This window comes from Salvia splendens, chromosome 2, assembly GCF_004379255.2.
Source record: "Salvia splendens isolate huo1 chromosome 2, SspV2, whole genome shotgun sequence".
Lineage (NCBI taxonomy): Eukaryota > Viridiplantae > Streptophyta > Magnoliopsida > Lamiales > Lamiaceae > Salvia > Salvia splendens.
Genome location: NC_056033.1, coordinates 30,862,427 through 30,918,708, shown reverse-complemented (window position 1 = coordinate 30,918,708; position 56,282 = coordinate 30,862,427). Strand labels below are relative to the sequence as shown.

General features: G+C 39.5%; 2 protein-coding genes, 1 long non-coding RNA gene and 1 pseudogene across 12 annotated transcripts; 1 reads left to right on the top strand and 3 right to left on the bottom strand.

The window, feature by feature from the left end:
• The first annotated feature begins 30,794 nt into the window (after positions 1-30,794).
• Positions 30,795-33,959, top strand: LOC121792172. Its single transcript, XM_042190014.1, has 5 exons — positions 30,795-30,969; positions 31,313-31,578; positions 31,680-31,891; positions 31,996-32,263; positions 33,388-33,959. Exons 1-5 carry the CDS (start codon positions 30,879-30,881, stop codon positions 33,673-33,675), a joined length of 1,125 nt encoding a protein of 374 aa, XP_042045948.1. The 5' UTR covers positions 30,795-30,878; the 3' UTR covers positions 33,676-33,959.
• Positions 33,866-34,654, bottom strand: LOC121792173 (annotated as a pseudogene).
• Positions 34,655-43,383: 8,729 nt separating this feature from the next.
• LOC121792171 (F-box/LRR-repeat protein At1g67190-like) lies at positions 43,384-48,997 on the bottom strand. Of its 8 annotated transcripts, none has more exons than XM_042190011.1 (5): positions 48,779-48,996; positions 45,675-48,686; positions 44,673-45,584; positions 44,468-44,505; positions 43,384-43,788 (listed from the first exon to the last, which is right to left on the bottom strand). In XM_042190011.1, the coding sequence occupies exon 2, from the start codon at positions 48,306-48,308 to the stop codon at positions 47,049-47,051; it is 1,260 nt and encodes a 419-aa protein (XP_042045945.1). In that variant the 5' UTR covers positions 48,309-48,686; positions 48,779-48,996; the 3' UTR covers positions 43,384-43,788; positions 44,468-44,505; positions 44,673-45,584; positions 45,675-47,048. The 8 variants fall into 8 exon arrangements, with proteins under 8 accessions (XP_042045945.1, XP_042045946.1, XP_042045947.1 ...); XM_042190012.1 differs by having other exon boundaries at positions 45,389-45,584; XM_042190013.1 differs by having other exon boundaries at positions 43,384-45,584; positions 45,675-47,212; positions 47,294-48,686; positions 48,779-48,997.
• Positions 48,998-53,366: 4,369 nt separating this feature from the next.
• Positions 53,367-55,978, bottom strand: LOC121764411. 3 transcript variants are annotated; one of them, XR_006042564.1, is made up of 3 exons: positions 55,717-55,978; positions 54,050-55,418; positions 53,367-53,965 (listed from the first exon to the last, which is right to left on the bottom strand). It is a non-coding gene; the product is annotated as an uncharacterized LOC121764411 (long non-coding RNA). The 3 variants fall into 3 exon arrangements; XR_006042562.1 differs by lacking the exon at positions 54,050-55,418; XR_006042563.1 differs by lacking the exon at positions 55,717-55,978 and having other exon boundaries at positions 54,050-55,709.
• Positions 55,979-56,282: the final 304 nt, after the last annotated feature.

Genomic DNA, 56,282 nt, shown 5'->3' with positions numbered 1-56,282 from the left:
AAAGCGTTGGACAAGATCAAAGCACACCACTCAACAAATAAAATGTGTAATGACTCCAGATCCAATGACTATTACATACTTCATGTACTAATAAACTGTAGACACTTAACAAAACAGTTTAATAGTAGGGTATACCAATACTCTCCAAAGTATATCATGTGTCCATCACGAGTATCTAATATCTCATAGTTGTGAGAACAACTACATTCTCTAAGAATATGATGCAAACCTCATGCTAACCTATAACATATCATCAATATCCCATTCTTGATGATTATTGGTTAGGGCTATTTTAGAATTATACTATATAATTAATGTCTCACACAATTAACGACAGTCATAATTCAAGGGAACAAATATTTAGAATAAATACAAACATTTTAAACAATTATTCCAATAAGTGCACAAAACCCATAGAAAATAAAATTTTCATATAATGTGATCAAGTAATATTGTCTCAACACAAAATGTTTATAAGACATATAAAATTGTAACTCCCACTGATTCAAAGCCATCTACAACAATGCTTAACACCTAAGCTCTCAAAGTGCTTGTTGTGTTTTGCTATACATAACGGTTTGGTGAAAGGATCGGCCAAATTATCATCAGTGGGTACTCTTTCTAATTTTATGTCACCTCTTTCAATTATATCTCTAATCAGATGATATCTTCTAGGAACATGCTTGTTCCTGTTCGTAGCTCTGGGTTCTTTTGCTTGCGCAACAACACCGGTGTTGTCACAGTACAAAGGTATTGCACTGTTGGCACTCGGAATGACACCCAGTTCTTTAACGAACTCTAACAAAGCAACAACTTCTTTGGCAGCTTCAGATACAGCAATATACTCGGCTTCGGTGGCGGAATCAGCGGTTGTACCTTGTTTGGAACTATTCCAACTCACTGCTCCACCATTGAGGAGAAAAACATATCCAGACTGAGACTTATAGTCGTCATGATCTGTTTGGAAACTAGCATCAGTGTACCCAGTAACTGATAACTCTGGTTATCCACCATAGACTAAGAAATATTCTTTAGTCCTTATAAGGTACTTAAGAATAGTCTTAACAGTTTTTTAATATTCCTCACCGGGCTTTTGCTGAAATCTGCCTGTCATGCTAAGCGCATAGGCAACATCTGACCTAGTAGAAATCATGGCATACATAATAGATCCTATAGCCGAAGCATACTGGATTCTTTTCATGTTGTCTCTTTCTTTATCATTAGAAGGACAATCCTTCTTTGACAATACAATGCCATGTCCCATGGGAAGAAAAACTTTTTTAGAATTCTCCATTGAGAAGCGCCTTAGCAACTTGTCTATGTAAGTGGATTGTGATAATCCTTACATCCTATTTGGTCTATCTCGATATATCTTAATTCCAAGGACATATGAAGCATCACCTAGATCCTTCATCATAAAAGAACTAGACAACCACTCTTTCACGGATTGCATCATGGAACGATCGCTTTCCATAATCAGGATGTCATCAACATATATGATAAGGAAGACAACGTCACCATTCTCGCGTTAACTATAAACACATGGGTCCTCTTTGCTTCTGACAAAACCAAACGATTTGATTGTTCTGTCAAAACAAATATTCCAACTCCTCGAAGCTTGCTTAAGTCCATAGATGTACTTCTTTAGCTTGCACACTGCATTCGGCCTTTCTTTCGATACAAAACCTTCAGGCAGTGTCATATAGACATCACCTTCTAATTCTCCATTGAGAAATGCGGTTTTGACATCCATTTGCCAAATGTCAAAATTGTAGTATGCAACAATTCCAAGTAATATCCTAATGGACTTGATCTTAGCAACTGGCGAAAAGGTTTCATCATAGTCAATGCCTTTGCGCTGACTATAACCCTTTGCCACTAACCTGGCCTTGTAGGTTTGTACTTTGCCATCTGCATATCTCTTCTTTTTGAAGATCCATTTGCAGCCTATGGGGTAAACCACATCTGACAAGTCAACTAGTTCCCAGATTAAGTTGAAGTACATCGAGTCCATTTCAGATATCAAGGCTTCAAGCCACTTCTCTCGATCGGTGTCTGACACCGCCTCAGTATAGGTCTTAGGCTCATCGTCATCTAAATCAATTTCATCATCTTGGTTCTCAACCATTAGATTCAGTCTCTCGGGTGCACGACGAATCCTTCTAGGCCTATTGAGTTGGTTTTCTTCGGCTCGGGCTGTTCATTCTGAATGTGAGTAGGTTCGGGAATATCACTATGATCTTCTTGAAGTAGAGGTGATGCAACTATTATATCATCTTGTCTTTGATGCATCTCATTGTCTTGAGAAGGTTCTTCGAGAGTCCCTCTAAGGTCTCCTCTAATAGTAATTTCCCCTCCCAATAGATCATCAAAAAACTCCCATTGAGTTATTGTTCAAATCATTTGATAATACTTCATTCTCAATGTTATCTTGTGGTTCTTGAATTTCTTCATGATCTACAATGTTGTGACTTTGTTCCTTTAAGACATAATTGTCTTCAAGAAACTTCACATTTCTAGAGATTATCACCTTGTGATCTCCATGGCAGTAGAATTCATATCCTCTAGTTTGTTTAGGATATCCCACAAAGTAACACTTCTCACTTTTAGATTCCAACTTATCAGTCATTTGTTTCTTAACAAAAGCTGGACAACCCAATGTCCGGATATGGTTAAGACTTGCTTTCTTGCCACACCATAACTCATATGGTGTTTTCTCGACTTATTTAGAAGGAACCCTATTTAGAATGTAAATAGCCGTTAGTAAGGCATGACCCCATAGGAATAAAGGGAGACTGGCGAAGCTCATCATGGATCGAACCATATCTAATAATGTCCGATTTCTCCTTTCAGATACTCCATTCATTTGAGGTGTACCAGGAGGTGTCCAGTTCGACTGGATTCCATGTGACTTCAAGTAATCAAGAAATTCTATTCCCCTCCTCGATCTGATCGAAGAGTCTTCATACTTTTCCCAAGTTGTTTCTCAACTTCACACTTAAACTCATTAAATTTATCGAAGGCCTCAGATTTATTTTTCATAAGATACACATATCCATACCTTGATAAATCATCAGTAAAAGTTATGAAGTACGAATAATCACATCTTGCTTGAGTTGGAAATGGTCCACACACATCTGTGTGAATCAACTCTAGCAAATCTTTGGCACGTACCCCTTTCCCAGAAAATGATTTACTTGTCATTTTCCTTTGAGACAGAATTCACAACCTCCATAGGATTCTAAATCAAATTAAGTGAGATAGTCTAACTTTCTCAATCTTGCTATTCTTTTTTCATTAATATGACCAAGTCTGCAATGCCAAAGATAAGTTGCATTATTCGTATTACTTAGCTTAGGTCTTTTGTTTTGCACATTGAGAATATTTCGTTTGTATTCAAGCATATATAATCCATTTTCAAGAGTGGCATTTCCATAAAACAATCCATTAAAAGAAAATGAGCATCTGCTGTTTGCAAAATGGAAGGAAAAACCTTCAATGTCTAACATCGGAATGGAAATAATATTCTTTGAAATAACTGGAACAAAATAACAATTATGTAAATCTAGTCTATGTTCTGAGGGAAGATCTAATCTATAAGTTCACACGCGTTCGACAGCAACTCTTGCTCCATTTCCAACACGCAAATCAACTTCCCCAGGTGACTCAACTTATTTTAACACAAGTCATACCCGCAAGTGTACGGGGCTAGTGTAGCAATTAGTAAGCAAGAGTATCGTATCCCACAGAGACAATTTTATATCAACTTAACTACCACGAACAAAAATCATCTACTATCTAGACAATCAAGAAAAGTTTGGTTTGTTCTAACAACTAATAAAAGCATATAGTAAGCAAGTAACAATTAAGAACAAGGAAACACGGTGTGAAAAGGATGTGGAAAGATAATATGGAGAAAATTGCAGAACTCAAGAATCAGATGCACAATTCCCAGCTCTTATCCAATCGATTTACCTTACCTTTTGGTGTCTCTAGATTTACTAAGCCGACCACAATTATAGATTAAACCCCCTCCCGAGGTGAGAAACCTGTAGATTAGGTGCTAGGATCGAAGTCCCCTTCTAATCCTAAACACCTAACTCCTAAAAGCTCGATTAGGTCGATGACCTCACTCAAAACCTCAACTCCCCCGAGTTCTATTGTATTAAGGTGTGAATTATTCTTCTTTCCGGATTAATTATTTCATCTCCCGATTAATCTAATTAATCCTACACAATCAAGTGGTGATCAAGCAACTGAAATGAATAAACCCAAGACAATCAAATAACTACAAGAGCAAGGCAATAACAAAATCAATTGGATAAAAACTATGAAATCAGTGCATCATCACCATGAATTCTACAATAGATGTTTAGCTACTCATGTTCATAGAGAAAACCATGTTCAAAACAAAAGAATTCAACAAATACATGAAGTAAAGATACTAAGACTCCTGTGAGATCGATCTATGGAGTGAAGCTTCAATCTCTCGATTGGAAGTCTTCAATCTTCAATTCTCTCTCTCAAAGGTATGCTTGGGGAGTGTGTGAGTGCTGGAGACGGTAGGGGTAGAATGAATCGCGTCCTAGGCTTTTTCTCCTTTTAATCCCCCTCAAAAAATCGCATTTTTGGCATAAAAATACGCCAAAACAACGTACCCGGCCGGGTGGAATTATAAAGGATAAAAATCACCCGGCCGGGTGATGATTTTCGACCAGTTTCTGACGAATTTGCGACACCCGGCCGGGTGGAATTATAGGGTAATAATTCACCCGGCCGCGTGAGATTTTTTTGGACAGCACGGCTTTCATAGATCGGCCATATCTCTCTCATCCGAACTCTGATTGGGGCGTGTGAGGTACCCACGCGAAGCTCTTTCGATGATGAAGACAATGGTCATCTCAAAATAGGATTTGGATCCCATCTTGATAGGCATATTTAACGTTTTAAGCAGACCTCAGCCTCGTCTTGGCTCATTTTGACCCTTTTTTGCCTATTTTAACTTCAAACACTAGATAAACTCATCAAAGCATATTTATAGTGAAATATGGACATAAAATCTAAGATAATGCAATAAAAGCACGCAAAAGATCATGTTTAATGTCCAATAAAACAGTTAAAATCCGAGTTTATCACCAGGTCTCACTTTCTTGCAATCACTTAGCCCCTGCACATTATTACAAATGTGTGAGCCACAAGCTGTATCCAATACCCAAGATTGTGAATTATTCATAGACATATTTATCTCAATAACAAACATACCTGAGCTTCCACTTTCTGCACCTTGTGCCTTGAATTTTGGGCAGTCTCTCTTCCAGTGTCCTTTCTCATGACAGAAAAGACACTCATCCTTTGATAAGTTCGACTTCTTATTGGCCCCTCCACTCTTAGGCTTTATAACAACATCCTTAGATGTTTTCTTCTTCTGTTGCTGCTTATTCTTCCATTTCGAAGACTTCGCAGAAGAGCTCACCATGAGCACAGATTTTACCTTAGCAGTGGAAGACTCATAAGTCTTAAGCCTATTGTGCAGCTCTGGCAGCCCAACCTTCGTGTTGTTCATATTGAAATTCACAATGAAATTCTCAAAACTACTAGGAAGAGACTGCAAAATTAGATTTGTTGAGACATTTGCGGGGAGCACCCTTCCAATCGATGCTAACCTCTCAATCAAACCAATCATTTTCAGCACATGCTCAAAAACCTTGCTTCCATCATGAAGCTTGCACTTGAAGAGATCGCGAAGTATCTTGAAAGGACCTAAGGTGCGTAGGTGTCGTTCAAGCAAGGATATATCCTACTGATCAGGATAGAGATCCTAACTAACCTAGACCTTGGTTTCAAAGATTCCTCAACCCACTTCTACTGATCAGTATAGTGGTGGTAAGGGTCGAATCCCACAGAGATGGTGCGTTCTTAAACTACCGCGGTGACAATTTGGAAGATTTGGTTAGCTACCACGCTTGGGTTGAGTTTCTACCTAGGCTGGAACTTAAAGGAGGTGTTCTACTGGTCAGACGGTAAGGAAAACATTTGGAAAGTAACTGTGTACGTGGAATGGGGAGACAATTTTGTAACAGAAAATATTTGGAAGGTACGGGTTTCTATTTTGGGCTAAACAGAATATTCAGAGTGTAGTGGAAGTTTGAAGACTAGGCTGACAGGGCTTAACTAAAAGTGAAGGACAAAAGCAAAAGCATCTCGAAAAGTAAGTGGTCCCCTCCAATTGAAATAGACATCATCTTCTTCAACAAACCCTTCCAAAATTCAGATAACAATTCCAGATTCAACACGGAAAATTCAGATTAACAACTCACAAACACAGATCTAAAACTAAGAAATCAAATCTGAAATCAAACACTGAAACTGGACTTCTGCATGCTGGTCAACATGAAAGAACGATTCAGAAATTAAAACTAAGCTTTGCATGCAACGATCTACTTTCCGATCAAACAGTACTTGTTTATCTATCCTAAAGAAATTTGTTACGTAAACGGAATTGAGAGATTCAGCACTTTAAACACCGAGAAACTTTAGATCTAAGCTAACTAGGCAAGGGAATAAAGAAACACCACAATAAACGAAACGGAAATCAACTTCATAGCATAAACACGTTCGGATCTTCAACAAAGTACTTCAAAAGCAGAAAATATCCAAAGGCAAACAAGATCCAACGTAAGGAAAGCGAGAAATTTAAAACTACGAAAGCAATGTAAAAGTGTTTTGCCACTCCGGGCGATGAGACTCTAAACTACGATCTTGCTGGCTGGAATGGACGATGACTGGAATTCTGGGAACATCTGAACGTCAAGTGATCATGGCTACGGCGAGGCAAGAAGCGGGACACGGCTGAAAGACTGAAACTACCGAGAAAACTTTCTACCTAAAAATGATGGTGAATGAGTGAATGTCTATATGTATCTCTCCAATTTGGCTTCCTTTTATAGGGAGGCTACCCTTGATTTTAGGGTAAATCCTCGTTGCAATTTGACTTCTTTGCCCTTAATTGTGGGTAATCCGTCCCAGCTATCCGTCTTCTCCATCTCAAGCCGTTTTAGCACGAATACTGATCAGTATGAGATCATGCTGGCGCCTCCTTCACCTGAACATTCCGAAACTTCCCTACTGGCTAGAATGCTTAACCTGCACACTTTAAACAACTGTTTTTGCAAATATAATCAATTAAGCACATCATACTGACCCGTAACCAAGGCCTAGAATACGACTTATCAAACTGCTCACACTTACCACAGGCTTGTCCTCAAGCGTGAAGAACAAACAAAGAAAAGAATAAGTCGAATTCTAGCCTGGTTACTCCCCTGACCGACTCTACCTAACTTAGACTCTAAACTATGAAGCAAAGAAAAACACAAACAAACACAGAGAAACATAAACACATAAAAGACTGAAAACACATAGATCGGGCTATATTTTCAACCATCCCTCCCCTCTGGATCAAGTGCAATCCGGCCTTAGACTGCCACCCCCCTTTTCTCTTCCAGTCAGTATATCTGTTTGTCAAGATCGCCCACACTCTCGGCCCAACACTAGGTTCGCTCAGTCACTCATACCTCACCAGGAATGTTAGGACTGCATTCTCTCATTATGCTCACCACAATTGCTTCGGACTTAGATTCCACGAGCGGCTACTGAAGGACTTATAGGCTTGTAACGGGGTTGTTGGCTTGTAATGTTTTCGGTGGATGTTCCTAAGGCTCTAAGGTTCAAAATTTCTATTTTATTTATGCGGGGGGGGGGGGGGGGACTGTGTATATTAGGCTTCTGATCAGTTGCTTTCTTTAGTTGGCGCTTCTGGCTTTGGTCTCCACTGGTCAGTAGCATCTTGTGGCTTCGCCACCCTTATTCCTTCATTCATCTCTTTTTTGTGGTCAAATCTTTCTGACCATTTTCTTCATTTTCTCGGTTCCCTCTTTTTTTTTTTTTTCGTTCCTTCGTGGCTTCGCCACCCTTATTCCTTCTTCTCTTTTTTTTGGACTGGGAATGACTCCCTGGTCGATTTTCTTCTAACTTTTTCGCCCAGCTGGTTTCTGCTTTTCCGCACTTCTTCCTGGCCAGTAAGCTCCATTTGTTTCATGCCTTACACAGTCCCTGTCGGCTGGGGTGTTTATCTGGGTATATAAAAGGTTAAGAAGAAAGGGTTCTAAAGGAGGGTTTTTTTTTTTTTTTTAAAACGGGGGGGGGGGGGGGAGGGGGTTCCTACTGCCTTCAGTATTTGCTACCCGTGATCACTTCACCCTAGGCGAATTGTGGCAGCCTCTCTTTTCTTTCCAATATATGTGGAAAGTGGTTCCACTTTAAGGCTTATAACTCACATTTTTAGAGGGCTTTCGTGTTTGGCTCTAAGTATGGGCTTTTCTCTCATACTCACCTCATCTATCCTGACTAGGAGGTACTAACGGGGATGGTTTAGGTTTTCCAGCATGTCCTATCTCCCTCAATTCCCCTCACCTTCAGCTCAAGACGGTTGAGTTTTAAGCCCAATCACACACAACATAAAACTAGACCTAACAAAACAAAACAAAAGCACAAACACAAAGACTACACATATATACATACATCCTACTGGCCATTGCGTCCCCCCTCTCACTTCACAAGTGTCTGCCCTCAGATAAGGCTGTGAAGTGGATAAGGTAATGGCCAGTACGATGGTACACAGACAACAAACAGCAAAACTAAAACAAAAACTTCTCACACTTAAACTATGGAATAGGCTAAGTGAGAGAGGTTTTATCACCTATACAGAGATCAACAAAACATAACCACAAACACATATATACAAACTCCTCACACTTAGACCATGCAATGGGCTAAGTGTGAGCTAACATGCATGCGACATAGAAAACAAAACAAACAAAACAAAGAGACATGCTCCAAAGAAACAAACCCTTAACTTCTCACACTTAGACTATGGAATAGGCTAAGTGTTATGAAGTGGGGTTTGCGCGCAAACACAAATTATACTACCTAAACAAAAACCAACTCATAACAACAATACGAAAAGTTAAAAGAAAAACTGAAACTTAAAAAGAAAAACTAACTTGGTCAGTAGGGGGGGGTTTATCGGAGTCTCCTGCTCCTTCGTGGGGCAGGTGGTGCAGGTCGTTCTATCGGTTGGTCCTCCGGTTGGTCTGTCTCCATTCCAGCTTGGTTCTCATCATCCTTTGCCGGCTCCTCGGCAGTTGCCGGCACCTCGGCTTTCTCTTCCTCTTTCTCCTTCACTACGGTCTCTGGGACTTGTGGTTCAACATCCTGGCCAGCATGGCCGCTTGGTCCGGTATCCTGGGCTACACTGCCCCTTACTCTCATAGCTTCAGCCGCCCTCTGGTGGCTCACCTCCTCTAGGATATTGTCGATCACGGACAACATCCTATTCATCTCCGTCTGTATCTTGTGGTTCTCCTCTCCTAATTTAGTCACGATCACTTCCATAGACGCTTGCCTCTGGGTCAGTATCCTCTGCTCCGCAGATTCCTTCAACACCCGTTCCACTACTGATGCTAGCTTGACCATCTCTGCTTTCAATTGCTTATTCTCCTCTCTAACTTCATCCATTTCCTTCTCCATTCTGGCTTGACGCTGTTCCTGGTCCGATGCCAATCCGATCATTTCTGCCCTTATCTGTCTGCTTCCCTCCGCTATCTTCTCCACAGCTTTTTCCGTCCCCTCTTGTCTCTGGTCGTGTGTCGGTGCTTCATGAGCTGCTGCCAACCGAGCAATGGGTGTAGCTTCCTCTCCCATCGCGTAGAAGTGTGGCACGCCTTGCCTCATGTATACCGCATTCGTCCGGACGAATAGGGGGGTATCAAACAATCCTGGGGCGTCCACCATTGTCAAGGGGGTTAAGTCTTCGTCCTCTGAAACGGTGACGTTGTTTCTCACAAAGATTCCCAATATATGGCAGAGGGAAATATTCCGTGCTGGGTGGGTAGCGATGAGGTGACATGTGTATGCAGTCCAGAACCCTAAGTGCAACTTCTTGCCTCTCTTGGCACACCACATAAGATACAATTCCGTCAACGATGTCCGGACTGCCGAATTCGACTGTCCTAAAAGGTTGTAACCCAAGAAGAGTTGAACCAGGCGTAGATTAGGATCGTTGAGATGGATAGATCGGGAGATAGTGGACTGAAACTGTCCTGCCCCGGGGTGAGTAAGCTCTTCCCAAGCTACCTGGGGCTCAAAGTCCACATGCCTGCGGGGAATCCCCCGCTCCCTATCTCTCCACTCGGGCCCTATGGCCTCCTCCAAACTGCATATCCCTAGCCGAACAGTCCATTCAATCAAATTCATCCTAATCTCTCCTCCAAATACTCTGAAACTGATGCACTCTTCATCCAAATCCGTTGTGACCTTAAATCGAAAGGTCGCGAAAAATTCTTTGGCCAAATCGACCGGAACATTCAAATTCTCATTCCTTAACAGCCATTCAAAACCTAATTCGTGGAAAAGAGCGAGAAACGATTCCCGAACCTTCAATTCATCTAACGAGGGGAGATGAATTACCTTTCCACACTTAACCTTCTTGCCTTTTGCGTTCTTGGTGCGATAGATGGATTGGAGCTCCTTGGAGTCAAAAAATTGCATCCCCTCCACCACGTCATCTGTGAGCTCCACCGTCCAACGCTTATATCGGAGTGGTTCTGCAGGTGGATGCAATAGTTCCCGATGATCGTTAGGGAGTTGCTGCTCCTTGTACTCCTCATCTTCCATGGTCGTATCGCTATCGGATTCAGACTCCTCACTAATCTCATACTCACTATCACTCTGCTCTTGCCGGCTCGATAGGATCCTCTGAGAAGCTTCGGTAATCACAATTCCTGTGTTTGCTGCCCTGGACCTCTTTGTTACTGCTTTCTTCTGGATTGGAGCCTTCCCTTTCCTCTTTCTGGCTCGCTGATATTGTGCTTCTTCCTCCTGAGCAGTAGGCTGTGCAGGTTCACCCCCTGCCTTCGTTGGAGTGGCTTGTTCTTCCTCGCTCTCGATCTCTACTGGGTTCTCAGCCGTGCTTGTCTTGGCCTTGCTGGCTGCTCTTTTACCCAGGCATCGCTGAGATACCCGCGTCTTCAGAACCAATTGCTGCTTCACTGGGTGGGGTTTTAAGACGGGAGGCGCCACAGCTTCCGGTACTTGAGTGTCTACGGTTGGTCTCTCCTCATCTACTTGTATTCGATCATCCCCTGCTTCCACTTGGGTATCAACTGGCTCTGGCCCTTTCTCTTCACTCTGTTCTTCCATCTCCTCTTCCCCTACTGACTGGGATGCCTTATCCTTCGGTATGGGTTCTGTAAAAGCTTGTTCATCCTCTCCTACTGCCCTCGATGCGAGGTCTAGACCCTCAGCCATTAGAGCAGTATCTTCCCTGCGATTCACCTCTTCCACTATTGATTCAAACTCCGTTTCCGTCATGAGGCCGCGCTTTTGGGCCGACTTATTCAGGTCGATCTCCTCCCTAATTACTTCTTGGCGAACCGCTTCCACTTCTGGCGTCTCCTCAATTCCTTCTCCCCCTTTCTGGTCTTGTTGCTCCCTTCTCAGCCTTTCCGCTCTTTCTTCTTCATCAGAGGTATAATAAGCCGCAATGGCCTCGAGATCCTCAAGTTCGGCTTCCTGGGTCGTCGAAAAAATTCCTTCCGTCTCTGTCATTTCGGCTTCAGTTGGGGGGTTGCTTTCTTGGGGAATCATCGACGGAATCGGCAATGTAGATGAAATAGGGGTCAAGGGTTGCGTAGTGGTTATTGGCATGGTTGCCGCATGAGTTGCTCCGGCTCCGCTCCCTTGCCCTCTACCTTGGTTAAAATACTCTAACTCCGCTGCCCAATTCCTATTCGGATCCTGCAATCGGAGAAACTCCGCCATTGCATCCAGAGAGACCATCGGCGGGGCTTGTTGTGTTGGCGCGGGACGTTGTGGGTTTAGTGGTGGTGGTATTTCAAGGTTTCCTTCCTCACTGGCTTTCTTTGAGGCCGGTTTGATTTTGGTAGCAAATGCTTTCTTCCCCATGGCTGAAAATTAGGGCTTGTAAAGAGTGGAATTTGGTCTTGATATCTGGGAGAAAATGGAAGAAAATGAGGGTTTGTGATTTACGCTTTCTTGAGAGAGTATGGGATAATATCTCTTGAAAAAAGGGAATTTGAAAATGAGGGTTTGTGAGGGATAAAGTTTGGGACGGTCGTTTAATTTAGGCGAGAGATAGCAGTTGCAGGTGGTTACAACCGGCTATAGGGAGTTGCCGGTCGCGACGCTTGGACGGAAGGCGGTTAGGAATGCTGGCCCCTGATTGGCTATCGCGTCTACTCTCTCTGCTCCACGCCACTCCTGCCGCTGCCACCCTGCAAAAGCTGCATAAGTCTTAATTCAAAATTTCGTCTTTTCTCGAAACCTACCATTACGTGCCTAATAAGGGAAATAATTCAAATGGGCTCTTAAATTAGAATTGAAATAGCATCAAATAGGTAGTCTCTTGGTCAATGTGTACTCCAAATTAAATTTAAGGCCCGAAAATATTTTTTGGATTTTCTTAGAAATTATCTGACATGCAAAGACTAATTACGTATTTACAATATTTACACCTTTCTTGGGTAATTTGGAATCCTACTTGGCCAGTATACGCAGAAAATTATCAAAATGGAACTAGCCATGTGGAATTCCAAATTCCTATCTTACTGATCAGTATGAAACCGATGTAAGTGTTTGCAGTGGAATTTCATCCACTACACCCACTTCGCTATTCTCCCTGAATATTTTCAACCTATGTCCATTTACTATGAAAGGTTCCGAGTTAGGAAAACTCCCTGAAATTTCTACTGCTCCATTGGATCTGAGTGCAGTTATGATGTAAGGTCCTGTCCATTTGGACTTGAGTTTCCCTGGCATAAGCTTCAATCTTGACTGGAAGAGTAGTACTTTCTGGCCAACGTGGAGCTCCTTAGTTCTCAGATTTCGATCATGCCACAGTTTGGTTCGCTCCTTGTACCACATGGCTGAGTCGAATGACTCCAATCTAAGTTCCTCAAGCTCCTGCAGCTGCAGCTTCCTTTCCTCTTCGCAGGCTGTAGCATCCATATTCACTTTCTGTACTGCCCAGTATGCTCGATGCTCGATCCCAACCGGTAAATGGCACATCTTCCCAAAAACGATCCGGTAAGGGGACATGCCTATGGGGGTTTTGTAGGCTGTTCGATACGCCCAGAGAGCATCCTCTAACCTCACACTCCAGTCTTTCCTCGAAGTGTTCACAGTCTTCTCCAAAATCTTCTTTATCTCACGGTTAGAGATCTCCGCTTGACCATTGGCTTGCGGATGGTACGGGCTGGAAAGTCTATGGTGCACACCGTATTTCTTCATTAAGGCTTCAATTGTGCGATTACAGAAGTGTGTACCTTGATCTGATATGATCGCCCTTGGAACTCCGAACCGGCTGAAAATATGACTCTTTAAGAACTTGGCCACCTCCTTTGCTTCACACGTACTTGTGGCCTTGGCTTCTACCCATTTGGAGACGTAATCTACCGCGACTAGGATATACAGATTGCCATAGGACGAAGGAAAAGGCCCCATGAAATCCATTCCCCATATGTCGAATAGCTCGCAAACTATTATGGGTACCTGCGGCATTTCGTCCCGGGCAGATATTCCACCGGTCAGTTGGCAACGCTCGCAACTTCTGCAGAACTCGTACGCATCTTTGTTGAGTGTTGGCCAATAAAAGCCGCTATCCATAATCTTCCTTGCCGTCTTCTTGGATCCGAAATGTCCTCCGCATGCTAACGAATGGCAGTGGGTTAGAACATCCCGCTGCTCCCAGTCAGGAATGCACCTTCTTATCACTTGATCGGATCCTACCCTCCATAGGTAGGGGTCGTCCCAAAAGTAGTATTTTGCTTCACTCTTGATCTTCATTCTTTGTGCCTTGGTAACACTTGGTGCTTCTGGAAGTTCTCCAGTTACTAGGTAGTTGGCCAGGTCCGCATACCATGGCTCCTGCCCTACCTTCTCCTTTCCTTTTGCTGTATCATTCTGACCAGTAAGTTTGTACACTTCTTCCCAATCAATTTTCCTGGGCGCAAAAATCACCTCACATAAATGTTCCTCTGGAAACTTATCATGCACTTCGTCACTGTTTCCATCTTGCATTATTCTGCTCAAATGGTCTGCCACCTTGTTCTCGACTCCGCTCTTATCTTCCACCTCCCAATCAAATTCTTGTAATAAGAGTACCCATCGGATCAAGCGTGGTTTGGATTCCTTCTTGGCAATCAGATACTTAATGGCTGCATGGTCAGTATATACTATGACCTTGGATCCCAACAAATATGGCCGGAACTTCTCGAAAGAATACACCACTGCCAGCATCTCCTTTTCAGTGGTATCGTAATTCCGCTGGGCTTGATTCAAAGTCTTGGACGCATAAAAAATTACGTACCTCTTCCCATCGATCTTCTGACCCAGCACGGCCCCTACCGCAAAGTCGCTGGCGTCGCACATTACTTCGAAAGGATGGTCCCAGTCAGGAGCCCGTATGATAGGTGCGGATATCAGCTTTTCCTTGAGAAGATTGAAAGCAGCCTTACATTGCTCATCAAAAACGAACTCCACGTCATTTTGAAGTAGCCTGGTAAGGGGTTGGGCGATTTTGGAGAAATCCTTAATAAATCGTCGATAAAATCCGGCATGCCCCAGAAAACCCCTAATCCCCTTCTGATCAGTAGGGAACGGTAATTTAGATATAACGTCCACCTTTGCTCGATCCACCTGGATTCCCCTTTCCGAGACCACGTGTCCCAGAACAATCCCTTCGGTGACCATAAAATGGCACTTCTCAAAGTTCAAAACCAAACTCTTCGCTTGACATCTCTCAAGAACTATATCCAAATGATGAAGGCAAGAATCGAACAAGTCTCCGTAGACCGTAAAGTCATCCATGAATATCTCTATGCAATCCTCAATCAAATCAGAAAATATGCTCATCATGCAACGTTGAAACGTACCTGGAGCGTTGCATAGGCCGAAAGGCATGCGCCGGTATGCATAAGTTCCGAATGGGCAAGTGAAGGTGGTCTTATCCTGGTCTTCAGGATCTACGTAGATTTGGAAATATCCGTTGTACCCATCCAAGAAGCAAAAGTACTTCTTCCCAGCGAGTCGCTCCAACATCTGGTCGATAAAAGGCAGAGGGAAGTGATCCTTCCTTGTTGCATTGTTCAGCTTGCGGTAATTGATGCACATTCGCCAACCCGTGACTAGCCTCGTTGGAATCAGCTCATTCCTCTCATTTTGGACGACTTGGATTCCCGACTTCTTTGGAACCATGTGGATCGGGCTGACCCACTCACTGTCTGGCACTGAATAGATAATCCCTAGCGACAACAACTTCAAGATTTCCTTCAATATTTCCTCTCGCATGTTAGGGTTTACTTTCCTTTGGGCATCTCGATGTGCCTTTGCTCCCTCTTCCAGCCTAATATGGTGCATGCAGACGTCGGGGCTAATTCCAACTAAATCTGTAAGACTCCATCCAATCGCCTTCTTGTTCTTGCTCAGCACGGTCAGTAGCCTAGCTTCTTGTTCCTTCGTAAGGCTGCTGCTGATGATCACTGGATAAGAGTCCTCACCTCCGAGGAAGGCATACTTCAAATTCGAGGGTAACTTCTTCAGCTCAACTTGGGGTGGAAGTGTGTCTTCGGTTAGGGGGTTTTTCTCGGACTCTTCCCCTTTTTCTAAATCTCCTTCTGATGGTTCTTCTACACTGACTGGTAGCTGAGCCCCTGCGGCTCCTATGAACTCCGACTTGTGACAAAAATCCTTGATTGCTCCTTCAATTTCTTCATTGGTCAACCCCTGGCTACTGATCAAATCACACCATGCAGCAGCTTCTACGTCAGCCTGTTCATAAACATCTAAAGTCTGGAGTTTCTCCTGCAATTGTTCGGTCTCAAGAAAATCTTGGACTAAAGGGTCAATCACATCAACATAGCATAGATTTTCAGAATCAATAGGTTTCTTCATGGCATCATTTATATCAAAGGTAAACTTCTCCCCATGAAAATCAATGCAAATAGTCCCCTCAGCCATATCCACGATCGTCTTGGCCGTTCTCAAAAATGGTCTTCCTAACAAGACTCCACTAGACTCCCTCGCTTCATGCTCACTCATTTTGATCACATAAAAATCAGCAGGGTATGTAAAATCATGCACTCTAACTAATACATCTTCTAAAACTCCCTCCGGACTTATGCATGACCTATCAGCCAGTTGGATCAATACTCTAGTACTTGACAGCCTCACTCCCTTCAACCGGTTATAGATAGACAATGGCATGACATTTATAGACGCCCCCAAATCACACATTGCATGTTCGACCTTCACATCTCCAACAGTTATTGGTAAGGTAAACATACCTGGGTCGGCTCTCTTGGGTAGTAACGTCTCTTGCACTATTGCTGACGCTATCCCTTCCACCATAATCTTGCCATCTTTCTGGGCTCTCCCGGCTATGAAGTCCTTTATGAATTTCCCAAGAGGGGGTAGTTTCACGGCTTGGAGAAATGGTATGGTGACATCCAACTTCCCAAAAATCGACAAATAGTCAACCGGGTTCTCTTTCTTCCTCTTTGTAACAAATCGGAATGGGAATGGTTTCTCCCCTTTTTCTCATCTACTTGTCCCTTAGCAACCTTCTTGGAGTCTTTCCGGGGTAGTTCCTGAGTCTGGGCTTCCATTCTGGGCTCTTCCTCTCGATGAGGTTCCTTCCTGGTCAGTAGGGTTTCGGGTTCATCTCCTACAATTGGTGTAGCATCCAAGAAGAATGGATCCTGCATCTGAGGCATAGGCCTCCCTAGTTCTTCCGCTGAAACGGTATCGCCTCCTATCTTCGTTCCGTTAGATCCTCCACTAGGTCGTTTGGGTTGAGGCGCGTCATAAGTAGTTCCGTTCCGCAACGTAACCTTACTCACATTTGCCTTGTCGGGCATTTGGACTGTAGATGGGAGTTTACCTGCATTTCCCTTCAAATCCCCCACCGAACTGGCCAGTTGGGCTAACTGCCGATTCATCATATCCATGTTCGCCTTATGTTCTTTCTGGGCATTTTGCATCCCCTGCACGACCTCGTTATGGGATTGCAAGTCTCCTTTGATGCTCTGTTGTGACGCTAGCATTTCACCCATCATGTCCTCAACGGACCTCCTTGGTCTGTTCGGATTTTGGAAATGATTCGGCCCTTGGTGTTGATAGTTCTGGAAGTTTTGCTGGCCTTGATTAGGCGGGTATTGGTTATACTGGGCAGGAGGGACGTACTGATCTTGAGGATATTGATTCTGGTGCTGGGCTTGAAACTGATTTTGGTTCTGATGGTGTTGGGGTGCATGATTTGGCTGATTTTGGAAACTGTGGAAGTTTTTCTGGTGGGGTGGTACATAAACAGGATTCGGGTTTTGGCTTTGTGGGCTTTGATTTTGGGTTTGTTGGTTTCTTCCTGACCAGTTGGGCTGGTAGTCTGGGTTTGCTAGTCCACGGTTAGGGTTTTGGTTTGGATTGGGGTTATACTGGTTCTGTCCTTGGTTCTGATTTTGGCCCCCGTCTCCCCATCGAAAGTTTGGATGATCCATCCATGGTGCATCCCGTTGTCTACCCTGAATCCAATGCCCACTGGAATTGAAGTACCCCGCAGCATTGACCTGTTCCATATTCACGTAGTCACTAGGCTGTTCATAGTTCGGTCCTTGATTTCCCTGTTCTGCACCTTTGTATTTCCCAGCTGGGGGAGGTGGTGGGGTGCTTTTCTCGATCGCACTCAGAAGTGACTTCTTCAGCTCATCCATCTTCAAGTCCATTTTCTGCTCCAGTTTATTTTCCTGATCAGTAGACAAGACAACAGCAGCCCGCTCTCGGTTGTATCCTTCCCTTGAATGGTCATACTCTTTCTTTGCATTCAGTAGCTTCCTTAGGACTCTCTTCGCTTCGCTGACCCGTAATTGTGTGAAGCTTCCTCCTGACGATGAATTTGCTAGATCCTTGGTTACCGCGTTCATACCTTCGTAGAAAGTATGATGCACTTCAATGTCCGCCATGCGATGGTTGGGACATGATTCCAAAAGACCCATGTATCTTGCCCAATAATCGCTCAAGGGTTCATCATACCCTTGCTTCACATTAGTTATTTCCCTTTTCAGCGCGCTTGTCTTTGATGACGGGAAAAACTCGCCTAGGAATGCTGACTTGAAATCGGCCCAAGTCTCAATGGAGTTGGGGGGCAGGCGCATGAACCAGGTGTTGGCTTCCCCCTTGAGCACAAATGGCAAGGCCTTCAACCTATAATCATCCTCATTCGCTCCTGCTGGTCTCCTCTGCGCCCTACAAATTTTACAAAACTCATGCTGAAACTCATACGGCCCTTCATAGCTCTTCCCACAGTATGTAGGCAGAATCGCGATCACATGAGGCTTCACATCGCAGGCGGTTTGCCCTGGAGTGACGACTATGGCTTGCGATGGTTCTCCCTCGGTATGCGCGTTAAGGGTACCGATCTCTGGCTTGCAATGGTTCTCCCTCGGTATGCGCGTTAAGTGTACCGATGCTTCACATCACAGGCGGTATGCGCGTTAAGGGTAACTCCCACTGATTTAAAGCCATCTACAACATGCTTAACACCTAAGCTCTCAAAGTGTCTGTTGTGTTTTGCTATACATAACGGTTTAGTGAAAGGATCGGCCAAATTATCATCAGTGGGTACTCTTTCTAATTTTATGTCACATCTTTAAATTATTTCTCTAATCAGATGATATCTTCTAGGAACATGCTTGTTCCTGTTCGTAGCTCTGGGTTCTTTTGCTTGCGCAACAACACCGGTGTTGTCACAGTACAAAGGTATTGCATTGTTGGCACTCGGAATGACACCCAGTTCTTTAACGAACTCTAACAAAGCAACAACTTCTTTGGCTGCTTCAGATGCAGCAATATACTCGGCTTCGGTGGTGGAATCAGCGGTTGTACCTTGTTTGGAACTATTCCAACTCACTGCTCCACCATTGAGGACAAAAACATATCTAGGCTGAGACTTATAGTCGTCATGGTCTGTATGGAAACTAGCATCAGTGTACCCAGTAACTGATAACTCTGGTTGTCCACCATAGACTAAGAAATATTCTTTAGTCCTTCTAAGGTACTTAAGAATAGTCTTAACAGTTTTCCAATGTTCCTCACCGGGATTTTGCTGAAATCTGCATGTCATGCTAAGCGCATAGGCCACATCTAGCCTAGTAGAGATCATGTCATACATAATAGATCCTATAGCTAAAGCATACGTGATCCTTTTCATGTTGTCTCTTTCTTTGTCATTAGAAGGACAATCCTTCTTTGACAATACAATGCCATGTCCCATAGGAAGAAAACCTTTCTTAGAATTCTCCATTGAGAAGCGCCTTAGCAACTTGTCTAGGTAAGTGGATTGTGATAATCCTAACATCCTATTTGGTCTATATCGATAGATCTTAATTCCAAGGATGTAGGAAGCATCACCCAGATCCTTCATCATAAAGGAACTAGAAAACCATTCTTTCACGGATTGCATCATGGAACAATCGCTTCCCATAATCAAGATGTCATCAACATATATGATAAGGTATACGACGTTTCCATTTTCGCGTTTACTATAAACACATGGATCATCTTTGCTTCTAACAAAACCAAACGATTTGATTGTTCTGTCAAAATAAATATTCCAACTCCTCGAAGCTTGCTTAAGTCCATAGATGGACTTCTTTAGCTTGCACACTGCATTCGGCCTTTCTTTCGATACAAAACCTTCAGGTTGTGCCATATAGACATCACCTTCTAATTCTCCATTGAGAAATGTGGTTTTGACATCCATTTGTCAAATGTCAAAATTGTAGTATGCAGCAATTGCAAGTAATATTCTAATGGACTTGATCTTAGCAATTGGCGAAAAGGTTTCATCATAGTCAATGCCTTTGCGCTGACTATAACCCTTTGCCACTAACCTGGCCTTGTAGGTTTGTACTTTGCCATCTGCATCTCTCTTCTTTTTGAAGATCCATTTGCAGCCTATGGGGTAAACCCCATCTGGCAAGTCAACTAGTTCCCAGACTAAGTTGAAGTACCTCGAGTCCATTTCAGATATCAAGGCTTCAAGCCACTTCTCCCGATCGGTGTCTGACACCGCCTCGGTATAGGTCTTAGGCTCATCATCATCTAAATCAATTTCATCATCTTGGTTCTCAACCATTAGATTCAGTCTCTCAGGTGCACGACGAATCCTTCTAGGCCTATTGAGTTGGTTTTCTTCCGGCTCGGGCTGTTCATTCTGAATGTGAGTAGGTTCGGGAATATCACTATGATCTTCTTGAAGTAGAGGTGATGCAACTATTATATCATCTTGTCTTTGATGCATCTCATTGTCTTGAGGAGGTTCTTCGAGAGTCCCTCTAAGGTCTCCTCTAATAGTAATTTCCCCTCCCAATAGATCATCAAAAAACTCCCATTGAGTTATTGTTCAAATCATTTGATAATACTTCATTCTCAATGTTATCTTGTGGTTCTTGAATTTCTTCAAGATGTACAATGTTGTGACTTTGTTCCTTTAAGACATAATTGTCTTCAAGAAACTTCACATTTCTAGAGATTATCACCTTGTGATCTCCAGGGCAGTAGAATTCATATCCTTTAGTTTGTTTAGGTTATCCCACAAAGTAACACTTCTCACTTTTAGATTCCAACTTATCAGTCATTTGTTTCTTAACAAAAGCTAGACAACCCCAGGTCCGCATATAGTTAAGACAAGGCTTCTTGCCATACCATAACTCATATGGTGTTTTCTCAACTGATTTAGATGGAACTCTATTCAGAATGTAAACAGCAGTCAATAAAGCATGATCCCAAAGAAATAAAATATTAGCTTAACTCATCATGGATCGAACCATATCTAATAATGTTCGGTTTCTTCTTTCAGATACTCCATTCATTTGTGGTGTACCAGGAGGTTTCCAGTCCGACTGAATTCCATGCGATTTCAAGTAATCAAGAAATTATCGGCTTAAGTATTCCCCTCCTCGATCTGATCGAAGAGTTTTGATACTTTTCCCAAGTTGTTTCTCAACTTCACACTTAAACTCTTTAAATTTCTCAAAGGCCTCAGATTTGTGTTTCGTAAGATACACATATCCATACCTTGTCAAATCATCAGTGAAAGTAATGAAGTACGAATAACCACCTTTTGCTTGAGTTGGAAACGGTCCGCACACATCTGTGTGGATCAACTCTAGCACATCATTAGCACACACCCCTTTCCCAGAAAGCGGCTTATTAGTCATCTTTCCTTTGAGACAGAATTTACAGGCACCATATGATTCTAAATCAAATGAATTTAGATAGTCTAACTTTCTCAATCTCGCTATCCTTTTCTCATTGATATGACCAAGTCTACAATGCCAAAGATAAGTAGCATTATCCGTATTACATAGTTGAAGTCTTTTATTTTGCACATTGAGAATATCCCGTTTGCATTCAAGCATATATAATCCATTCTCTAAAAAGGCATTTCCATAAAACAATCCATTATTAGAAAACGAGCATCTGCCGTTTGCAAAATTGAAGGAAAAACCTTTGGTGTCCAACATCGAAATGGAAATAATATTCTTTGAAATAACTTGAACAAAATAACAATTATGTAAATCTAGTCTATGTCCTGAGGGAAGATTTAATCTATAAGTTCTCACTCGTTCGACAGCAACTTTTGCTCCATTTCCAACACGTAGGTCTACTTCCCCAGACCTCACTTTCCTGTTGTCAATTAAACCTTGCACATTATTACAAATGTGTGAACCACAAGCGGTATCCAATACCCAGGATTGTGAGTTATTCATAGACATATTTATCTCAATGACAAACATAGCTGAGCTCCCACTCATTGCACCTTGTGCCTTGAGTTTTGGGCAGTCTCTCTGCCACTCCGTGAAATTTGACCTAGTCAATTTGTTTGTTTCCATCATACACTCATAAGATAAGTTTGACATATTATCTGAACAGAAAATAAAATGAAAAACAAATTAGAAAAGCATACAAAGATCACATCCGCATCACTAATCAAACAAGGGTTTATTGTATTGATTAGCTCCCACTAATTTTAACATATATTATGCCCCCAAACATAAAATACGAATTTATATCAAATATAAATTTTAGTGGTCCAAGATCCAAGTCTATATAGTTGTAGCCTCTGCGAGGGCTGATGACTACAATAATATCACTAGGTAGGCCTCTAAGCCAATTGTAACCACAATTTTACAATTCTTGGTTTATTAATCTAATTAATATGCGTCCATAAATCATTTGGTTGCGAGGGCTACTCAAAATAATTTAAGCAAGTCAACCCTATCACACGATGCCAACTATGCATCTATGAATGAGCCTTAACCTTGTGGATTTAAAGTAAACGCGAGGGCGCAAAACTCGTGGTCAAAAGGCTAGGAGCATCAAACAATTGTGATGGACGACGCGTTTGTTTCAAAACAAGACTTATATTTTGTGGGGAATAATTTTGTGATACTAATTGTCAATTTAATATCTAATATTAAAATCTTAAACAATTACTGGGCGCCGCCTACCCAGACATAGTATAACACGGACTCTAACTACTATAGTTAAATAAAACAAGCATAAATCAAATAACATGCTTATCACATAGGATATCAAATAATGCTCAACAAATAAAATCAAATTTTATTATTCTAATTAAATGTGGATTTAATTATATTAATTCTAAATTAATATAATTTTATATATTTAATATTAATTCCAAATTAGTATTGTTCTATGGAGCATATATTATCATTTCCAGATGATAACTATGTCCCAATTTGTTAATCTAATTAACGAAATTAATCCAATATATTAATTCAAATTAATAAATTTGTAAATCAAGTAATAGCTCCAAATCATCATCAAGCACATATATCATTTATTATTCCAAAATAATAATATTAACAAATTCTAGCTCATTAATCCATTAATCTAATTAATAAATTTATCATCAAATCTATATTAATTCCAAACTAATATAAACAAATATTTAATATTAATTCTAAAATAATATTAAAACACATTTAGTATTATTATTCAAAATAATGATAGTAAATAATTTATTGGCTTGATTAATATTATTAATTCTAAATTAATAATATTGCCGGAGTTGTGGAATTTTTATATAAATTGGTGTGGAATTTTTATATAAATTGTTTGACTTTGTTAAAAAATTAGGGGAGCTGTGTTCTATTTTTATAAATTAATTTAATAATGAAATACAAATATAATAAGTAAGTAGAATGAAATGAGACAATTAATAGAAATAATACGAAAATAGTAAAATTAAACAATTTCCGGAGAATCTTCAACTTTCAAAAAATATTCTAATATCTCCTTCCGCTCCTTTATCACTAGTAATGTATCACCCAACTTATTTTTTGTGTCTCACTTTTTGTTTGGTATCAAACATTCTTTTCTAATTTCATTAATTTAGATTTTTTACTCTTTCGTTCATGATTAATTGGTTGAGTTTACGCATTGAAAACTTTTTAACAAATATAAAAATTTTGTCATTAATTGGCATATTCATGCAATCAATGAGCTTACTTACACATTTTCGGAAATAAGATTATTTTTGTATTTATTCAAAATGTGGGCTTTTATATTAAAAAATTCCCATGTACGTACACTCTTATAGAAATACTAACCACATTACATAGTACATGCCATTCTAGCAAGTTCTCCCGATGCACATCTAATGTCCCATATTACTATGGGTTGTTTGAGACTTATCTTATCTTGTGTTAGCTATAAATTATAGATGGAGAGAGCTAGCACATTTTTAGTCCGTGAATATTGTACTAATATCAAATGTGGTCAATATTTTTTAAATATCATCAAATATTCTTGGACATTGATATAATATAGTTGTAATGACTTTTACACTTTTTAAGACTTTTTTTACCCAAATACTCTTAAACTAGCTATTTATTTATGCTTTTTTCATGCTAGAGGGAACTGTCAATTATGTTGCACTTTGTTCATTCATTTCTATTGTATTCCCAAATAATTCACCAAGGTATGTGCCACATAATTGCTGACCAGGCACATACTTGAAGGAAAATGAATTAACCAAAGTGACAGTTCTCTCTCCATGAAAAAGTCATAAATAACTCTTATAGTCTTGGGAGTATTTTGGTCCAAAAAATACAAAAGTCCAGTGATATTAATATCTAGATACGTGCGGTGATATTTTAAAAAAGTAAAAACCACAGATAATAATAATGCAATATTCAAGGATTTAAAATATAATTCTCTCTATAGTGCAATAAAATTTCCTATATATAGTACTTATATATTGTTGTAATACCTAGTTTGTGTGGGATAACGTAAATCTAGGGATTTCATGTATTATACGATCGTTTACTCGAATATGGAGAATCCACCTTTCAATTCTTGGTAATCAACATGAAAAATCTAAACAAACGAAGGTTCTGTTATACTATTTCTTGTATTGCCTGTTTTATATGTTGGTCATTTCTTAGCCGTTATAATGAGTGCGTGCAAAGTTTTTCCATCATCTTTTCCCTATTGACAAATTAGAAAGTTCTAATATTAATTTTTATTGAAGGATGTGTTTTTAAATTGACACTTGTTTAGAAACTCTGGTTTCTATAGAGTTTAGTATTCATATATATTGTGTAAAGTAGTTCCAAAAATTAAATGGGCAGACAAATTAAAGTGGCGAGGATTCCATACTTTCATACTATCAGACATTCTTAAAATGGAAATAAAGAATGTCTTTTTCTACAACCAGAAACCATTGTTAAAATTTGTTGCCACTCTAAGAATGAATGCTGCCACGATGCTAGCTTTTCTTCTGCATGTCCCCACTTTTGTGACTTCATTTCCATGGCATTGATTGGTATTCTCCATGTCCCATTAAAAATGAAACGTTTTTCCTTTAGGATTGTCCCATTAAATATGAAAAGTTTTCTAAAATAGAAACAACTCTATCTCTTTACTTTTTTTTTATCTCTCTTACTTTACTCTCTTTTCATTAACTTACAAAACAACTCTACATAAAATCTCGTATCGATTTTCAAATGTTTCATATTTAATGGGACGGAAGGAGTATGATACGAACCTCTATTATTATTATTATTTAGTTTAGATATTATAGGGATTTAGCATATCTTTTTCTATATCTTTGTTTTCTTGTTCATTAAGTCAGTAGCATTATAAATAGGATAGACTGTTATCTTTTTTATTCATTCAATCAATATACGAAATTATCATTCTTTTGGCTCAATTGAGTAGCAAACAATAAACATCTCCTAAGGTTGCCGACGAGGCTGATCTCGCGCTCAACCACCCCTTTTTGCCGTCCAAGTCACGACCCAACGTTGGGCGCTCGACAACGACGACATCTCGTTTCTTGATTTTGTGTGGAAATCGACGTTAAGGATTTAGGTCCTTAACAACTGGTGCTTTCATTGAGAGCTGACCCTCCCACCTTCTCGAACCGAAGCTACACCGCTGCCCGACGGAAAAGATTCCGCGCACAGCAACTGCTTTGGTTGTCGAGTCCCGTCTGTCCGCCGAGCTCTAGCCGCAGGACAACACTACTTCTACAACGCCCGACGGGAAGGATTTCCGCGTGCCGCGTCGAAGTCAGACGTTCATCATCCACCACAACCACGCCTCAGTCCGTCAACATATCATACGACTACGCCGGCTATCGCCGTCGTCAATACGACTTCCCTCAGGCCACACAGCCATTCCGTCCCTACCAGCCGGCCCAACCTCGCCGTGTAACTAGTTGGGACCCTCCGAGCAGCCGGGTGGAAGTACTCCGTCCGCCGTCGTGGCCTGATCCAGAATCACCCTACGTCTCACACCACTTGGATCCACCTGATCGTCACCCACGGCCGAGATACCAGCCCATCGGGTACCGCGATCGCGCGCAAGACGCCTGGCCCCGTCACCGCGGTGGCTACATCGAGAGGGGTGGCCACCTATCTGACTGCGGAGATCATCAGACCCAATTAGGGTTTGATCGCTACCCGCCAACCGCAACGCAGCAGCACCGCCCAACGTGTTGGGACCCACCGGCTCAACAGCAGGACCGCGGCTACCCGACCGTTGACCGGCCCCGACGCTCGGAGACGTGCTGGGACCGACCTCGCCCTCGGGAGGAGGTGAGAGCGCGAGTCCAGCCCGCCTCCCACCAGCCCCGCTACTCCACTGAAAAGCCAACGCGGGACCTGTACAGTCAGCCCGCGCGTGTGACCAGTCAAACTCCAGAGCAGCCACGCCTGCCGCTAATACGGGTCTCCCAAGCGGAGAAGTCAGAACGGTCCAGGTTGGGTCTCTGCTGGCACTGTCCCGAGAAATGGGTGAGGGGACATGTGTGTAAACAACGCATTCTATGTTATGCGGATGATGGGGAGGAGTTTGAGGAGAACATTCAAGATGAGAATTTAGCCGAAGAGAAAACTGATAATACTCCCACGATAGTATTCGGTGATGATGTTCCCAATGACGTTACCGATGTTCACAATGATGGCGCTCCTCTTGATTTTCTAAACAACGAATCCCCTGGAGAGTTCGTCAAGAACAAAGGGTTGTCAAGAACGACAATGAGTCACCGCAAGTGCTCGTTGGGGTATATGATGGGAAGATTGGTGAAAATGAGGAGACATTGCTAGAAGATAAAGAGGAGGATGGTTCTATTGGTGAAGTGGAGAAGATAATCGCCTCACTCAATGTTGTTCAAGTGTCATCCAAAAATGTTGTTGGAAATTGTTGGGGCAAGAAAGGAGATGGTGCTTACACCGATTTGCCCGTAATTGTTTGTGTCTATGTGGATTTGAATGTCAGTGATATTCCAAGTATGAATCATCGATCAACATCGCTTGACAAAGATGCAAGGTTGATCCCTCCGAGTAATGACATGCCATGCTTGGGCATTCTGGGAGGCGTGGACAAGCTTTTCGATTTGGCAAGGAATTTTTCCGACAAAGTTGGGTCTCCTTTGTTGATTTTTTATGGAAGTGAAGAAGGGAGACGTTCACCTGTTCGGTGTGTGTTTGATCCAGGAGGAGTTGCCTCGCCGAAGCTTCTGCTTTCAACTCTCCTTTTTGCTTCGTGGTTCCCACCTTGAGGACAAAGTGGATTTTAACCGTGGGGGAGTTGATACGAACCTCTATTATTATTATTTAGTTTAGATATTATAGGGATTTAGCATATCTTTTTCTATATCTTTGTTTTCTTGTTCATTAAGTCAATAGCATTATAAATAGGATAGACTGTTATCTTTTTTATTCATTCAATCAATATATGAAATTATCATTCTTTTGGCTCAATTGAGTAGCAAACAAGAAACATCTCCTAAGGTTGCCGACGAAGCTGATCTCGCGCTCAACCACCCCTTTTTGCCGTTCAAGTCACGACCCAACGTTGGGCGCTCGACAACGACGACATCTCGTTTCTTGATTTTGTGTGGAAATCGACGTTAAGGATTTAGGTCCTTAACAGAGTACTTGATAGTGTTCACTGTGAAAATGGAGGCTGCTTTATCTTCATGCATGATCGGTTTTTGTTTATTTATGTGTATGCTTCTGGATGCCCATAATTTGATTCTACCCTGCAATATCTATATGCTCAGTGGCTGACTTTTTCACTAATCCACCTTCCTTTCCTTTCGCAGTTGGTCGAGTTTGAAATGGAAAGGCATTTCAAGGAATATTGATCGCCTTTCTATTTTTGTATCACTAGTCACCACGATGGCACGTATTAATTAATGCCATCCGAATCTCATAAAAAAGCAAAATGTCATTAATTAATATACAATTAATTTCGCTAATTATTCATTGACTTTAGTTTAGACATTTATGATACCAGGGTTAATTTTCTTAAATTGCTAACTTGCTAACTCATCAACGCAGCGTATTAAAAATGTCAACACATAATTTTGTTGAACTTCGATATAATGTGTTGACATTTTTAATACGCTGCATTGATGAGTTAGCAGAGTTAACAACTTAAATAGTTAGCAATATAATGCACCTCTATGATACTATATTTACATTAACATTTAAATTTGTAATTTTCATGATAACCCATCATATACTTCATCTATTTCCTCTTAGTTGAGCCAAAACTTTTCGACACGGAGATTAAGAAACAATATACTCCATCCGTACCTATTTCCTCACACTTTTTTTTTTAGTTAAAAGATGTCACATTTTCTTTTTTAGAAAAAGTTCTCTCACACATTAATATAAATATGCTATTTTTTCTCTCTACTTTACACACAAAACAATATCTCCTAAAATCTCGTATCATTCCCCAAGTATGTCATCTATTATGGGACGAAGGGAGTAATATATTTTTATGGGACGGAAGGAATATATAATTATTGGATATCCAAAAGATTTTAATTAACATATTCTATGACTTTCAAAGAAAAATTAACATATTCTATGAACTAAGTACAATATATTTGTTCTGTTTTTGATGCATATAAAATTGGATATTATACTCTTATATATTTATGAAAGAAATACAATGTATCGTGCATCTCACAAAGAAGACACTAGTAAAGAAGAAATAGTGAAATCGAAAAATAAAAGATGCTTTACAAATATAAAAATCAACATATAATTATTGTGTGAACCAAATTAATTACTCCCTACGTCCCATTTCAAACTCTTAACTGATCAGCTTTTCATTTTGGATTGTTTAGTGATTGATTTCATTTTTAGCATACAAAACAACATTTTATTCTAACTTCATTTTTTCCTACTTTATCCTTTCAAGTTATCTCAATGAATATTATTTTCCTAAATTATGTGACAAAAAGAAGTTGATAACTTGCAACAGGATGGAGGGAGTATGCCTTGGTGCTAATTAATTATAAGGACAAAGAAACACTATTTCTGTCCTATTAAAAGTTGAATATTTTCCATTTTGGGTTGTCCTATTAAAAATGAAACGTTTCCTAAAATAAGAACACCGTCTCTATTTTTGTCTTTCTCTATTTTATTCACAGTCTTCAATTAATTTACAGCAAAACACTCTATAATATCTCATGCAAAAAATCAAATGTTTTATACTAGTACTTCCTTTGTGCCAAAAAGTATGTACTATTTTCTTTATAGTCTGTCCCACAAAAGTATGCACTTTCTAATTTTCTATATTTGAAAAATATTTTCTCCCTTGTATGGTATGACTCATTCTCCACTAATAATACTTTAATTACTTTTTCTTTCTATCTCTATTTTATTTTACTAATTGTATACCGATTTAGCGTGGAACTCGAGGGAGTAGGAAAGATGGTAAAATGAAGGACTACCATTGGTCTAACACAAGGTACTGATTCTGATCCTATAAAGTGTAAGACTACAAGTAGTAAATTTAGGTTACTACTAATTGGGCCTTGACTGGAATAGGCCTCATTTATAGTTGTCAAGCTACTAGGCCACTGAGGTTTATGGGCCGACCTTATTTAATTGGCACACTATAGTACTATAGGTAAGGTACAATTAATGGTCCAAATATTCGTTTAGACTTGTTTGGATAGTTAGCAAAGCCTAATAATGCGTTTGACCCTTGAAGAAACAATATCATAGAAAACTCGATTTTCTACTATTTTGGACGGATTGGTGCTACATGTTTACCGTATTAATTCCTTAAAATGTGATTATTGAGCACACCACATAATAATAATAATAATAATAATAATAATAATAATAATAATAATAATAATAATAATAATAATAATAATAATAATAATAATAATACTCATTCCGTTAGTAAGATGTTGTTTAATTTTGTCATTTTGGTCCGTTCCTGAAAATTTATCCACTTTGTTTTTTTGGTAAATGGACCACACTTTCTACTAACTCTTACACTCACATTATATAAAAAAATTAATATATAAATGTGGGAATTTCATTTCACTAATTTTTTAACTCATTTTTCTTTACATTTCTTAAAATCTGTATCGAATCAAATTTAGACATATTTCATAGACGGAGGGAGTATTTGGATTATTTAATTTTTACTTATCATTATCATAGTAAAAAAGGCCAACTGAAGCCCGTGTTAAATCCATTCGTCATGCGAAAAAAAGGGCGTGTTTGATAAGTTAATAATATAAAAAGGGTGTCTTTGATAAGTTAATAGTACATGGATAGAGAATTATATATATACATTTCTAATTGTTTAATATCGTAGTAATGCTTAACTCAAAGCCCAATATAAGACAAAGGGCTCTCCTCAATCTTACTAAAATTATAACTTTAACCATGTTTATGTAACCCACTTATTTGCCAAGTTAAGCCATGTTATTTAATATACAGCAAATTTAGATAATTTCTTTTCTATCAAATAACAATAAAAAAATCTTTGCATATCTTGACATTAAGCCCGTATTCCCTATCTTGTTTTACATATCTTTTCATATCCCATCCTTTTTGTTTATCAAACGAGTCCAAAGTGTACGTGTATCTGAGGCATTGCCTTGATAGTGAAACACAGACCCTATTTTACATTTATTAATTAAGTAATTTATCAATTTGACTAAATGAATCAGTAATAATTCTGCAAACAAATTTACCATTTCAACCTTTAAAAAATGAGAATAATTAATTTGGCTTAATAATCAACTCGTTTAGAACCAAAAAGGATATTAGTCTAGTTTAAATATTTATGTATTATCTTTCCAGCAGAGAAGTGAGTAGTGACGACTAATTAAATAAGATCAGCCACGAGATTCTCATTTCAATTCCAGCTCCGCCCAGCCCAACCAAATCATGGCGGTCGGAGCTACCAGAAGAATATCAGCCGCCTCTGCCAGGGCTCACACTCGGAAATCCAACACCAAAGCTTCTTCTCAAATTTCAGGCAATCATCTCGTTTCCTCAATTTGCACGCTCTCATTTCTATTTTTTTCGTCTCGAATAATGAGTTTCGGATTACTTATCTAACTCAACAAATTATTATTGGATGCTTCCCCAATTAACATAAGCATTAGTGATTTGGTGCACTATGTAGTATATTTGAGATCCCTCAGTAGTCAATTTCACTATCTATTGTGCAATTTTCGTTTAGAGTTATGAGAAAACCTTTGCGTTTTGGTTGCATGATACTGAATGAATCCACCAATATAGTCTGATTACAAACACTCAGAACTCCATGTGTGCTCTGTTGTTATGTTTGATGAAACTTCTTATGGTAAATGATTCAGGGTTCCTCATCAAACTACTGTTAGTTGGCTTGGTGGCTTTCCTAGCTTGGGCTTATCAAGCTGTAAGGCCTCCTCCACCAAAGACAAGTGGCTTGCAAGACGGGCCTCCCGTTACAGCGCCTAGAATACAGCTCAAGGACGGGAGGTACCTGGCTTACAAAGAGTCTGGTGTGTCGAAGGATGTAGCAAAACACAAAATAGTGTTTATCCATGGATTTGATAATTGCAGGCATCATGTGTCTGCAATGACGGCTAACCTCTCCCCTGTAAGGATGCTTCCTTTCATGTTACTTGAAGAATTTCCGTTGATCAATATTTACATCACGTAGAGCTTTGTAGACTGTTTTAATTATGAACACAATTGCAGGACATTGTTGAAAGTAGAGGCATATACATTGTTTCGTTTGATAGACCTGGTTATGGAGAGAGTAGTCCTCACCCTACCCGGACTGTTAAGAGCTTAGCTTTTGACATTGAGGAGCTTGCTGATCAGTTGGGGCTAGGACCTAAATTCTATGTTATTGGATTTTCCATGGGTGGACAGGTTGTCTGGAGCTGCCTTAAGCATATACCTCATAGGTGAAATTCATTTGCGCTACTTTGTAGATTACGATATCAAGGGCTTTCCATTACTTCTATACCTTCTCTAACTGTACCAACATATTTATTTTTAAACTGAGCAGATTAGCTGGAGCTGCTCTGTTAACACCAGTTGTGAATCATTGGTGGCCTGGTTTCCCTTCAAACTTGTCTCAACAAGCATATAACATGCAGCTCAGACAAGACCAGTGGGCTCTTCGTGTCGCTCACTACTTGCCATGGCTTACCTACTGGTGGAACACTCAGAAATTATTCCCTGGTTCAAGTGTTATTGCTGTACGCCCAGAAATATTTACTAAACCAGACACAGAACTGCTTCCAAAGATTATTTCTTTGAACAAGGAGTATCGGGTAACATGTTTTACTTTCTTTTAAATTTTAATAGCAAAACATACATATGAATTGTTTGGTTACTGGTTAGTAAGAGTAAAAGTAAAAGTATGGCTATTCCATTGTGTAATTAGTTTCTTCCCCTTTCACTAAAGCCTATCAAATTTTCACTATGGCTAGCTGAATTATGAAACTTTTATTAACAGAAAAATTATAGAAATCATACACTTTCAGTCTGAGCTCCAGAGAGAGACATCAACCCTTTTAGCTGCAAATAATCTATCTTATGAAGAAAATATAAGTTCTCATAGAGCAAAACTGATCCAGAATGAGTATTGATAATTGATGTTTATATCAAGTTATATCCTCCCCTACAATTCCCTCGCTTTGAAACACTGATCGTTATAGTAGGAGTAAAGTGACTAAGTACTGATTAAAAATATTGAAGTGGTTCAGTTGACCTTGCTACATCTGGGAAATGATACCTCTCTACTGCTTCGTGTTTGTAATTGTCTCAGCAGTCACTTTGTAGGCAGTGCAGCTATATCTATCTGTATTAGTTGAATAATCTGATTAAAATGCTTGGTGCGCAAGTTTATAAAAGATACTACATAAATAAGAAATGAGGCACATATAACTCAATAAATGATGAAGTCGATGAAGCGTAATTTAGTTAGTAAGATGTTTTCCCTCCAACCATTAAGTCGGTGGTTCGAGTCACCACGGCCATGGCGGTAAATGGGAAACCAGAATTGGTCCTCTTAAAAAAACTCAATAAAAGATTAGAATCATGATATTTTTCAATAGCACCTTATGTTTGACAGTTTTTTTATTGCATATGTCTGATCTAGGATGGGTTAATTTGTCATAAAAGTAAAATACAGTAATGCAGCATTCTCTTCAACGCCAAATTGCCAAGTAAAATAGATGTCCCTCGAATTACATATCCTTCAGTCCTTCTTAAAGGGCATATAAATGCAGAAGCTTGATTCCATGTATAGTGTAATGTGTCGTCTTGTGTCATTCTACATTGTTGGTATGACAAAATATTTAGTATTTTATTTCTTCACTTCAATGTGCTTGTTAATGCTCAATTATTAATGTTTTTTCATAATTTATGTTTTTGCTTCCCTGACATGATCCAGGCAATACCAAGACAACAAGGCGAGTTTGAGTCTCTTCATCGTGATTTAATGATTGGTTTCGGGAGCTGGGACTTTGACCCATTGGATCTGAAAAATCCATTCTCGGAAGGTGGAGGTTCGGTTCACTTATGGCAGGGGGATGATGATTATCTCGTTCCCGTTACCCTGCAGCGTCACATTGCCAGCCGGCTTCCATGGATCCAATACCACGAGTTATCAGGTACTGGACATATGTTTCCATACGCTGATGGAATGGCAGACACCATTGTACAAGCACTGATTGGTTAAAAACAAAAGGTTTCCGATACCCGTTTATGTGTCCCAGCCTTGTTAATTATTGATTTTAGAGCTTCCTTTGTCAATTATTGGGGTTTAGAGCTTCCATTGCTCTCTGAATTGCATGTTGTATTTTGTCTGGATAGGATAAAAATTTGTGTTAAAAGAAGGATGAATCATGTGCAACATTGAAGTATGAATCTAGCTCAGCAGAATCCAGTGCGTGTTGAGTGTTAATGAATTGTATACAGCAAATAGAAGAATTCCATTTGAATGGATGGTTACAGATTGAAAAACCTTGCTTGGTAGCCCTAGTGATGTGGTTTAGGCAAGAATCTCCTCCTCATATTTATAATCTGCTTAATGCTCAACCCAAACGCCTTCTCCAGAAGCACATCGCTGATTCCCGAACCAAACAGAACGTTGGGAATCTTCTGCGTCCCCGGATTCTGGCTGTTGAAGCATCCGAATACAGTCGCAGGCTTTTTTCCTACGTTCATCTGGAAATGCACCAGTCCTCTCGGGAACACCATCACGTCCCCCCGCTTGATGACCTTGGCGAACACGCGGTTTGTGGAGTCCACGAACCCCGCGTACACCTTCCCGTGCAGCACGTACACCATCTCCTCGCCCTGGGGTGGAAATGCGGCGGGTTGATCCCGCCGGGCTTCAGATCCGCGCGCACCGCCGACATTCCCAGCGTGTTCAGCCCCGGGAACACGGCGTGGTTTACTGGAGAGGATGATAGCCCCGTGTCCGAGAAATTGCCGGCTGATCTGATGCCGGTAAACACGAAGTCGTCCGGCGTCGCCAGAGTCGGGTTTACGCAGGCGCTCGTCGATGATGGAATGCAGAAATCCATGACAGGGTCTGGATCGGAAGCTAGAGTGGAGACGGAGAGATACAGAAGGAGAAAACCTAGTGATTTATGCATTTTGAATTTTTATGAGTCTTGAAATGGAGGTTAGCATGTTTTTATAGATGTTGTATGCCACTTTACTACAACTCATGATAAACCTACCCAAAACAAAAAATCAACAAATTTAAATGAGAAAAATAAAGTTTAAGTGAAGAATTGATAAAAGAAGAAAACCAATAAAGTAAATTAAAAACTAAAAATCACTAATTTGATGTACGATCGAAAGGAAGCAACATTGAGCTTTTTTTGAGAAAAGAAAATTAGTGGTGGGGTTTTGCAACATTGATGATGCATAGGTGATCATGAAATAGAGGAAGTGTAGGAAGAAAATAATTATTGTTAGCTAATTATTATTTATTTGACTTTATTTAGTGGAAATGCGGTTCCATATAATTATTTCGAGCATCTGTTTTACTTCTTCACATATAGTTGCAAATGCAATTCATCAATTTTACGTAAATACTAATGCACCAATTCTTTTTTATATGTAAATCAATTATGAGAATTAGTGGGCCCGGCAACTCGAATGGATCTAATTGCATAATCAAATTGTCCGACACCAATGTTTTAAATTTTCTTACGCATTTTAATTTTTAAGTGCAAAATTTGATCCTATTCGAGTTGTACTACATAATTTGATCTTTCATTTCTACTTTCCAGTTCACGGCTTCACAGGTTTATTACATCAGCAGCCCTCATATTTAACAATCTCCAATATTTTACCATTATGAGCTATCTTACTTTCTGTCTTTCACTATTCAATTGATCGTAATGATCATAAGTCTAATTTTCAATCTTTACATATCTATACACACATAATTATTCATCCTATTTTTTGTATTTGTATGAAATGATTTCAATCTTTCACTATTCAATTGATCATAATGATCACAGATCTAATTTTCAATCTTTACATATCTACACACACATAATTATTCATCCTATTTTTTGTATTTGTATTTTCATTTCAATAAATTATATTTCAAACTAATAATGTATACTTAAAAATTAATGTAAATATGCAAAAATTCAAAGCAAATAGTCAAGAGAATTGAAACAAGTGAGAATAATATAAAAATGTTATTTCTATGACAATGATTAATACATAACAATAATGAATATCTTTATCTCTTGTCTTGTTTATTTCATGAGTGGAAGTCTGATGCTCATTAGGGCACACATCGATGATGGATTTCTTTATCTTGACTTGTTTACCTCACTGAGGAAGTCTGATGTTCATTCCAACCTACATGTGCGAGGGTGTGTTAAAATCTCTTATATCTTGTCTCACGTTGACTTGGTGATGATCATGCATCATCTATATACGTGTGGGTAATCTTCCTTCTTTATGGGGACTTTTAAGGAGGTGAGTGGCCCATTTCGAATAGGCTGGTTATTTGCATCTTCTTATACATGTGGTATATGTTACTTAATGGCTTCACGCCTTTGTTCTTTGTTCGAATTGACAACCAAACAATTCAACTTAACCAATCTCATTTTATAGGGATGTTTTTGGACATCAAGGATTATACGCGACTGTGGTCCAAAGATGAAGCAGGCCCCACGACATTTCTCTCTGATGTTGTGACCACCCAAGGAAGAGAAGTTATATGGAGCTCTACCGGTGGCTGCAGTTGCTGCCCCTAATGTGTTGGTTGCAATTCTCTAAACGGTTCTCTCCGATAAAACTTTTGTGGATAATAGAGTTTGTACATATTTGATCCTACAACTTCTTTATAAATTGCACGTTCCAAGCTCAGTAATAATTCACAGATTTGTGCTCAAACATACGAAATAACTATATTCTTACGTGCACATCTGTAGTTCGACATTCATGTCTAAGATGTTTTCTTCTTCAAGAATCCACCAATAGAAATAGAAATGGGTAGAAACGTGTTTCAGCTACACGTGTTTAAACCTGAGTTTTGTTGACATGGCTTTACTGAACATAAAATTCAAGCAAACCCACTTTCCATTTTTTTTCCAGAGCGCAAATATTGGCTGATTTCAGGTGAGTTCGAAGCCATTTCAGCCACTTTCTCCGGTAAAAAAATATCATGTTGCTATTCAACCTTATATTTCAATAGGTATTATAGTACAATATAAATTTAGATTTATTTTGAATTGTTTAAAATGTGTATGTAGCTTTATTTAGACAGAAATTAGGTTGCTTGAGAAAATAAAACTTCTCAAATGGAGGCCCAAAGCTATACAAACTTTTCGAACTATGAGTTTTTAATAATGACCAAAAGCAACCACGACACAACTTTGCCATGACTTCTAGTAGAATGTACTGCAGAGTTAGCCAATATAGGCTCATGTCGGGCTTCCTCCGTAGCATGGAGATCACCCATCTTAGTTTTCTGATGACAAAACAAGATAATATTAAGACCACAAACTTCATGAATCTAGCTAGATTGTTGAGGAAGATTATTGGAGTTAGATCATAGTCTTCAACAAGACTCATGATTGTTATGATAAAGAATGTGTTGCTAGTAGCTAAAACCAAACTCAGAGCGAGGAAACACGGCAACAGTGGAAGCGAGGAAATACGGCCACAGTGAAACCGTCTTAAACAGGCGTTTCACCCTACTAACATGTCCTCAATAATCTAATCGCGTGTTTCCGATCCTTACGCTATCGCCGCTTTGTCTAACCACCTATCATGGTTTGGGACGACAATCTAAAGTTAGTTAACAATAGAATTTAAATTACATATAAATAAGGGGTAATGGCCCGAAAATTACAAAATACAATAAAGACAAAAGCTTAAAGGATTAAGACAAGTTTAAAGGTCACTAATTGATTATATTCTAACAATAGATGTCGACGACACCGAGAACGCGCAAAAAGCATTTTATGTATCAGAACAACTTGAAATTTGCACGGCGCCACCCGACATCGATTAGGGAAAATTCTATTTTTGGTAATGCATGTTAATAGAATTCCATTTTAATGAAGGGCTTTAGTTGTATTCCGACTCAGGGAGTGACGCATAACCGTTATGCGTCTTTATTAATGAAACGCACAACTCTTATGCGTCTTCGGGTAATGACGCACAAAGCTTATGCGTCTTTGTGTAATGGCGCACAAATATTTGGCGTTTTCTAATGACGCACAACTCTTATGCGTCTTTCCTTAATGACGCATAAGTGTTATGCGTCGTTGTGGAATGACGCATAAGGGTTATGCGTCTTCTAGTCGGGTTTTAAGGGGGCAGAACACTCACATTGACAGAAGCAACGGAGAGCAAAATTCAGCGGCGATTTTCATCAAGTAAGATTGGGAAGGCTATGCACAATGTATTCAGGGGATTTTCAACAAGGAAGAACAAAGGGAAAGCTCCAACAAAGTTCACGCCATCGGGGAAATAGGTCTTTGATATGATAGGGGATGCCGTCATATGTTGGTATTTGTTTATATTGAAACAGGTTTTGGTCATATGTTGGTATTTGTTTATGTTGAAACAAGTTTCGGGCATATGTTGGTATTTGTTTATATTGACACAGGTTTTGGTCACATATTTCAGGTGAAACAATATTCATTTGACATAACAACCGTCAACAAAAGTCAATAAAAATCATAATAACTGTCGACAACATCTCATAAATGTTGATACATAAACATAGTAACTATCAAATAAGATCCATCAAATATGCCCCAAACAAAAAAATCAACAGCATTCATCCTCGAAGCCATGCCCTCTCTTGTCAGCAGTTCCTGCAATTCAACAAAAATGTCAATACAAAACATAACAGACCTCCAATACACAACTCAATGCCAAAAATATAGCAAATATATACCACGAAGTTACTGAACAACACCGGCTGAGCAATTTCTTCGGTCATGCCCCTCTATCCCACAATTTCTGCAACGGCGGGAAGCTCTCGGTTCATCTTCCTCGCGGACATCCATTTGATTATGTATCCTCATTCTTCTAACTCGGCCACGCGTTCTAGGAATCAACTGCTGAGGGGTGATGCGTAATTTCCATGAAGGTTCAACCCAATAATCTTCGTGTCTTGGTGCATCAAATGAAACTTGACCATAGTACTGTGATCTCCATGTACCTAGGTAGTAGCACTCATCTATGAGGTCAATCATAACGTGACCTCTGTCTCTAGCAACCGCACAACCATGCGAACAAGGAATTCTCCACATCTGCCACTTACCACAACTGCAACTCGAATCCAAATACTTGACTATTTGAACATTGTTGCCCTTTGACACTCCTTTTTCTATTCTTCCTCGAGTTCGGACATGGTACTTCCCTGTATCTCGGTCAATGACAGTAATGTAATGTTTTCGCCCCTTTGATTCATTCTTAGCAAGTCTGTCCCTCGCCCACGGGGTTAACTCACATTCGGTGTGTTCTATTTTTGTCTTCTTCTGCACCCACCATTGTACCGTCCTCCAAAATGTCAAATCAACCAACGCTCTAATAGGCAACTCTCTCACACCCCTCAACACGTTGTTGTAGCACTCCGACATGTTTGTTGTGGCCATCCCCACCTAAGTCCACCATCGTAGCATGGTGACCAACATTCTTTTATAATCCTATTGAGCATTCGAACCGCACAACTACTGACATCATATAGTGCTCGACGTCTTCTGCCAAATTTACGTGCCTGAGTACTGACCCCCAACTTCCATATCATGGCCTTCACATTGGGGCCCTTGTGCTTCTTCAACACATTTGCCCTCACATGGAGCAAACAAAATTTGTGGTATATCTGCGGGGCCCTTGTCATGATTTCAGACTCCATTGCATTCAAGATTCTTTTATGCAATAGGCAAACATGTCTTGTTAGCATCAAAACCACAAGCAACAAGCAACTTACCTTTAAATCTTCCTCGGAGGTGAGTCCCGTCTACTGTTAACACCGGTGCGGCCTTCTGGAACGCATGTATTGCAGGCCCAAATGTCCAGAAAACATAGTTGAACACCTTTGTACGCCTCTGACTCAACAGCTCGTTGTGCTTCCACTCAACAATTGTGCCCAGATTCTGTGACTGAAGTTCAAACATGTAGCTTGGCAACTGCCTAAATGATTCATCCCATCCACCATATACAAACTCTATAGCCATTCTCTTTGCATACCATGCCTTCTTATAACTGATTGACACACCAAATCTGTCTTGCACATCAGCTATTATTGAGAAGACCTTGAAATCGGCACATTATCGCACATGATGTCGAATCAACAGAGCAATCATTGCCGATGAAAAGTTAGCATGATCTCTGTTAGCACGATGGCCTACACAAGTATGTCGATTCTTCCACTTCCTAACTTCCCACATATCGTCATGCGACCTTTGTGTAACTGAAACCTCCCACTTACATTCCCTCGCCTTTTCAGCGTCGGTGGTGCTGACGATGCCTGCCCCTGTTGCTGTCGTTCCTGCTGGAAATTTGCATACGGCATGTCACCTTCTTAATTTGCTCTCGACGACCTTAAACTGTTTTTCCTGCCACAAACTCCGCATAGTTATAGCAGTCTTCACATGTAGCTTGGAATCAAATTTTGTTCCCAACACAATCCGATGCGGCTCTTTCTCATCCCAATACAAATTGATGTGTTCATTATCAACAACATCATCAGATACTCCAGACGGACGACTTGGTAATTCAAGAAAGAATCTCAACCCCCTAGGATTGTATTCCGGAAGTGGTTGTTCACCTTGCATAACAGGTTTACATGCTAATATCTCATCATCAGAACCATCACCATCACTGAGATCGGGGTCTGGCTCTGTCTCAGATAGTGGCGTTGGCTCATCAAGAACATCTGCAACATCTACCTCATCATTCAATCCAACACCAACATCAGCAACATCTACAACATCTCTCTGCTCATTCATACTACAATCAAAGCTCATATGCTCCACCCTCGCAGATGATGTAATACCACAGTCAAAGCTCATTTGTTCAACCCTCGCAGATGATCCAATACCATAATCAACAACTGGTGGGATTTCTGAACTCCTCACAGGTGAATACTCAACAAATAATTCAATACACCCACTTGAATTTTGAGCATTGTTGAACATAAACATCACACTTTCATCATTGCAAATCACAGAACATGTATAACTCATACCGTAAGCAAATACTATACTTTGTCTTCATAATAATTCAATTGTGTGTTGGTTCATATCTATTCTCATCGCATCACATATCATTGCTACCAATTCAGAATAGGAAACACATGAATTTAATATGATGGAGCTCCTCGTACGAGGTGGTTTATAACCAATACACATATGTGGTTAGTTGAACTACTCTACCACCCCAATACAAACTCACAAATACTTGCATGATTTCTGCATCAAAAACATTTAAAAAAAACAACAATTATGGACATTTTTCCTACAAACCCTAATTTAATAAATTGGGTAAAACTAACAAATGAAAGCAAAATAAACATGAATAATGATAAATGTAGCTAAATTGAAGAACAATTACCGGAACTTATGGAGAAAACGTTGGAAATCGATCGAAATCGCCGGAAATCGCCTACACCCGAGAGAGGAATTGAAAGTGTATTCTGTGCGCTGCTTCTGCCTTCTGCGTTCTGTTAAAACCCGAATGAAAGACGCATAAGGGTTATGCGTCATTACACTAAGACGCATAAGGGTTATGCGTCTTGAAAGACGCATAATGGTTGTGCGTCATTACGTACAGACGCATGATAGTTATGCACTTTATTAATAAAGACACATGATGGTTATGTGTTACTCTCTAAGTCGGAATAAAACTAAACTCCTTCATTAAAATGAAATTCTATTAGTGGCCTAGAACAAAAATAGAAAGAGCTCATCGATTAGGGGCTAAAAAGGCAATTTAATGTTTCTCCTATCATATTTTTTTTTTGTTTTTGACTCATCAACTAAATTCGCAAGCACCATGCGAATTTCAAGTCATTCAATGTTTTCGGTGTCGTCTACTGCTAGAACCGCATTACTTATCCAAAAAAAAAACAAGCAAAATTAGAGCTTATGTAATAAGTTTGTACCTATATTAAAACAAGAAAATATGTCTTCTTATGCTAGACACATAGGAATTGAATATAAATTCTTAGCTCCTCAAATTCAACTCTACAATGTTTTCTCTATCTTTCAACCTCTCATTCATGTTTATCGAAATGATTACATTAAATTAAATTATGATCCATCTTACGACCGTAAAAATCATAAAGAATACATAAAACACCAACCTCAACCATGGAGTGGAAAGCAAAATTTTTATATCACTACTATAGTCGAGAATTTTGTTTTCGAGGGCTCTAATGACGACCATCCTACATCTTTAAATGAGTTTTCGACTGTGGTAACCAAGTTGTAGTACATGGTACCTGACAAGAACATCACACAGTAGACTTTCATAGTCGAGGCTAATACGGTTACAAGCTCCTGAAGGGCCCAAATTGATAGAATATGACCACCACAAATGAGACCAGTAACCACTAGAATTTGGTGCAACGCTTTCTATGATCATCATCAACATCTGTAAGCCAACCGAAGTTGATCATCAAGAAATGCATCTTTTTCTTGCCACCAACCAACCAAACAATGCATACAAAATTCTTGTAACTCAAACTGCCAGGAAAATGTAACATTATCGAGGCGACTGTGTTTTAGATCCTTTTGAAACCATTTGAACGATGTCTTATTGAAGGTGTGAATGAAAGGCATGCTCATAAATTCACCCACCCTTGTCGCCAACTCTCCAAACGGAGGCCCAAAGCTCAACAAACTTTCCAAACTCTGAGTTTTGAATAATGACCCAAAGCAATCACGACACAGCCCTGCCATGCCATGACTTCCAGGTAGAATGTACTACGAAGATAGCCTATACACGCTCATGTCGGGCTTCCTCCGTAGCATTGAGATCACCCAAGGTGCGAGCAGCATGACACGCTGCACAACATCCCAATGCTGATTTTCACCAAATCCATCTTTTTGTTGAATTGCATTCTCTCTCTGATTTTCTAATAATGAAACAAAAGAATATTGAGACCAAAAACTTCGTGAATCTAGCCAGATTGTTGAGGAAGATTATTGGAGTTAGATTGTAGTCTTCAACAAGGCGCGTGGCTTCTATGATAAAGAAGACCAAACTTTTGTGTCGGAATGACTCGAAATCTGCACGGTACGATGGATTTTGGTCATCCGACATCATTTAGGGGAGAAAAAGACAATTAACTGTTTTTACAGTCATATTTTTAATTTCCTAGCTTTTAATTCCCCAACTCGATTGGCAAACACCGTGCAAATTTCAAGTCATTCCACGTTTTCGACGTCGTTGGCGTCCCAATCTAATTGACATGTTTCTTAAAATGGAAAAAACATTCTCTTTATCTTATTTTATTCTCTCTCCACTGAACTCACAAAACAATACTTCTACATAAAATTCCGAGGAAAATAGAAAATACTCCACTTAGAGTGGAATGAATGAATATAAATTACTACGGTTATTTTGTTTACAGAATAGTGTAATAATATCAAATTATTTGAGAATTAAATGAGATAATTAATGGATGAATATAAATTATTATTGTGTTTACAGAATATAGTAGTATAATCATGTCAAATTATTTGAGCATTAAATGAGATAATTAAAGTATTATTAGTCTTGATAGCCATATTTACTTAAATGTCATAGCCATATTTACTTAAATGTCATTTTATGGATGGCTACACTGTGGCTAGCAGTGGCTGCATAGATTTATGGTAAGATGTAACTATTTCATCTCCATCTTTAAGTTAGAAATTATTTGAATATAAATTTACGAAAATAGTTTGGGTGAAGTTATGTTTTCTTTTTTTGCCGAAGTAAGTATTACACTTGAACTTTTACATGTATATAGGGGAGAATAGTACTAATACTTATTGATAGTTTTGACATTTTCAGGTTCTAACTATAAAAGAAGAGTGTTCAAGATATTCCTAACTATATAAGGAGAGGGTTCGACATCCATTGTTTCAATCTTCATCCCCGTTCACGTGCTGTGTGCCCTGGCAGCTCTACAACAAGGTCGTGGTAGAGGGATTTGCAAAGAAATGAACTCAACATATCAACTTAGATTTTTTGCATCTATCACCAAGAAGATTTCCCAGAATGGAGGGAGGATGAGAAGATGTCATCTGCTGCATTTTTCAGGTTAGTTATGTGGTTATCTAGAATCATCATCTGTAGCAGCTACCTGCAGCTCCGCATGCAGAGATTAGAACAAATTAAGGAGAAATGAGCAAATTAAGTCTGATGATAATAACAGCAAGCTAGCTACCTTAGTATAGGAAGGCAGTTTAGGGATCTAAAGTATGTTGCTGTTTGAAGGCATTAAGTTATGCGATTTGCAACAGATATGGAGATGAAGCGAATCAAGGAAGTCTGACAATAATTACAGAAAGCTACATAGTATAGGAAGGCAGTTTAGTAATATAAACTCTCTTCCATCTTAGACTATTGGTGATTGAAGGGATTAATTTATAAGATTAGCAACAAACAATGGAGAAACTAAGCGAATTAAAGAAGTCGGCAATAGTTACAGCCAGCTACATTCTATTGAAACGGCGGTTTATGAGTCTCAAGTATCTTGATCTTACATACTGGTGACTGGAAAAACCAATATCTTGAGGCAACAATCAGAGGTAGTAATAACAGCGGAGTTAGAATTTATCGAAAGCCCTTTAACCCCAACCAAAACAATCTAGTGATGATGTGAAGTTAAATAAAGGGTTTCAGATGAAAACCGTATTTTGTAGATACCAAAGTTGAGAACAAGAATGAATAGTTGGAAGCATTAAACCATAGCACTCTCATATCTATGTCCTGATGCAATGAGCTTTGATCTTTTGATGAGAGATAAGAAAGTTGCATACCTGAGGATTTAGACATTGCATCCGATTATGATTTCATCCTGTACATGAAGATGATATTAGCAATAGTGTCTCAAATTACTTTTCAAGGGAACAGGAAAATAAATCTTAAGAAGCTGGTTGTCTGGTTGATATTGATCGCAAGAACTCACTAACAATGCAACAGATGAGGTGATAAATATAAGATTGAATGTAAAAGATAGCAGACCTCTAATATCCCTGGATGTAGCACAACAATACCAAGAACACGGCAAAGAAGCCTGTTGTATATAAGCTCATTTATAGTACCATCTCCATTCATCCAAGGCAACAGGGGTCTCTACATATCCTATATGAATAAGTACTACAGCATTCAAGATTTTCTACTCTAGTCACTTTGGTTAAGTAACTTCAGAGAGAGGATCTGTGACGTATATGGGACAATTTAAAATTGTGCTGTGTGTCCTTCAATGTAATTGTAACTGATCTTATCCTCAGAGTTGGCCAAATTCCCCCTCTGATTATCAGGATGAAGAGGTGAAGGCTCGCCGTTCTTTTTTTTTTCCTTTGCGATTTGAGATGATGAGCAACACGATCATCTATACTGGTCAAGAAATATTAGGATCGATACAGAATCAACCACATGTACTGAATTATATGCATTGACCTGCATTTGAGATGCAATGCAAGGCATCAAAATCAAGAATGATGCCCTCCCCCTCCCACTGTCAGATGATAATGAAACACAAAACCCGCAGAGGAGCAGCTTCAAAGGAAAGCAAACCTTTAACGCTAGCCCAAATGCTTCAAGTACATCGATAATAACTTCTAATTTTTCTCCTCAGGAAAGGATATTGATGGTTTTTAGTAAATGGAATATGCAATAAAGGGTAAATGTAGAAGAAATATGATCTCAGTAGAGTATCCAAGAGTAAAGTTGCATACCTTTAACGTTCAGAACTTTTTGGATCCCTTTCATGCTCTAACCGTTGTCACCAGACAGACTATTTACTTCATAAAAACATGAAGAAAATAGATGCTTGACATAGTCCGCCACAGCTTGCAATGGAGATTCACTACGCTGGAAAGCTTCCAATGTCCATTCTTCTTTATCAGGCATATATCTCCATGTTAAACATTTCTGCAGACAACCCACTTAATATAAGTCCATTGAAGCCCTGTCAAAACTAGATATTAACTTGTTTGAATCATCTACGAGGTGGCCAATTACCTTGAATTCCATTTCTCCCAGATGAAAGAGTATTTCCCTGCTTTCAACCCATTGAAGCTTCGTGAAATATCTCAGAAGACACTGCAGATACCTGCAAGTACAGCTTCTCTGTTTCTAGCTAGATACACACACAGGCATTAGGCAAACACTTGCAGATACAGTGTATATTTATAGCTAGCATAACATGAGTAACCCTAGTACTTCAACTGTACGTGCAAGTACAGCTGCTCTGTTTCTTGAGTTTCTTACAGATTAATAAATCGATAGGTCTAATCCTCCTTGCCATATCAAATATATACTACTCCTCCAATACTAGTTTCCATGAAAAAGCACTTACATTTATATCTCGTTTCATCATATAAATCTCATTCAGGAATTATAGCCTCTGATACTTGCAATTCAGAGAACTGATTAAGTAGATATATACAATTAAATATCATGCTATGTCAGCATGATTCTGGCTACAGCCCAAAAACTGACAGCAAACCAAAAATATGACAATACAATGAGGATGGTGAATAGATAGATTTAATAGATGAACAACGCCGCATAGAGAAAATATGTTACAGTGCTGGCACTGATACCTTCACTAAATATCCTTTTGAATATGCTTTTTCTTTCTGGTTTAACAATTGGAACCTTTTGGGATTTCACCATTTAAAAGTAAGTTCGAAAAGAAATCTTACAGTTATATCATTATTATTTTCCAGTGTAAAATACCTGCATTTTAGCATACAGTTTCACAAAAGGCTCACTGAGTTGCAAAAGATACTAATTTGACCCCTTAAAATGTGTATCTCTCTTAACATCATGGTTTATTATTGAAGATAAGAATGTGATAGTTGGACCTGTATATCTGCATTGCTATTCACAATTGGAAAGACCCATATTACTCTAGCTGTAAAGATGAAAATTAGCTAGTTAAAGTTATTGGATAGTGTGTATAAAATGGCTCCATATACAAATGCAGCATGTATTACTGAGTATAGACCCTCATAAAGTAAAAGGGCTCGAGTGTGCGTAACTGAAACAGAATGAAGGAAACTTTTCCCTGCACACATATGTATCAGCATACATATGCATATACATGTATACAACAAACTTGATAAATAAGCAAACAAGCATAGTATGCGAAACTTCTTCATGAATGCAGAAACAGATCATTCTTCGGTTAAGAATAATGATGCGAAGAAACATCATTAAAAGCAAACATGACCTGATCTTGTCCAGAAAAATATCAATCAAAATACAACTGTTCTCAGTCAAAAAATTATCCGGGAAAGACCAGATCAGAGTAAATGAAAAATCTGCAGTGAGGATCTTTGCCTGCTTCTGTAGCCAATAACAGATAAGCTCGGATAGCGTAAAATATCTCTATTCATATTCAAACTGAACCTCCACATGCAGGTACTTCCTCATGAGTCTCACAATAGCTGAAGTAAAGTTGGCCAATGTGTGGCATTCTTCGTGAGTTTTGGTCTCAGACACGACGCCATGTATAACCAACTTCTTAAGATGAGGGCATCTTTCCAGAAGTCCTGAAACCCATGCCGAGAACAGGTCATTAATTACTGTCCACCCAAGTTCCAAGACAATCACATTGTCCAAAACAAAAGAACCTTGTAAGCCATACTGAAGAGCTGCCTCTCTTAGATCATAATTCAAGGACAGATGACTCAATAAGGGAAAGCATGAAGAGATGGTTTCTACATCCACAAACTCTTCCTCATCATCAAATACAACACCCCATAACCGAAGCTTTTTCAACTTGGATGATCTTGAGATCATATGAAGGAACTTCGCCCACATGATCGTAAAATTGCTCACATCAACAATCTCCAGATTTTCGGCACTCTCGCCAATATCAAGATGGATGACACTAACATCATCGATCTTTAGAAATCTCAACATCCCTTTACCAACAAGCTCAAAGACTTCAAGTGTACAATCTTTCAAGTGCAACTTTTCTAAGCTATCAGCCTCCAATATAAACTTATCCAAACTGATTGCCTCAACATAAACATCCTTTAATGAGTGGCTACTCAAATCCATTGTGGCCTGTGGATCAGACATGACAATATCTAGACTGATCAAGATCAAGTATTCAATTTTCGGACAGGCATTAAGCAGGAGACTCAGATCCAAGGCAGATATGCTGACATAACTCAAGGAAAGTGATTTCAAGCTGGGGAATTTTTGATAACTAGGCTCGACTCCAGTAATTGTATTGTGTGCTAAAGCCAATACTTCAAGCTTCTGTCGACCACACTTCTCAAGCATGTTGATGTTAGGTTGTGTTCTCACATTATAATGTAGCTGACGTATGGTTTCACGAGTGTACATGAGCCAAGCGATAACAGGGGCGGCAGAGAACTCATCTACATCATCCATTATTATTGAAAGGCACTGCAGTCCTTTGGTCTGGAATATGGTTTGAGTGATAATTATTTCCAGTCTACTGGTGGAATATTCATGATACAAAGGCCAATCGTTGGGATTAAATGTTAGAGTGTGGAGATGATTCCTCCAAGCCTCATGCCATTTCCGGCAAGTTGCCGATGCAATCACAACATCACGAGCAGCTCCAAGACATGATAGAATGTTTCCAACAACCTCAACTGGAAGAGACTCCATATCCAATCAATCAAATTACTGCAAAACAGAGGGCCTAAAAATTGCTGAAATTCGCCAAATTCAATCAAAACACTAATCCAATTCCAGAAAATGGCTACTACGGTACTCCAAACACAGTATCTGATTTCACAGCCACAAATCGAAATCCTCACAGCCGGTCGAATCCAGAAAGAAGATGCCAAACCTAAACGCAGTGAATCGTAATTTTATAGTGCTTTAGAAATCTCCGGCAATCTATAAGCACTAAAATCCCAAACGACAAACCTCGAATCCTTCAGTTGAGCAAACGTTCCGATTCCAACCGAATAACCAACACCATCAGAAGTCTTTCAGAAACATCAACTTCACAAAGTTCGTCCAAATCATTGAATCAAACACCTGAAATGACGTAATGAACAGATTATATAACAGATATGCAAAAGAACACTGAAAATAGCCGATAGGCATAAGTCAGAAACACGCGCCATTACCTAAAGAATCCGCCGCTGATTAACGCGAAAAGTAATATTGTTAAACGGAGATGGTATTGATCGGCGCAATTAGATCGTATGCATAAATCAGAACGACAGATTTGGGTGAAGATGAGAGAGGCAGGGAGTGGAGAAGAAGGGAATGAATCTGATTCGCTGAAAGTCGAGGGAGAAGGAGAAGATGTGATGTGATACACCAGAGTGCGACGGCGTTGAATATCACGTTTGGGCATCCACAGTGGTTTTCGCCCGGCCATAGCCCAGCCATAGCCTAGCCACAAACTCCTCCATCAGCACTAAAAATCCTCCTGCCACATCATCAAAACAAGCAAATAGCTCAGCCACAGCTCAGCCACATCATTCAAAATTATATAAAACAAATAATAAACAATCACACAAAATACGGAATTAAATTTACGCCACAGATACGGGAAAATGCAACAATTTTATTTAAATTTTAAATAAATTACATTCTAAAAAATTACATAAATTTAAATAAAAACTAACGTCTTGCAATCCTCCGCGCCCACAACTCTTCAATTAAATCATTTTGGAGTCGAATATGGGCATCCGTCTGACGCATGTCGGCAAGTGCTTGAAGGAGGGCTTCTTCATCGTGAGGTACTCCACCTCGTACGTTGGAGGCGGCGACGTCGTGGCTTGGACCGGCTTCATTATCCTCGTTGGTCCAATCAGTCAGTTGTACACCTTCATCTTCGACAATCATGTTGTGCATGATAATACAAGCGTACATTATATCAGCAATGCAGTCGACATGCCACAAACGCGTTGGACCCCTAACCGCCGCCCATCGAGACTGGAGCACACCAAATGCGCGCTCCACGTCCTTGCGCACCGACTCCTGCCGTGCCGCAAAGTAGGCATTCCTCTCATCTGATGCGCATCGGATCGTCTTCACAAACACGGGCCACCTAGGGTATATCCCATCGGCCAAGTAGTAGCCCATATCATGTCGGTTGCCGTTGGCGACAAAACTGATGGCCGGCCCGACGCCCTGGCACTGCTCGTTGAAAAGGGGCGACGAGTTGAGGACGTTGAGGTCGTTGTTCGACCCGGCTATCCCAAAATACGCATGCCAAATCCACAGCCGGTAATCAGCTACGGCCTCGAGGATCATCGTGGGATTCTTTCCCTTATAGCCGGTCGTGTAGAACCCCTTCCAGGAAGTGGGACAGTTCTTCCACTCCCAATGCATACAATCTATGCTGCCTAACATTCCCGGGAACCCATGCTTCTCCCCGTGCATCTGCATCAGATCCTGACAGTCTTGGGGGGTAGGGCTTCGAAGGTATTGATCACTAAATATTTCAATCACGCCCTCACAGAAATACTTCATACATTCCAGGGAAGTCGTCTCACCGATGTGGAGGTACTCGTCCCACATGTCTGCCGCGCCTCCGTAGGCCAGCTGCCGGATTTCCGCAGTGCACTTTTGAATAGGTGTGTGGCCGGGTTTGCCAGCCACATCGTGCCTGAAGCGGAAATACATATATCGCTGCTCCAAGGCGTTAACAATACGCATAAACAGGGCTCTGCTCATCCTAAAACGTCGCCTGAAAAGGTTGGCGTTGAACCGCGGCTCCTATGCGAAGTAGTCTTCGTATAGGCGCTGATGTGCAACTACGTGATCACGACCAATCGCTTGTCGGCGATGGACAACTGGCCGAGGTCGAGGTACCGCCGGCTGCAAGGCGCTTTGCATCCATTGGTCTATCCCGCGGTTGGTATATGCCTCAAGCGCTTCGGCCATTCGACGTTCGTACTCCTCAGCGTCCCCCCCACTACCTCGACTACTACCACCCGCGTTAGTCATTTCTCGGTGTTGATCTTGTACAGAAATTAAGATAGAGAGAGTGCTCGTTAATACAAGTGGTGCGAATGAAAATGAAGTGCAAATCGCGTATATATAGTGTTTCGAAAATTAAAAAAAAAAACCGCTGGGCTATGAGCTGGGCGATCCGGGCGCTGCAATGGCGCCGAGCGGATCGCCCAGCGCATAGCCCAGCGGTTTTTGACCGCCTAGCGCTAGGCGAAATTCATTTCCGAAAAACCGCTCGGCGGTTTTCGGCTCCTGCAATGGTTCGCCTAGCGACCGCCTAGCGCCGGCGCTCGGCTAGGCGGTGTGCTAGGCGCCATTATGGATGCTCTTAAGGAAGTGGCGCACACTGTACATCCACCAAAATTAGGTTGTATTTCATCATTTGCAATTATTCATTCATATGCCACCGCTTAAGTTTACCAATGTGCTTTAATTAAATAATTAATTTTGAGATCATATTGTTATTGTAAACGCTGATCATAAATAATGATATAAATTTTAGAAATTAGTGATATAGCTATGTCAAGATTACTGCAATCAATATTAAAAATGATACTTTACCTACCTCTTGTGCGAGTTTTAAGAATACTGAAAAAAAAAGAATTGAAAACTTATAATATACTCCATACTAAAAAAACATAATAATTTTATTATTTTGGGTCGTTCCCTAAAATTATAGTACTTAGTCTAAATATGAAAAGTTTTAAACCAATCACACAATTCCACAATCAACTAACACTACTTCCACTATTTTTTTCCCATCTTTTGTTTCTTCTCATCTCTTTCTTATTTTATTAATTGCATATTAAAATTTATACTATTTATAAATTTGTTTATTTTTTTAAGACGAAGAGAATATGTTTTATATATTAATTTTATAATGAAATAAGTGCGTGTGAAATAGGAAATCCGCTTATCTCAAATGAAAAAAATGGGACAATAGGACTTTCAATTGCAAACCTTTAGAGCATCCACATTAGCGTGGACATCCCAACGGACTAGCACTAGGTCATCTCAAAAACACCTTCTGCCACGTCACTAGGACATCCCAATGCATTGCTACATCATTAGGACATCCCACTGCACAATAAATGACAAGTACTAGGACTAGCCGACGCCCTAGCAATAAAATAAATTGAAAATACGATTAATTCATTTTAATTGTTGGTGTTTATCAAATATACAAAAAAATGAAGTGCAATGAGTTGTAAATATTGAGTATAAATAAAAAAATAAAAAAAATAAAAAAATGAGACGTCCTACCTCTTGTGCGTCACCAGCCCACAATAGCGGATGAGCGCACGGACAAGGAGACGGACATCCGCCTTTTACGACGGACGAGCTCTCGTCCTTCTGGCTAGTCGGTCTGCTGCTCGCCGCCCACAATAGTGGACTAGCACACGGACTAGCGGCTAGTCCGCGTGCTAGTCCACCATTGTGGATGCACTTAATTATGGCAAACGGAGGGGTGTATACCGTGTATTTGATACTTTCAAAAGGTTGAATACTCAAAACTTTTAATTAATCCATCAGTCTAAAAAAATAAGGACACTTGGAATTGCCCGAGAATAAATGTATAATAGGTAAAGCAAAAAACATGAGAAGAATGGTAGTTAACAAAATAGGGTTAGTAGATAGTATGGCTCGTATTATTATTACACCCTCCATTTTTCATTAATTGTTCACTTTTGTCATTTTTGTCTGTCCCTTATTAATTGTCAACTTTCAGTTTTTTTACCATAAATGGTAAGTAGACCACACATTCCACTAACTCATTTCATTCACATTTTATTATAAAACTAATACTCCCTCCGTCCCCAAAGAGTATGCACTTTGGGTTCGGCATGAGTTTTAATGCATTATTGGTAAAGTAAGAGAGAGATAGATAGAGAAAGTTTTTAAGTATTGTTAGTGGAGAATGAGTCCCACCTCATTAGAGAGAAAATAGTTTTCAAAATTGAATGTGCATACTCTTTAAGGACGGATGAAAAAGGAAATAGTGCATACTCTTTGGGGACGGAGGGAGTATATAAAAGTGAGTCTCATATTCCACTAAAATTTTCAGCCCAATTTACTTTACATTTCTTAAAATCCGTGCCGGAACCAAAATGGACAATTATTAGGGGACAGAGGGAGTAGTGTTAATGGTGGAATATAGTAGTATAAGTTGTAAACAAATTAACGCATATGGATAATGAGCCAGAGATAACTTTTCATAAATGAAAATGAGATATTTTTATGAGACTGGTGAAAAATGAAAGTGTCCTTATTTTTATGGGCGATGCATTGTAATGTTTAACCCTAGAAGTAGGGATTTGATCATTTAATTTGGTCGGACCACGGCAGTAATAAGTATCCACAGAATGCACAAACACACCTCGGCCAGATCTGCGAAAAACATGCTGGAATTTCTTCTTGTCTGCTTGAATTCTCACACAAAATGATTTGCTTGTGATGCAGTTGTTTATCAACGTTATCCAATTCTTGATTTTGTGATTATTTTGGATATTTCAAGTCAAATAAATTCCTAAAGAAGAAAGTGAGCTGTACACTTTCAAATCCTAATCAGTGGGGAACTTCAAAACTTTCATGTAAGATTATAAAACCATGCAAATTAAATTTTTCCAAATTAGTTCTGAAAAGAACGAAACAATAGCATCTTGCAACTTATAATCCTGGTAAAAAGTTGCAGCTCAGCTACACTTTTGTAATATAAAAGCTAAAAAATAGAGAATTAACAGTAATATATGACTCAGATAACCAAATAATGATGCACGAAAGCAAATGAAAATTATTAAAGTAATAAAAAGCCTTAGCTTTCTTCGCTGTGTATAAGCATAACACCATGTTCTATGAGCTAATCCATCCAAAGCTGTATGGTCGCTTTTCCAGAAATTATTGCTTCATCTTTGTTTAACGCTTGTTATGCCGGCCTTTGAATCGTAAACTTCATTACATTTACATGGTTATGGTAAGGAAAATGTGGTGATAAATTTGGTACCAAACTCAGGGGAGAAGTTTGATTGCCTGGCCCAGCCCCATTCTATTTCTAACAGTAATGAATAAATATAGGTGAGATGATGCGGACAAATCATTTTTATGTGTAGTATATAACAACTGCTCGGGTACACGAAATCATTCTGCCTGTTAGTTTTTGCATATCTGTAAGCAGACAGAAATGGATTAATAAATACTTACATGTATTTGCAACAATTTTAAGATGGGGTCGTTTTCTGTCTCCGGGTCTACTTCTAATGATGCCATCAAGAGGTCCCACGCAGCCATACAGTAACATTGATCCATTAAGATTTCCCATATATTCTAAATTCAAGGATGCAATTTCCTCTCTGCAATAGACAAAAAAAAAATTACTATAATGTTATCTGCTAGATGAAATATTCAGACTTAGATATTTCAGGGATTCCACTCACTTGGGGGAGATGTAGACATTCATTAAGCCCTTATTTCTCCACAAATAATGCCTCGGTTAGTCATCGAGTCTAGGCTTAGCTTATTCGGAACCTAGAATTTTCTATTTTTTGGTATTTTTTGAGGAACCTAGACATCCCAATTTGTCAGGCAGCATTTTTCACTTGTTAAGGGAAGACCTTTAGAATGGCATCTTAGAACAAGAGACAATGATAAAGCCCCTAACAAGGGTCTGGCAAAAGAATTTCATTCAACGGGACTGAGAGCATAGTCACTTGAAAACCCTTTTACCACTAGAAGAAAGAAATAGAGTTCCTCACAGAAAACAGAACTTAATGAGCAATAAAAACAGTTTAAGCAACAATGAAACACTTAAGAACAGATTTCAAATGAGTTGATCTTAAGCATCAAAATACAAATCCAAATAACTATATGCATCTTCACTTTCTAGATTAACATCTCAAAATAGAATTTAACATGAAAGCGTTTATTAAAGAAGGAATTATGGAAAGAAAAAGGTACCGCTGCATTGAAGCACCCTGCTTTCGTTGGCATTAGAACATAGCATCTCTTTAAGACAGACGACAAATTTTTCTTTCTTGTGTAGCAGTTTATCACCAGAAAACTTAGCTTCTAACTTCTAGCCAATATTAGACTGCACATAAGTTGTGTACTTTATATGTTGCTATGTCGTGCTACCACATATTGACTTCTTATTTGCATTATGTGTTACCTGACTACCAAATGAGTCACAGATGGCCAATGTACTACCTGGATATGGATATAGAGGGCAAGGTGATTTTCAATTCCTAAAGATGATGGTGGAGGAGATTGAAAGGGGGGATTATACACCAGGTTCAACTTTCAGAAAAGAAAGTGAGCTATATGTTTATGAGAAGTTCCGTTCAATGTTTGGTCGAGTTCATTCAGACCGTCTTCTCAAGTTAAGGCTCCAGATCCTTAACAGAAAATACAAAGACTTCTCAGAGATGATGAACAAGCCGGGAATTTCGTGGGACATGAAAAAGAATGTTGTTTCTGGCAACGAGCAACTGCTGAGGGCAAAATACAAGGTACTAGCTGCTCTTTCATCTATTTATCATGTAATCCCCAACTTTTTTTCCTTTAATCTGATGGAAACTGAAGAAACCAACAGATTACAATATGAAAAGAACATCTTACTAATCCAGCTAACATGATGCTTCCTTTCCCGCACCGATGCAGGAACGGGAATTACAATGGAGAAAAACACTTTGACCTCATGTGCCAAGTCTTTGAAAGTGGAGTGAAGTTCAACTAAGGAGAACAAGTTTTCTACACCAGATGCTTTGGGCTGACCAAAATAATTGTCATCTTAGACGAGTTTATGTCCTGTTATTGGCATTGCAAACTCGACAGACTTAAATTTCCATGGATATGAATGCTTAAACAGTTTCAAAATTCAAATATCATACAAGCTTATCATTTTTCTTAGTTTGAACTAACCGCGGTGCTGTTTTTAGCAACAGCTAAGTTTTCATATCAACAATTGCATCCTAGAAAATGGAAGGACGCATCTACAGAAAACTCAATTGAAACAAATCTAATCGTATCAAACACGCCAAAAGAAAAGGTGAAATCGCAGTAACTTGAAATAGAATAAGGATTCAGATCAACTTTAAATCCATACCATATCGATTGCTTCGCGCGGTGAATTCACGGCTTCGGCGACGCGAATTTGTTGCGGGGGGGAGTTGCATATTGCATATTGCAACAAATTAATTTCCCGGAAGATCGAAATAGCTTTAAAAGTTTAAATATATACGACGGTGATTTGGCCTCTGCCCTCTTAGCATTATCATTAAAATATGTACTACTCCATGTTTTGTTTATTTCCGTGAATTTGGGTAATTTTGAAAGATTCCGATTGCTTCACAGATCACAACATGGCAAAATACTCAACTGAGAGAAAATAGAATGTAGGTTATCTAGAAGGAGAAATTTTGGAATAAGAGGTTAAATTCGCTAAGCTTTTGTAATTAGGGATTCAATTCGCTGACCTTTCGTAATTTGAGATCGAAGCATGCTTATTCTTCAGAATAAGGGATTTATAATATTTTATCTTATTTATGTTCTTTTTTAATATTATTTCCCTCTAACCATTTATCAATTGCCTAAATTACCTCCTTCAAATTTTTACCTAAATTCTACTACTTCATCAAAAATTCAACGCCGTTTCTGTGATCTCTCCCAAAT

Bases quoted from the DNA above. Each gene is read 5' to 3' on its own strand.
- LOC121792171 (XM_042190007.1), bottom strand. From the start codon at position 48,308: ATGGAGTCTCTTCCAGTTGAGGTTGTTGGAAACATTCTATCATGTCTT.
- LOC121792172 (XM_042190014.1), top strand. From the start codon at position 30,879: ATGGCGGTCGGAGCTACCAGAAGAATATCAGCCGCCTCTGCCAGGGCT. The intron at 31,579-31,679 runs GTAAGGATGCTT...ACACAATTGCAG, and splicing joins TGACGGCTAACCTCTCCCCT to GACATTGTTGAAAGTAGAGG. The intron at 31,892-31,995 runs GTGAAATTCATT...TAAACTGAGCAG, and splicing joins CTTAAGCATATACCTCATAG to ATTAGCTGGAGCTGCTCTGT.